Raw genomic sequence first — 72,089 nt, 5'->3', positions numbered from 1 at the left:
TTCATAAATAATATGCAAATGATGTATGTCCAATAAAGGATAAACAAGAGAGTGTTCAAAAATAAACCATTGCCACAAAATAAATGAGTTAAATAAACATAAATAAAACATTCCTTATAAAGTGTATAGAACAGTCCATTTTTTCTGTGATTAATAATGTCATTGCGTAAGGATCGCCATTTTAGCTTGCTTCTGCTGATTGATGTTTTTAAGCTTGTAAGTGCATATTTGTTCTTCTAATAAATTAGCCTTAACTTACTGCACTATGAGAGGCTCCTCTTTATATTAATATGAGTATATGTTGATGCCATAACATCGGGACGGCCTGAGGAGCCTATGGTGGTGCACGTGATCTGAGACACATGAGCCTGGATGGGATTATGTATATTGGGCGTGTATGGACCCCCTATAATTAAGGGGTCAAAGGATCTGGTAAGCCTCCAATTTGATATCACGGTGCTGCAAATTCACATTGGTGGTTATATTGGAATGAAGATTTTTCATCATTCATCACAGAAAAAGGGGACTGTTCCATACACTTTATAAGGACTGTTTTATTTACAGTATCTCACAGAAGTGTGTCCACCCCTCACATTTTTGTAAATATTTTATTATATCTTTTCATGTGACAACACTGAAGAAATGACACTTTGCTTCAATGTAAAGTAGTGAGTGTACAGCTTGTATAACAGTGTAAATTTGCTGTCCCCTCAAAATAACTCAACACACAGCCATTAATGTTTAAACCGCTGGCAACAAAAGCGAGTATATCCCTAAGTGAAAATTGGGCCCAATAAGCCATTTTACCTCCATGGTGTCATGTGACTCATTAGTGTTACAAGGTCTCAGATGTGAAAGGGGACCAGGTGTGTTCAATTTGGTGTTATCACTCTCACTCTCTCATACTGGTCACTGGAAGTTCAACATGGCACCTCATGGCAAAGAACTCTCCAAGGATCTTAAAAAAAGAATTGTTGCTCTACATAAAGATGGCCTAGGCTATAAGAAGATTGCCAAGACCCTGAAACAGCTACAGCATGGTGGCCAAGACCATACAGCGGTTTAACAGGACAGGTTCCACTCAGAACAAGCCTCGCCATGGTCGATCAAAGATGTTAAGTGCACATGCTCAGTGTCATATCCAGAGGTTGTCTTTGGGAAATAGACATATGAGTGCTGCCAGCATTGCTGCAGAGGTTGAAGGGGTGGGGGGTCAGCCTGTCAGTGCTCAGACCATATGCTGCACACTGCACCAAATTGGTCTGCATGGCTGTCATCACAGAAAGAAGCCTCTTCTAAAGATGATGCACAAGAAAGCCCGCAAACAGTTGCTGAAAACAAGCAGACTAAGGATATGGACTACTGGAACCATGTCCTGTGATCTGATGAGACCACGATAAGGTGAGGAGTACAAAGACAAGTGTGTCTTGCCTACAGTCAAGCATGGTGGTGGGAGTGTCATGGTCTGGGGCTGCATGAGTGCTGCCGGCACTGGGGAGCTACAGTTCATTGAGAGAACCATGAATGCCAACATGTACTGTGACATACTGAAGCAGGGCATGACCCCCTCCCTTCGGAGACTGGGCCGCAGGGCAATATTCCAACATGATAACGACCCCAAACACACCTCCAAGACAACCACTGCCTTGCTAAAGAAGCTGAGGGTAAAGGTGATGGACTGGCCAAGCATGTCTCCAGACCTAAACCCTAGTGAGCATCTGTGGGGCATCCTCAAATGGAAGGTGGAGGAGGGCAAGGTCTCTATCACCCGCAAGCTCCGTGATGTTGTCATGGAGGAGTGGAAGAGGACTCCAGTGGGAACCTGTGAAGCTCTGGTGAACTCCATGCCCAAGAGGGTTAAGGCAGTGCTGGAAAATAATGGTGGCCACACAAAATATTGACACTTTGGGCCCAGTTTGGACATTTTCACTTAGGGGTGTACTCACTTTTGTGGCCAGCGGTTTACACATTAATGGCTGTGTATTGAGTTATTTGGAGGGGACAGCAAATTTACACTGTTATACAAGCTGTACACGCACTACTTTACATTGTAGCAAAGTGTCATTTCTTCAGTGTTGTCACATGGAAAGATAGAATAAAATATTTGCAAAAATGTGGGGGGTGAACTCACTTCTGTGAGATACTGTATGTTTATTTGATTCATTTATTTTGTGGCAATGGTTTACTTTTGAGCACTTTCTTGTTTATCCTTTATTGGGCATACATAATTTGCATATTATTTCTGAATTTTTTTTAGGTATTTACTGTATATAACGCAAGTTTTTTATTTGATTTGTGATTTAGAGGGGATATCCTCTTGGTGTGTTTGCTGCTTTGTACATTAGGGTGGGGTATTTGCGCAATTTAACTGCTTCCTGACTGCCCTATAGCAGAAATACTGCGTGTATGTACTGTACACGATTATGCATTTCCGGGTAGAGGGCATACGAGAGCTCTGCGCGCCCTACCTATACCACCATTCATGGCCGTGGCTGTCAATCACCGGGTACTGGCTGGTAATTACTTGCCCAGTGATTACCGAGGATCTCCAACAGGGAGGAGAACTGTTTTGTTTACTAACAGTTCTCCACCCTATCAGCTCAAGTACACTGCTCTGGATGGCTGTGCATAGCGTCCATAGAGTGGTTGATTTTATACACCTGTGGCCATGGAGGTGATTGGAACACCTGCATCCAATGATTTGGAAGTGTGTCTCAATAATTTTTGCAATATAATGTATATATGATCTTTAACACAAAATAGCGAAGGCAGGTGGAAAAATGCTAATGTAGGCCATGCTTAGACCATGAACTACAAGAAGGGAGCTATTTTCACCAGCTAGCATGGAAACAGTTGAAGTTCCAAGCTGGCATTCAAAGCTTCTCTCTGGGTAATGGCAGGCAGCCTATGGCAGCAGGTTAGTATGCTTACATTTTGTTACCACCTGTCCTATGGCTGCAGATTTTGTAACCCGGAGACCACCCACATTAGGTGATCCATTCTTAGATCTGATAAATCACAGCACTATCACCTGGTTGCCTATTACAGGGTCATGCCATTGTGCAGGCACTAGATGTCACTGTTGTACATTTCATCATACAGAAGCTAGTTTTGTGCTCAATCATTTTATAGCACATTGACACATAGGGGTTGATTTACTAAAGCTGGCTGGTTCACTGCTGCAGCTGTGCATGGAAGCCAATCAGCTTGATTAGTTAAGCTTTACTAATAAAATCTGCAAGCTGATTGGTTTATATGCAGAAGTGCATGAGATTCTGAGTGAACCAGCCAGCTTTAGTAAATAAACCCCACAGTGTAAGGCTAGGTTCACACCTATGCAGTTTGCACTTGAGCCATTTCTGCATTGCGTTTTTGCACCTGCGTTTGATGCATTTTTGATGCATTTTGCAGGTTTACATTTTTCTTGTTGCTAGGCAGATTTGAATTGCATCAAACAAAAAAAAAGTTAAGTCGTTGACCCTTTCCAAAAAATGCACTGGGTGAAAATGCAGAAATGTGAACATGTCCCATAGAAAATCATGTTAAATGGACTGTACTGCGTTTCTGCAAAACGCTGCGGAAGACGCTTAGGTGTGAACCTAGGGTAAAACTTTCATTCCTTTCACACAGTTACAGCTGGCACTGCTATTAATATTACTGTTACAATGAAGTCTTTATTTAAATTCCAAAAGGTCATTTACACTAATATAACATTATACAAGTCAAACATATTCGTTTAGAAAATAGCATATATATTTCAAATAACACTACAGACAGTCCAAGCATTATATTTATTTTCAATTCAGTAGATACAAAGAAATGTACAGTTTAGGTACTGGACTTGTAACTTGTAATGTTTGGTATCTTGCTTCCTTTATAACAAATAATACGATGGATATGCTGTTTTCCTTTTGAGACCAAGTATTTCAAACTGGATTGATATAAGGTGTTCTTCTAGCCCACTCTATTTTTCTGTCAGTTTTTTTTTTGTGGCAACATTTTATATCCCAGTGTTATTACCAGGTTATGAAGTGGGGGAAATCTCTTTAGCAGTAACATAATGGCGTTAACAAAACTTTTTTGTAGGGTTGTGCAAGGCTATAACCTCTCTTAGCTATTTATTGCTGTCTTTGTCCCTACTGAAGTTTTACTTTCTGTCATAGCGACAACATTTTCTCCAGGATTGGAGGTGAAAAGATATCATCTCAACAGGCCTCAGACAAAAAAAAGAAAACATAAAATACTGCATATACCCCCACATGGAAGACAAATATATTTGAAATATATTTTAAAAATGTTCTTCCCAAATATATTGACATATATTTGAAATATATACTTTGGCCACATTCAATATATTTAAAAATATTTTAAAAAAATATATATATATATATTTTTAATGCAGTATATATATACTGCATGTTGAAATACATTTTTTATATATTACAAAACATACATTTTTTAAATATATTCTTCAGATGTAACATATAAAACAGTCATTTTAACATATTTTTACACATATATATATATATATATATATATATATATATATATATATATATATATAAATGCATTCCAAAAATGTAGATTTGTATTTTTAAAGACATACAGTATATTTGAAATGTAGTTTTAAAAATCTTTTTCATATATTTTGTAATAAACACACATTTCAACATACAGTATATATATATATATATATATATATATATATATATATATTGAAATATATTTTGAAATATATTGAATATGGCCAAAATTGTAGTATTTAAAATATATGTCAATATATTTGGGAAGAATAATTTTAAAATATATTTCAAATATATTTTTCTTCCATATGGGCCATACCTGTGTGATCCCTTCAGAAGCTGGAAATAACTGTAGTAGACACGGCTAGATGGGTGCCATTCAAAGAATGCTTTGTATTTGTAAATTAATGCAAGGAGTTTTCTGATTAGGTGTGGTGTTGGCATCACGCTCTCCACGTCATTCAATCAGAGAATGCTTTGCTTTCATTCATTCATTCATATTTCTCTGAATAACACCCGTGTTGACCAGCTGATCTCCTGTGTTCAAAATGCAGCAGGCCAGCTGCTCAGTACGGGGGCCCAAAGCAAGTGGAGATCACTGGAGTAGCAGTGCCTATGTTTTCCAGCTTCCAGGGGCATTGGCCAGGTATGGTCTATAAATAGTTACATTGGTCCAAGCTTAACCAAGTAACCATGTATAAAATATCCATACCTGGAATCTCTCTTTAAGCCCATTTTAACATGTATGTGGAAAATGGAAAACTTGATCCTGCAACAACTAGGTTATGAACCCATGGACCTAATGGCATTCATATATTTACAAGTTCTTAACAGACAATATATGCAGTTTGAAAGAAGCCTGCACTGACCTCTGTAGAGGCAGGCACCATGGAGCTATTCATTTTAAAATTATACAGCTGAAGCACAAATCTGATTTAAGTCATTCTATCAGCAGCTCAGGATAGTCTGATATTGTTCCATAAAAATGACATTGTATATACAGGTAGCTGTAGCTGTGGAGTTTATGAAACAGTTGCAGAAGTTTGTAGACTAGGTTGGGTTGTGCTGGGGGCTATAAAAATGGGAAAATATTGGGGCAGAGCAATTAGGCAGGGTCCAAAATGAATGTAGAGTTTAATTACCTCTATGTTATAAATAAATATGAAGCATGCAGCTGTAAAATACAAATTTTACAGAAAATATAAGTGCAATGGTAGTTTGAAGTGTCTTCACACACTCTAGATGTCTAGGAAGCCAAATCTGAGAGCCCCATATAGCAGCAAACTGTTCAAATCCTTGTCCACTCTGTAGCACTATCCCCGAAGGAGCCTCTGGTAGTATTGGGTCCTATGTTCTTACCCCAACTCTTAACAAGGCCTCCGCCACTCTGACACCTCCAGTTACACCCAGGGTTGGTGCTACCACTAGGTGAACTAGGCACCTAGGGCACACTGCTACCTAGGGAGTGGCAATGGCCACTGATTTCCCTACTCTCTGCCATGGCCGGATCAGCAGGGGGTGCTGGGGTGGGCTATGCCCCCCCATATTTCAGTCATTCCCCTCAGGTCGGTCTTTCCATATATGCTGTGCCTTCCCCAATCCCCACACTCATTGCTAGGACAAGGGGAGAGCAGCGTGGAGCAGTGAAGCATACAAAAGAGGAATGATGCGAGAGAGCCGAGAGGTGCGGGCAGTGTATGATTAATTCCCTGGCTCCCTGATGCCGAGAGATGAGCGGTCATTGGAGAAGATAGGGGGTGGGGTAATGAAACTGTGTACAGTCTGATCCAAGAGCGACCCTATATCATCTGCTATATGGAAGATATCTCCACAGACAGGAGAGGTGAGTACAGCACAACCTGCAACTCTACCTGGTATCCCGGGGGAAGCCCACAGACCAGCAGAACTGTACACAATGAAAGAAGGGGGGGAGGGGTAACAATCATTTGTGCTAAGATGGGAGGTTTGTGCAGGAGGGGGATGGAGGCTATTTGTGCTGGAAAGGGTAATGGGGATGATGTGGGGGGGGGCAGAATTTATGCTAGGAGAAGGAATTGGGATTATGTGTTAGGAGTAGGGGTGAGGTTTGGGGGGGGATTTGGGGTAAAAGGAGAGGGGGGGATTGGGGCAAGGTGGGAGGATTTTATGCTGGGAAGGGTAATTTGCAGGGGTTTAAGCTAGATAAGGGATTTGGAGGAATTTGTCCTAGGAGGGGGGATTGAAGGAAGAAGCCTGGTGCTGGGAGAGGGGATTGGGGGAATTTGTTCTAGGAGGGGGGGATTGAGGGGGTAATTTGTGCTAGGAGAGGGGATGGGGGGGATATGTGTTAGGGGAGGGGATGGGGGAGGATTTGTGTTAGGAGGGAGGATTGGGGGGGTGTTTGTGTTAGGAGGGAGGGATTTGAGGGGAATTTGTACTATGAGGGAGGGTTGGAGGGAATTTATGCTAGGAGAGGGGATTGGGGGGTTGTACTAGGAGGGAGGATTGGGGGGGGAATTTGTGCTAGAAGAGTGGATTGGGGGGATTGTGCTAGGAGGGGGTATTTGTGTGTGCCGGAAGGATTTGTGCTCGGAAAGGTAATTTGGAGGGGGTTTTGCTAGGAGAAGTGATTTAGGGGAATTTGTGATAGGAGGTAGGATTGGGATGATTTATGATAGGAGGGGGGATTGGAGGAGAAGATTTGTGCTAGGGTGTAAAATTTGAGGGGAAAAAAGATGTCTGCTAGGAGGGGTGAAGTAGAACTACAGGTGACGTTTTTTTTTTGGGGGGGGGGGGGGCAAGTAGCTGGTCTTCCCTAGTGTGCAAATTAGTCTAGCACTGGACCTTGTTACACAGCTTTAGGCAAGCAGTATGAATAACAATATCTCAATACCTTAAGGTCACCCTATAGTAAGACTTGAGACTTTGCAGCAGACAACTGTATGTATCCTGAAAATCAAGTAAGGCAAGGTATAATTATACAGAATACAACAGCACAAACAATATACTGATGGTTTTCACCACTATTTAGGGTACTGAACTGGGCTTTAACTCGAGCAGCATAAACTGTAGCTCTCTTCACTTAGTGTGCAGCAACAAGCAACAAGATTTAGTATCAACACTGCTTAAAGACTATGTTGCCTGTGAGTGCTTGTAATGAGGGCGCTAAGCCTAGCCTTACTGTAGATGTAAGAATATGCAGGCTAAGGCTAACTACTTTAAACAGCAAATAAACTGTATACAGTTTTCATAGTCAGTCTTCGGCTATGTTTGGGCTCTTGAAGACATTGGCACACTTAGAGATAATAGATAATCCTGCACACAGTGAGATAGTCTAAAAAAGTAATGGTTTCCTTAGTGCACAGAAATAGGAGAGGGACAGGAAAATTGATGACCCGGCCAAACAGGTGGGACAGTGCTTAATAGCAGTTAAATAGAGACTTGGAAGATGTAAGATGAATCCCTGGCTTCTCTAAGGATGTGTTCAGTGTCAGCAACAGAATGATGGGTCAAAAACCCCATTACTAGCTCTCTGATCAATAGTGATAGACAGTACCAATGGAGGGGTCATCCATAGGTGTGATGGTGATGGCCACTGACCTCTTGAAGCAATTTGGCATATGGCAGCTTGCTGGCTGCCCTGTGATGGACACCAGTGGTGGTAGAGCCACATCACAGGGCTCTGTAGTATGCTTGGGTTCCTCTGAGGCAGGGGGACAGCCCTCAGTGCGGGAATTGACAAACAGCAATGGAATGCAGACAAATTGGTATCTGGACTGCAAACTGTAGTGTTAGTTGCGGCTTTCCAAATAGTGCAGACCTGCCAATGGTCCAGTAAGGAAGTCCTGCAGCCCTCTTCCTGGATTCTCTCTCTCTCCAGCAAGTATTCTCCTCTCTGGTTGATGGCGATTCCTCGAAACACCCCACTCCTTCTCAAGCTTTTTCATTTATAATCCCCCCTTTGGCTCCTCCTGCCTCCCGGGTGTGTTGAGATAAGTGATTCCTCACCTAGTCTCTTTAGTGCCACAGATTACAGCTCAGACTACATTTCCCAGAATTTCAGTGTTCTGTATTGTGAATCAAGAACTCAGTATACTCAATGGAGTAGAGTTACTAAAATTGGAGAGTGCAAAATATAGTGCATGGTAGCCGATCAGCTTCTAACCTAAATAGGCTGTACATGGTTCACATGGACAATTATGCATATGTTTAAGGTTTAAAATGTTTTCATTTCTATAATGGCTCTTTGGTGATTTTTTTAATGAAAGTTCAGAGACAAAAACAGTTGCCTGATCTAGCCAGTCTTAGGAATAGCAAGTTTACAGACATTCTTCAGAGCAGTCATAACCACTTGGTTTCTCAAGCTATATATAAATGGATGCAATAGTGGACAAAAAATGCTGTTAAAAATAGCTACAATCTTTCCAGAACTGGTTGAGACTGACCCGGCAGGACGTACGTAAATAAATAAACAGCTTCCATAAGCAAACACCACAGCAATGAAGTGTGAGGAACACGTAGAAAAGGTTTTGCTTCTACCAGAAGATGATGAGATACTGAAGATGGAATGCAGAATAAAGCAATAGGACAATATTGTAGGTATAAGAGAACTTAGGATAGCAAAGGAGGTTAAACTAAAGAATATATACTGAAGTACTTGTGTATCAGAGCAAGATAAATTTAAGAGAGCCGTACCATCACAAAAGAAATGATCAATAAATCCACAGTTGCTGCACCATTGTAGTTGAAACATGAGAATGCATGCCGGGATATGTTCCAGAATGCCAACTATCCATAGGCAAACAATGAGCATCCAGCAAACACGGTCTGTCATAATATTGTTGTATCGTAGAGGATGGCATATAGCAAGGTATCTGTCAACTGACAACAGCCCCAAAGTATAGAACTCAATGCTTCCTACTGCTATGTAAATATATAATTGTAGAAGACAACCATTACAAGTTAGGGCATTGTCACCACTCACCAGGGTTGCCACAAGTTTTGGGGTTGTCGAAGAAACAAACAACATATCTGAGGTCGCCAAACTTCTTAGGAAGAAATACATAGGTGCCTGTAGTTTCTGGTCTAAACTTATGACAGTGATAGAAAAAACATTTCCTAAAAGACAGATGACATAGGCAAAAATGAGAGCTATCCCTACATGTATTTGGAATGTGGGACCAAGTGTAAAGCCAGCAAGAATAAAATTAGTCTGGTTACAAGAGACCATCTTAGTATATAATCAGTTATCAAAATTAGGCTAATTCTAATGCACAGCGCATAATGAAAATTATACATAACATAAGTTCTGTTTATTAGGATTTGCTAAATTTTGTTTACTGATTTGTCGAGGGTTTTAACACAGCTGCTGAGTGGTGTCAGTTAGTACTTATTCATTTTTATTTATACATTCAATTCCTTTGCTTTATTCACTTTGTATATAAAGTACAGTTTTTGAACTGTTTGTTTGGGGGTATATATTACTAGCACGGAGTATGGAATATCACTTTGTATATAAATGTCATCTCATCGATTAAAATAGACCATAGAAAGGATATGAAAGGATATGTGCTTCTTGTTAAGATAGATACAAAGCATGAGTCTAATAGCTCAACCAGACATAAGGCAACAAGAAAGCAAGGAAATCCAGTTATTACAGATGTTAAGTATTGTCATACATCAACAGTGATATAATAGGGACATAATACACATACACATCATTGAACTGCCAAGAAACAAACGTCCATGAATAAGATAAAAAAGAAATACATTTATAGTAACTGTAATCTTTGCTGGGTTTCCCTCCGAGACACCCAGCATTACAGGTGGCTGATCCCATGAGGAATTCTAACTAAGCAAACAAATTTTCAAATTTGTAATACTAAAATGCTTGCTTGTTAGGGTTGATTTGAAATGAAGCCAATTAACCTACCATTAGGTGTTTTTTTTTTAAGCTGAACTCCATGCAGAAATTAAAGAACACCAATTAATGCAGTTATATGTTCATTTAACAGATCATTACATGAGTTGTCAGGTGCACCTGTTGTAAGTACTAGGGTGTCCGTTTATGAACCAGCGGTAATAGATCGCTGCTCAGTTCTCCTGCATTCTTGGAGAACACAGTTCTCCTGTGAATGCAGTTTATGAAGCAGTTCTCCGAACGAAGGGAGAACGGTCTCCAAACGCTGGAGAACGGTCTACAAACGCTGGAAAACGGCTGATTATACTATAATCTCGCGAGATTACAGTAAAAGATCAGTTTACTAAACAGAGGTAAATTATCTCTGCTTAGTTTGCGGTCCCTCCGATTCTCCAGCTCTGGGCTGGAGAATCTGGAGGGAGAACACAGATCTCCAGAGAAGGGCTGACATGATCTCCTGAGTGTCATAAACTGTGAATGACCAGAGAATAGCTGAGATCTGTTGAATCGCAGCTATTCTCTGTGTCATAAACGGACACCTAGATGTCTTAAAAGACATCACAGCCTGGCCAATTAAGGCTGAACTCCAAGAAAACAGTGTAGCGCTCCATAGAGCTACTGCTCCTGTTAAATTTTGTTTTGGCCTCACTGTAATCAGCCATAGCTTGATTAGTTAGGTCTACTCTGGGCTCTGAAGGTCTGAGCTCAATTTCTTCAATTACTTACCCCTCCTGTGTCCCAGGGGATCCTGGGACTATAGCAGATGGGAGAATATGACCCCTACCTGCATATTAATATCTCCCCAGCCAATCCCTGGTCAGTATGGCAGGTGACCAGCAGGAGGCTGTGGGAGGTATAAATGGGCTAAGGCCCAGAGCAGAGGTCTCTTGTTCCTGGGGGAGTAAGACACAGCCTCATGGCTGTGGCATCTCTGGGAGTTTTGCCTTGTACTGCAACCCTTTGTGGGGTCCCAGCTACAGCGTGGCTGGAGGACCTCTGTCTTATCCTTCTTGGAGTATTCTCAAAAAGTCCACTGCAGATCTTGGCTCCAGGCTGCTGGAATACTGAAATTTGCTGGCAATGAACATGGCTGCCTGGAAATCAGAAACAGTGAGTACCAGCCTTTCAGGATCTGGAGACTTTCCTAAAACTCCCCTGGAAGATCTTTAGCTACTATTTTCTGCATTCAGGACTGCATTCCTTTTGGGATTCCTGTTTGCCTGTTGCTTCGTGTTACAACTTATAAGGGGGTGTCTTCACCATGAAGTTTGGATCAGCTTCCTTGGAGCCTAGAAGGTGTAGCAGGGGCTGGGTAGCACTGTGGGATGTTGGGGGGGTAGTGTGGAACATTGTTGAAAGTTGGGGGCACTATGGGGGGCTGGAGGCTCTGCAGTAGGCTGGGGAGGCATATTGTGGGAGGTTGGAGAGAATGTCTGGAGTTTAAAGGATCTGCAGCAGACTTTGTGGCCCTGTAGTGGATGAGATTTCTGGAGAGGGCTTGGGAAAACTGGGGGATGGGGTTCTTGGAGGGAGCTGGGGATCTCTCTCTAGGAGACTGGGGACTGTTGGAGACTAGAGGGTACTTCAAGAGCTCTGCCGTAGAGTGGGCAGTCACTGCAGAGGGTTGGATGGCACTGAGTAAGATTGGAGAGCACCGTAGAGCAATATGAAAAGGTTGAATACCAGAGCACTGGTGAAAATGTCAGCAATGAGTAAAATACATGGTATAAGCCTTTGGCCGTGTTGTGGATATTAATCGTGTGATCTGTATAGACCTGTAATCTTTTTTTTGGCACCATCCACAGATCACAACAGATGGCTGGAGGCACCAGAGAGAAAGAATGCCGAAACTTTGGAGAAACTTCTTTTCAGTGTCCCTCCTTCAAACCTGTGGCCATTGATCACCTCTATGCCTGCCATAACTTTCAGAGAATGAAGGCCCCTTGACCCCCCTCCCTCCTCCTAGAGAAAGGGAGCCTTGACTGCTGGAAGCTTGGCAGCTACATGCGTGTAAAACTAAAACAGGGAGGTTAAGTGGTTATGTTAGGATTGGTAATCAAGACATGAGGTAACTGTGTGGAGCCTGAACTATAGAAAAAGACTACGCTGGGGCACGTCCCACTATTGTGAGGAGATTAAGACGTCCCAAGAGTTGACCACCCACCCGTTGTGAGTTTCGTCACAGCTTTATTGGCGGTTTTACCTTGCTTGCGGTTAATATCGCTTTATGGGCTATGCCCTCAAATTTAATTCTGGGGTCAGTTTGGCATTGATGGTGAAGACAGGCCTCTTAGACTATCTGTGTTTTTGTTATGGATGCTCCTGGTATAACCGTGACTGGCATTGTCATATGGTTTCTTTGAATTTTGTTAAGAAAGTTTTGGAAAGTTCAATAAAGCAGTGGCCTTGCCCCAGTTTCATCTTAATCACACTCTGTCTCTTTGGGGGGCAAGGTTTTTTGTTACATTAGTGGTGAAAACACACCTAGACTTCTCAGCAGTCCTGTGCATTTAGCATCTAATCTGATATGATAATTGCAGTTAAATCAAAAGTTCAGTTTTGAAATACTCCATTACAGGGTATAGTCATATAAAATTTTGGATGAAGTACAGCAGATACACAAACAATAAAAAGCTGGCAGAAGTTCCGGCTTTCCCCTGCTCTTCTAAAAAAAATGTAAAAAAATAACAAAATTCTTTGTTTGTTGCTGTTGGAAATTTTCTGTTACTTCCTGTCTAGTAAAACTATTATCCTTCCCTTCCCCCCCAAAAAAAACAGTTCTGGTAGGACTTTTAAAATCTGAACTCTGAACTTCAGGCACACATGTGAAATATATCAGGGTGCCTACCTGACAAAGGATTTGCATTTCTGTCCATTCAGTCCTGATATTTACAAAGCTCTGTAACACAGCACAGCCCTAGCATGATAGGGGATCTTATCTTTCTGCTGCATTTTTACTTTCATCTACAGCTCCTCTCCCCACCTCTCCACCTGGATAGTGAAAGGAGAAGCCGCAGACTAAATAGGTCATCAATCACACTGTTCTCTCTTCCTATCTGCATGCATCTACAACACATTTGATTGGTTGCTTGTGCTGCTTCTGTATATACCTATGTGAGCTCTGCTGTTTAGAGTTTGCAAGAGGCTGCTACCAAGTCCAATTAGGTTGCTTACACTGCTTACTGCTTATTTAAATAGAATACAATTATGTACGACTTTGGCAGGCGACTTCCAGGTGACTTGAATACTACTTTGATGTGACTTGATGTGATTTTGAAGCGGCCCTGAAGCAACTTTGAAGCGACTGAGAAGTGACTTTCAGGGAATGCCTGGGTAATCTTCCTGTAATGTCAGTTCCAAATCATATCAGTATACAGTAGATGAGGATCCGACTTGGAAATGACTTCCATTAAAGTCTATGGGCACAAGTCAGATAGAAGTCGGCTTGAAGTAGTACAGGAACCTTTTCTAAAGTCGGACTGACTTCAGTAGTGATAATTAAGACAGCTCTCATTGACTAACATGGGATTTGACATGTCATGCGACTTGGGGTCTCACAAGCTGGATCCCAAGTTGTGGCAGTGTGAACCGAGCCTAACACTGGTGATCAGTTATAGAAGATATTGGTGCACGAAGATATTGGTACACGTGGGTAATTTGGTGGAAGACCTTACTACTTTGGACTTTATATTTTGAACTTTATTATTATTTTATAGGGAAGGTTTGTGGGTTGTGCGGAATCTTTTGCTGCATTAAGAGGATCAATGACAGTCAGGCAACTAGAGCTTTCAGAAAGAGGGTCCAAAAATAGCAGTCTGCATGTTCCTCTCATGACAGATTAACAGTTAACTGCTTCCCAACCTCCCTATAGCAGAACTGCTACAGGGCAGCAGGACTGTGCAAAATCACGTATATATAAGTGATTTAGCATTTACGGGTAGGGGGCGGCTTCAGCTGTCGATCACCGGGTCCCGGCCGGAGATTCCCCGCCGGCACCCGACGATCACCGGGGAACAGTGACAGAGGAGAGGTCTGTATGTAAACAATACATATCTCTCCCATCAGCTACAGCATGCTGCTTTGTATTGTTCTGCATAGCACTGATCACTGTATTAGTGTCACTGAGGATGTCAGTGACAGTTAATCAGTTCCCCTCTAGTGTCAGAATGCCCGCCGAAGTCCCGCAGTCCCACTAAGTCACTAATCGCTGCCATTACTAGTATTAAAAAAAAAAATTCCAGTATATATACTTCCATTTGTAGACGCTATAACGTTCACGTAAACCAATTACTGTAATTTACACGTATTTTAGCAAAGACGTAGCAGAATACATTTTGGACTAAATTTATGAAGAAATATGATTGTTAAAATTTTTCTTACTGCATATGCTTTATAGCAAAAAGTAAAAAATATTGTTTTTTTCTTCAAAATTCTCAGTCTTTTTTTGTTTTTAGCATAAAAAATAAAAAATGCAGAGGTGATCAAATACCACCGAAAGAAAGCTCCATTTATGGGAAAAAAGCATATCAATTTTATTTGGGTGCAGCGTTGCATGACCACGCAATTGTTAGTTTAAGTAACGCAGGCCGTACCGCAAAAAATGGCCTGGTCAGGAAGGGGGGTAAATCCTCTGGAGGGCAAGTGGTTAAGTGCCGAACTCAATACAACCAATATCAATTATTCAGGAATAAATTTAACTGATTGCTATATATTACTGCACTTTACACTCATTACACCCATTGCATGAAGCTGTACTCATTTGATTCCTTTTCTTTCTGTTACAGAACTTGGACACATTGTTTTATTACTGGTAAAGTAAGGTGTAATTTTTGTGCTGCAAGGTAGCACTTCCTGCTTTTTGCCTAGGGGAGAATTCAGTGTATACCCCATTCTGCCTCCTGGGATTACCACATAACACATTCCCAGGAGGAAGTTTTACTGAGGGCTCATGTGCACTGCAAGCTTGTGCACATGTGTATATATGGTACTCCGCTCTGCCAGCAGCACATCTGCACACATGCCGGAAGGGGGGTCTCGCCCATACACACAGGCACCGCTGGGCTCCATTGTATCCCAGATAATAGGAATTAGTGGCATCTGGGCGCATGCATGAGAATCCTAGTGTGGCATGCAAATTTTCCATTTGGCTTTACCAGATGTACACACCAGATTTTTAAAATGGTGAAGCAGGAGAGAGGCAAGGGAAGAGTTTACTTTTTCTTACAATTACTGTTTTTTCAGTTCCTGGTTGAGTGAGGCTCTGGTGATGTAACCCTGGCCTCACAGATGCATCCTGGGAAGGTTATATTAACAGTGCCTTTGCTTCAGGTGATGTGCACTGTCACATGTTCCAGATGGCAGACCCAGAGTTGCCTATTATACTGAAGCAATACATATATTATTTTTTGTACAGACAAGAATTTGGCAATATTTTAAAGCAAAAGACATTTTATTTTCTAAGCAATATTAGAATAAAAAAAGAAATAACAAAATGAACAAAACATTTTTATGTGTTAGTGTTTTGCTCTAGTGTTAGATTTAAAACATAGTGTTACTGTATGTTAAAGGTGCAATATTTATTCCGTAATTTATTCTGTTTAATGCTAAAGAAAAATCATTGAAACTTAGTGCGTGGTACAAAGCATTGCAAAGCTATATACAAATAAAATAAAGGTGTTTTTTGTATTTGTATTTCAAGAGACACAACCAAAATTAGGAAAAAAAAATTAAAATTAAAAAAATTACATATGAATGATAAAAACAAATATAAAAAGGAGGAAAAACAGCTAATGATAAAAGGGGGAGACAGATGAGTTAGTTAGGACTGTGTAGAGTTAAAGTGGTTCTAAAGGCAAAAGGTTTTTTACCTTAATGCAACCTCTGCATTAAGGAAGAAAACCTTCCAATGCCTGTGCCCCTCCCAGCCATCCCTAAACATTCACAGGAGTCTCGGACAGCAGCGGGAGTAATGGGTTCAAATCCCATGAGGGAGCAGGGCTGAGCCACACTGTGTGCATCTACAGACACATAGCCTGGCTCAGGAGTGCACCCACACAAAGGCCCCATTAGCAGCCAGCTTGCCAATACAATACCATTGCACAGAACAGGTAAGTATAACATGTTTTTTTTTTTTATGTAAGGAAAGAAAAACCTTACAACCACTTTTACCAAGATAAACATGGGGTAAAATAGCAACAATTTGTATCAAAAATATATAAATATATACAGCATATTTTTTTTACTTGAGAGGATACTGATATCTGCAAATTAAAAGACACTTACTTGATCTGCCTAGAAAAGAAGTAGTCTAAATAAACATTTGCTGCAGCAATGATATTGTTACAGTGCATTTATCAGTAAAGCTACCAAACACTGGGGATGATTTACTAAAGGCAAATAGACTGTGGACTCTGCAAGTGCAGTTGCTCCAGAGCTTAGTATATGAGATAAATCTTCACTTTTCTAAAAATACCCAATCACATGCAAGGAAAATTAAAAAAAGCATTTTTGCTTGTACATGATTGGATAATGCAAGTCAGCAGAGCTTCTGCTCATTTACTAAGTTATGGAGCAACTGCTCTTGCAGAGAGCAACTGCACTTTGCAAAGTGCACAGTCTATTTGCCTTTAGTAAATCAACCCCATAGTCTGCCCGCTTCTTTAAGGCTAGGCTAGGGTGGTTGCAGGTGTGGGAATCGCAGCTGGTCCCACATCCGCAACCACCCGCAGCCAAAACGCATTGCTCTGTAGAGACACATGGGGCTGCCATTCAATCTTAATGGCACCCCCACATATCTCAACCCGCAAGCATGTTTGCGGGTGCCTGAGCCACAAGGAATTAGCATGGGGCAAAAGCTTTTTATTGGTTTTAAAAGAATAGTACACAAAACAACAGCTACAACCATAACCACAAAACAAACAAGCACTACAATGCATCAGCACTAGCAGCAAGTACAACTCAGTGGATCCTAAAGTACACTGCTGTCACAGAAGTGAAGATCATCATGGGCACAAAATGTACATATCAAAGTAATGTCCCCATAACGGAGTAATCAGAATATAAAACGGAATATCAATATATTGAAAATAATCAAGACTCAGGCTTCCCTAAAGGGAACATATTAGTCAATTCTGGGGCTCAGAGAAGCACAACAATCTCAAATAAAGAGAGGAGGAGAGGCACAAAAGACATATATGTTTGATTAGACACTGTGGATATGCTATTTATACACACATTTCAAATTCAAATCAAATTTAGCTGGCACACCTCTCCTGGCATAGGTGGCTTTACAGTGAGGAACCAGGGGCGGACTGACCATTTGGAAACTCTGGCACTGCCCGAGGGCCCAGGGTCAGTAGGGGGCCCCATGAGTTGTCAGTCCGCCTCTGTGAGGAACAGAAGTATTTGAACACCCTGCGATTTTGCAAGTTCTCCCACTTAGAAATCATGGAGGGGTCTGAAATTCACATTGTAGGTGCATTCCCACTCTGAGAGACAGAATTAAAAAACAAATTCAGGAAATCACATTGTATGATTTTTAAAGAATCATACAATGTGATTTCCTGACTTTATCTTGCACTGCTGAACATAAGTATTTGAACACCTGAGAAAATCAGTGTTAATATTTGGTACAGAAGGCTTTGTTTGCAATTACAGAGGTCAAACGTTTCCTGTAGTTCTTGACCAGGTTTGCACACACTGCAACAGGGATTTTGACCCACTCCTCCACACAGATCTCCTCTAGATCTGTCAGGTTTCAGGGCTGTCGCTGAGCAACATGGAGTTTCAGCTCCCTCCAAAGATGTTCTATTGGATTTAGGTCTGGAGACTGGCTAGGCCACTCCAGAACCTTGATATGCTTCTTACGGCCCCATTCCCTAGACACTATATGACTCCAGCGAGACTAGCCAAGATGTTCCCAACTGTTGGTGTATCAGTCTCCCTTTGACTGAGGCTCCATGCAAGATCTCACCTCGTGGGGTATCACTGATGATAAGAAAGGTGAGGAATCAGCCCAGAACTACAAGGGAGGAGCTGGTCAATAACATTCCAGTCGTCCCCATCCATTTGAGGGAAGCCAACCAACCACGTGTTCTGGCATAAGGATCTTGTCTGTATCAATAAACAACTGTTTGTATATGGTAGATAATGCCTTGGACAGTGTTTTGTTTTGCAACAGGGCCACCAGATCCCCAACTCGCACAGACCTCTCGGAAGATCTGAATTGGGCATAAAACACATGTCGGAACTGTAGGTAACAAAATAAATGGGAGTTAGGTAGCTGGTGTTGGGACTTAAGAGCATCAAACTGAAGTAAGACCCCATTCTGGGACCATGTTTTTAAAATGGTGAAATTACTTTTTTTGTGGGACACACAGGCACAGCAGCCTATTCAAATGAATAGGCTGCCGTTCCCACGCAAACACAGGCTGCAAATCTGCACAAGTGTGAACCTAGGGTTACACAGGGGTTACTGTCTGTACTCCTGCAGCAAATGCTGTGACCCAGGCTGCCAATAGTGTTTGGCTCAATGTTTGAGTCGAATGTAAGTTCGACTCAAACATCGGATGTTTGTGTATTCGCCGAATGCACGAATGGTAAGGGCATTCGGCGGGTGAACAGTGCATTGCGACAGCCATGATTGGCTAAAGCAATGCACCTGACCACAGGTCAGATGCAATGCTTTGGCCAATAGCAGCATGAGAGCCACGATTGGCCAAAGTCACGGTGAGTGTGGCCAATCATAGCTCAAGGCCCAAGTCCACGCCCCATATAAGGCTGCTTACACTGCAGTGTGTTGCTGGCCACAGAGGGGAGACAACTCTCTCCGGAAAAAAAAATTATAATCATAATAAAGAAAAATTAAAAAACATTAAAAAAAGAAACAGTGTGGGTCCCCCCCCCCCCTTTAGGTCTGGTAAGAAGGTTAGGAAGGACCCCACAGTAAAAAATGTTTTTTAAAAAGGGTTCCCCCTAAAAGCCATACCAGGCCCCCATTTTTGGGAGGTGGGGTTCCCTTTAAAAGTCCTATCAGGCCCAATGGGCTTTGCATGACTTTTGAAGGGAACCCCACACATTAAAAAAAAAAATTACTGTGGGGTCCCTCCTAACCTTCCTACCAGAACTAAAGGGTCCGGTATGGATGGGGTCAGTCCTGGTGCAGCAGGTTGTGTACATTGTACAGTTGTGCAACTTTGCAGGTAGTTTAAGGGGACCCCCCAGGCATGATATTTAAAGGAATTTTTCATTCTTTTTTCTTGTTTACTTTAAGCAATACACTTTAAAAACGGTAGTTTTTTAAAAACATTTTTTCACTGATTCATTTCTCTTAGGGCAGTGACCAGGTCCCCATAGCTCTTTTATGGCCAATAACTTCCATATAAGCCTTCAAAATGGACACTTTTGAATTCACAGTCTCATAGACTTGCATTGAGCTTGAAGTTCGTGGTCAAACGCTCATTAGGTTTGATCGTTCGACCGCAAACCCAACACGGGGGTGTTTGGCCCATCACTAGATGCCAAGTATAAAGGTGCTTAGATTAGGTTTATTAGGGTGCACATTGAATAGCCAAAGTTCACAAGTAAAGACATATTTACCTTTGTCTTTCAGTCTGCAGCCTTTATACTATGTTTTTGTAAATCTATAGTATCCTAGAGGTTTTTCACAAACATTCAGAACACACAAAAACCTGATTTCATGTTTGTGAACAGTAGCTTGAGGACTGAAAAAGAGAAAATCACGTGACTCAATAGAGGAACGTCCACTGCAGACTATTGTATTCAGGCCGCTGTGGTAAGGACAAGGACAAGTAACAATCTGCAACTGAGTTTGCAAAATTCCACTTGTGACAGCTTTGACAGGCGAAAAGTTGCTAGTTAGTAATACATCATATAACTACTTCACTGGGCAGCTATCTGCAATTAACCCTTTCATTTCAAAGGGCTTAAAAAACCATGACAAGAAACATGTTCAAGATTTTAGTATTAGGTGTTGCTGTGTGAGTTGAAATGCTATGAATAGTAGTATATTGCATACTTTTTATTGCTCTCATTTAAATAAATAAAAAAGTGAAGAACTATTCCTGAATTAAAATCAAACCAGTGCAAAAAATACTCATCGACTGTCATGCCACCCCATTAAGTTACAGAATGGAACTTTGGTGTCAATGTAGACTTTGGAAACAAGTTTATCAACTTTTTAAATTATTTTTTAAAATATATATTTACAAGGGATTCCCAAGGCATCAGAATATTTCCCATGGGTAGACAATCACTACCAATAGTTATAATTAATAACTGGTCTGAACATGACAAATGTAGAAAATTAGTTACTAATAAGTTAATATGAAAATGCTACAGAGTCTGATACCTGTTTTTGTCATAAATTAAAGTAGAAGTTCAGTCAAATCCTAACTATACTCCCACCCCCATTCTAAGCCTATTTTAATTACACTGTGAAAGGAAAGATATGTGAAATTACCTACTGTATGTTGAGGGCACTCCGGTCCATTCACATGATCACTACAGCGGCTGCCTTCAGTGAAGAGGACAGTTTGCCAACAATGGCTGCAGAGCCTATGCAGTATTGTCACCCATAGGCTTACTATGGGGCATCCATTGTTGGATGCCCTTCCTCTACACTGAAGCCGGCTCTGGGAGCCAACGTGATAAGTATAGACATCTTTCCTTTCCCAGGGTATTTACAATAGGATTAGAATAGGGGTGGGAGCAGGTTTAAGTATAGTTAGGATTTTATTGGACTTCAGCTTTAATGATGTCTGGAACACCCAAATATAGGGCAATGCTATTTTGTTTGCTTGTTAGATAATGTCTAACATATTTAAATTCTCTGAAAAGAATGAGTTTGGCTTTATTCAGTAAAAAACTAGAAATACCTTTTCTGTACTTTTATCTGAAATGGATGTTGACACAAGTGGGATACAATGACAGAGCTTGTAGTGGTTTCAGACTTGAAAATAGTTACTGAGGCATTTCTGACTGCATATAATACACATACTGTAAGTACAAACTATTTCCAAACTGTTGTGAATGATTGATTTTATAAGCACTTATGTTCATTGTTAAAATAGTACCCTGAGTATTTATCGTCATCACAAACTGTGTACTCCATCCTTCTGTGCATATATGTTAAATGCATTAAAATCTATTCTTGGATCGTTGCCTTGATAGCTATTGTTTTCTTGAAAAGCTATCATCGTGTCTCTTGCCGCGTGCTACAATGAGGTCACTTTGCATCCACCCTTTAAAAAAAGTATAATTATGAGCATTAATACTACAACTTGTATCATTATTAGAATCTACAGCAAGTAGCTAGATGATACAACCCCAATTCCAAAAAAGTTGGGACACTGTTGAAAATCTACAAAAAAAACCCAGAATGCAATAATTTGCAAATCTCATAAACCCAAACTTTGTTCATAATAGAGAATAGTAAACATATCAAATGAGAAAATGTACAATTTTAAGAAAAATATCACGTAATTTTGAATTTTATGGCAGCAACATGTCTCAAAAAAGTCTGGATAGGGCAAAGTACTGGCAAAGTAAATGGTACTAACAAGGAAGAGCTGAACAAACATTTTACAACTAATTAGGTTATGTGGCAACAGGTCAGTAGCATGACTAGGTATGAAAAGAGCATCTTAGAGAATCAGAGTGTTACGGAAGTAAAGATGTGCAGAAGTTCACCAATCTGTGAAAGCTGAGTCTAAAAATTGGTAAACAATTTCAAAATAATGTTCCTCAATGTAAAATTGCAAAGACTTTAAACAAATTATTATCATCTATCAGTACATAATATCATCAGAGAATCTAGAGAAATCTCTGTGCATAAGGGAGGCCGAAATTCAATATTGGAAGCCCGTGATCTTCGGATCCTCAAACAGCACTGCAATAAAAACAGGAATGATTCTGCGGTGGACATCACTGCATGGGCTCAGGAATACTTCCAAAAATCTCTGTCTGTGAACACTGTTCCCTGTGCTATCTAAAAATGAAAATTAAAGCTCTGTCATACAAAGAAGAAGCCATATCTGAACATGATCCATTGTGGGTCCGCTGCATTTTTTTAAATTTTGCTTGATGCATTTTTGGTGCAGGTTTGGTGTGGTAAAAAAATGCACCTCCACATTTAAATGAATAGAAAAAGCATCAAAACCGCACCTGCATTGCATTTTTGGTGTGGTTTTTTTTAGTCACATGTCCTGTAAAAACTGCTGTGGTAAAAACACAGCAAAAATGCATCAAAAACGCTTTTGCGTTTTTGCCACATTTTTGCTACGGACCAGCGTGAAAGTAGCCTAAAAAGGAGAGGGTCCTTCCAGCTTGTTATCAGCGCTTAGTTGAAAAGCCTGCATCTCTGATGGTATGGGGGTGCATTTGTGTGCGTGGAATGAGCAGCTAAGCAAGTCTGGAAAGGCACCATTAATGCTGAAAGGTATATCCAGGTTTTAGAGTTGCATATGCTCAGGCAAGAATGGGACAACATTCCTCTTCCTAAATTCCAGCATATGGTCCCTTCAGGTCTCTGGTGTTTACAGAGTGTTTATAAAAGAAGAGGGGGTGCTACACAGTGGTACACATGACCCTGTCCCAACTACTTTGGAATTGGGTTTGTACTTTGACAGCTTTTATTGCCCTGTCCCAACTATTTTGAGATGTGTTGTTGCCATCAGTTTCAAAATTATCTTTTTCTCTTGAAATGGTACATTTTCTCAGTTTAAACATGTTTTCAATTTTCTATTAATAAATAATAATAAAATACGGGTTTATGAAATTTGCATATCATTGCATTCTGTTTTTATGTAGATTTTGCAAAGCATCCCAACTTTTTGAAATTGAGGTTGTACCACAAAGTATAAAAAACAATCTACATCAATCCACGTGAATGGTTTGACTCATCCCTCTAACTGCTACTCTGTCAGGATAGCTTGGTCTGTTAAAGGAAGTTGAAAAATGTTGAATTTACTGGTAGCATCACTGGGTGAAAAGAAAAGGGAAACAAAAGAAAAGGAATGCAACTACCACATCTAAGAACTGGTGGACTGTAATTTAATACATTTTTATTTTTTGGGCTTAGAATCACTTTAGGGGTTCATGTTGACTGGTGTTTGTGTCAAATGCTACAAAGGCATACAGCTACATTCAAAGAAAATGCAGCATTTTACATAGTTACATAATTAGTCTGGCTGAAAAAAAGACAAAAGTCCATCCAGTTCAACCATAAAAAGGCTGTGTTGACCTTTTTTTTATCTGCAGCTCAAACATACCTCAGGAGGACATGTTAGGGGAGATTTACTAAAACTGCACGGTGCAAAGTCGGGTGCATTTCTTCTTAGAAACCAATCAGCTATCAGATTTTATTGTCAAAGCTTAATTGAACAAGCTTAAGTTAGAAGCTGACTGGCCACCATGCACAGCTGCACCAGTTTCTGAGTGCTCCAGTTTTAATAAATATGCAGTGCAATACAAAACAGGTCAAATGCAGGCTCTGAACTTCCATGAGTACTGTTCCTTTAAAGTCAATGGGAATTTACCAACCTTTCTAATTTTGCGTTTGACAAGCAAACCAAATGCATATCAAATGCAGGAAAACAATGTTAGCTGATATAAGCCCTAAGAATAATAAAAATCATAGTAGTATAGTATTTTTTTATTAGAGGTGAACTATAATTTGCTTTAATTTTTAGGTATAAAAACTAACATTATACTATTCACTACTATAAAATCCTTACTGTTTTAAGAAACAACTCTTTATAAAGTAAATAGAAGATGCCCCATTATGTTTAGTATGTACAACAGATATGGGGCTATCTAATAGGAAAGCCTAGCACTCTGTCTTGTCCTGCAGACTGGAAATCTAGATGAGACTGTCTGCAATTGCAGAGGGGGCAGGTGGGAGTGCCCTCTCTTCTCGTCATTTGGGGAGATTTACTAAAACTGGAACACTCAGAATCTGGCCAGCTGTACATGGTAGCCAATCAGCTTCTAAATTCAGCTTGTTCAATTAAGCTTTGACAATAAAACGCGGCAGCAGTTCTAGTAAATCTCCCCCTTTGACTCATTAAAATTCTGCTAATCAGGTCTCAACAGCATGGCGCATGTTGGAGTACCAGACTTGCACTTACCATCTTATTGCCACAAAATGGTATATATGAAATATATATTTTCAGTATGTAATATATACCTTACTAAAAAAATAAAGTTTTAAAAAATGTGGGTTTTTTTGTACATAATGCAAAAATATACGGATACACATTATATATTCCCTTTAAATTGCATTTTATCCATATTTTACTATATAATGTAATATCTTATTGGGGACAGATAAACATTTGTTTCTGAAACTCTAAATTGACCATTGAACATAAAACTCACACTAACTACAATTTGTTCTTAGTATTTTACACGTATTGCCTCTTATTATTCTAAAGTAAAATATATTGGTAAAAATCAAGCATTTCCCACTCTCCCAGGCTTGTTAAAGAGAAAAAAATTACAAACCTGTTTTTAGTATAACTGTGTATACATTGTTATATACAAAAAAATGGGGGAGATTTACTAAGCCTTGGTTCGCATATGTGCGACCGTGCGAGCCGTGTTTTGCACGGACATGAGAGCCCATTCATCTGAAAGGACTCCCTTGCCTCGGGACACGCAGAGAAGTCCCTGCACTTCTTCAGGAAACACAGCCCGCACGGGAACCTCGGTTCCCAGTATGGTTGTGATTTCCAGTACAGGCGGCATGCCATTAGAATTAATGGAGCACCGATCGTCGTATAGGAACTCTGTGCGAGGTCCCAATCATGTGATCACTGATTGGCCAATCAGGATCACATGCAGAGTAGTAAGCAAGATGTCACTTCTGACATCATTGCTTACTATGTGTGAAATCTGTGAATGATCACAGAGGTCACATGGTACAAGGCTATTCACAACAGCCTTGTACCATGTGACAAGCTGTGACCAATCACAGCTCACACAATATTTCTCAATGGCTGCAAGAATGCAGCCAGAGAGAAGGAGAAATGATTGCTTTTACAGCCTTTATGGGTGTAAAAGCAATGTGTAAAAAAAAAAAAAATCTTCATCAGCCCCCACAAGTAATACAGTGTCACCATGGTGACACTGTACTGCTAGGGTGACAGTATGTAAAAAAAAAAGCATAAATAATAATAAAAAACAATAAAATAAAAATGTAAAAAAAATTTATATAAACTAATTTGGGTTTTTTTTTAATCTTTTTAAAAAGATAACTAAATACATTTTGGCCAATATTTATGATGGACTATTATTTATTTGCAAAATTTTATAAGAAAAACACTTTTTTTCATTTATATAGCAAAAAAAACTAAAAATCCCAGTGGTGAATAAATACCACCAAAATAAAGCTTTATCTGTCTCAAAAAAATGCTAAAAAAATCATATGGGTTCAGTGTTGCATGACCGCGGAATTGTTATTCAAAGTGTGATAGCACTGAAAGCTGAAAATTGGCCTGGACAGGAAGGGGGTGAAAGTGTCTGGACTTGAAGTGGTTAATAAAAAATATGGGAGCAGCTATTGCTGACTTTCCTGTAAGCTTTAGTATCACCTTAATATTCTGACCAATGGAATCAATTAACACCCAAACGTTTGTCACGCCTAAATGCATCTAAATGTATGTTCAAACCATGGCTTTAGGTGCGTTTTTTTTTCTTGTCAGGAGCAAAGGCTTCCAGGGTAGGAACAAAAATTTTGTGCATGAGACCTTAAAAGGCTGGTGACTCTCTAGTTTTGTTACTTTTTGAATGAAACACTTTATCTGCATACTTGTCACTGACACTTCCAGGTGGGTTGAATACCTGCTTCCCCGGCTGCATGCGGCATGCTGTAGTTCCTCCCACTGAATTTTATGTCCTGTCGTGATGAGCTGGTGAGTGGAAATATAGTATGTGATGGGAGGAGCGGGTATTCTTACAAAAACCAGGAAGATGGGACCTCTGGAAAGGTAAGTATGGATGCTCCTCTTTTACAGACTGGGCTTACATTACATATGGCCCAGTGGTGTCATGGTCCCTTTCAATGATATAATTGCATAAAATAAATGGTACTCACATTAGATTGTGTCTTAGATTCTGGAACATCTTCTGGTGGATCTGTAAACAAAACAGAACAATAATTCAAACAATCAATACATCCAAGATACACAACAAATATTAAAAAGAGTACTGACCATGAGATTCATTTACTAAAGGCAAGTAGACTGTTACCTTTACAAGAAAAGTTGCACTTTGCAAGGGTGTTGCACATGATATTCTTTGCTAGGTGAATTTTTACTAGCTATCTTTCAGGAACATCTATGCTGATATTTCTGTTCTAGTGATTCCAGGCATGCATGGCTCCCATTGCCAGTGGTTGGTTGGTGGCCTTCAGTAGCAACATGTCAGTTTTCTAGAAAATCTTTGCTTCATTGTTGCTTGGGTGGGCTGGAAGTGGATGCCATGTGGCTGTTCATAGGTGGGAACAGTGATGTGTATACTGTGCACAGCCAGTATACAGTGTAAATTGATTGACAAACCAACAACAGACCTCTCTTGAAAACAGAAGAGTTAGACTTTGTAACAATAGCCTACCTGGCCATGATACCTCCATTGGATGCAATTTTGTTGAGGAACGTCTGTTCTATCACAGTTTATATCAGCACACTAAAGATGATATTTAAAAATTGAATTCTGTGTTTTACTACCAAGGTGGTTTACTTTGCAAGGGAATTTTCCCCAGAGTTGAGTGAATGTTATGAAAGTTCACTTTGCAAAACATCCAGTCATGTACAAGAACTGAATTTTTGCTTGCACATCATTGGACGATGAAAGTCAACAAAGCTGCACCTCATCCATGAAGCTCTAAGGAAAATTACCTTGCAAAGTGCAACTTCCCTTACAAAATGAACAGTCAACAATGATTATTTCATCCCAAAACAAAGCAAGGAGCACTAAACAAGTGAAGCTTCCAGGTTATACCTGACACAGTGACAGCAGTTAATTAATATTAATATTATTACAGGTACTTATATAGCACTGTCAATTTACACAGCGCTTTACATATATATATTTAGGTGTTGAGACATGCAACACTGATATGCATTCCCAATTATAAGAAATGCTAATTTATACCAGTAATATCAAAATTAGTAAACTGGCTTTTGAGAAAATAATCCATACCTTTTTTGCCTGAAATGATCCAGTAGGCCAAGCTGACAATTATAATCAATACAACAATCCCAGCAGCAACTCCTATAGCTATTAACCACAGCAGAGGTTCAGCTGATCATCAAAAAGATAAAACAAAGTCACTACATTTTTTAAATGATATATTACATAGTTATACAGAATTACATAGATATGAAAAAATACGCTATTTCATGAATCAACAAAAAAACTGACTTCTTTTGAATCATGTCAGAAGAAAGGTCTCACCTGACAATTTCGAGTAAGAGACTACCTCCTGCCAGTAGATAATGTGGTCTTGACTACCAATCAGACTCTACAGACAAATGGTGCTAACAGTGGTAGGGGCTTAAAGGGCCAGGGCTAAATAAAACCTTATCTTACTCACTGTATACAAAGCACACATACAGAGCTCAGCATAAATGAGTACACCCCCAACAGATTTGTCATAAAACCTTTACTTTACTTTCAGAATCAACATTTTCTAGGGGACACTATACTACAAAATACTCCCACAAATGTGTGCCATTGATTGCAAACAAGATTTTCTTTTCGTAACAAATAAATTCAAGACCATGTTGCAAAAATTAATACACTCTAGTGAAAGCCTTAGGAGCAAAGCTAAATTTTGTAAATCCTAATTTACAAGAATCCAACTACAGGTGAGTCTAATTATTCATTAAACAGGTGTCCAGCAGATAGTTGATTATAAAAGGGCGTCACTTTACAAAGAAAACTTCTTCCCATTTCATGTTGTCACCAATGGCACCACATGGAAAAGAAATGTCCTGAGAAACAACATAATTTCTTTACACAAGAAAGGTGAAGGCTACAAGAAGATCAGCAAAGCTTTACTTAACAGTCAGAATACTGGAGCAAAAGTGATACAAAAATGTAACAAAGATGGAACTGCAACCATTTCACAGAGACGTCCAGGCCATCCATGGCAGTTAACACCTTGACAGGAGCGTCTTCTGATGAATAGGGTTGAAAAAAATTACCATGCAAGTTCACTGTAGTTAGCTAAAGAAGTAGAAAGCCAAACTGGGGTGATTTTTTCCTGTGACACAATATGACGTACTCTGCAAAGGAATGGCATCCATGGGTGTCATCCACGAAGGAAAACTCTCCTAAAGTCCATGCACAAAAAAGCCCACCTAGAATTTGCTAGGGCTTATACTGAAAAACAAGAAGACTACTGGGACTCTGTACTCTGGAGTAATGAGACCAAGATAAATGTTTTTGGACAAGGGGGGCTTCAAAATTGTATGGCGTTGCAAAGTTGAGGAGTAAAAAGAAAAATTCATGGTGCCTACAGTGAAACATGGTGGTGGCAGTGTCTTTCTGTGGAGCTGCATGAATGCTGCTGGTGTCGGGAAGCTGCATTTCATTGATGGTATAATTAATTCACAGATGTACTGCTCTATACTGAAAGAGAAGATGCTACCATCATGGCATGTCCTTAGTTGTCGTGCACTTTTCCAACATGACAATGATCCAAAACATACATCTAAGGCCACTGTTGCATTTCTAAAGAACAGAGTGAAAGTGATTCAGTTGCCAAGTATGTCTTTTGATCTGAACCCAATCAAATACCTATGGGGAATTCTGAAAAGACAAGTTGAGCAACACTCTCCATCGAGTATCCAGGCTTTCAGAGAGGTCATTCTTGAAGAATGGAAAAAGATAGATGTTGTATTATATAGCCAACTTGTTCATTCCATGCCTAGAAGACTTGGTGTTGTCCTTACAAATCATGGAGGTCATAAAAAATACTAGGTGTAGTAGTTTTTGTTGTGGGGTGTATTCATTTTTGCATCAACTAATTTGAGTAAAACTGAAGATTTTGTATTCTAAGTTATAATGTTAACCTTAATTTCATGTAATGAGCTAAACAAATGTTCTATAAAACTCAGTTTTGTCAAAACGTTCGAAATTGTTTTGTGTTCATTAAGATATTGATTAAAATGTTACTTTTGAAAAGGGGTGTGATAATTTATGCTGAACACTGTATATAACAGTACTTGTACATACACTCTCATGAGTCAATAACGTACAGGCCACTCTATAGAATACATTTAAAAAAATTAGCCCCTCTTGCCAGTACAACCTCCCCCAGCCCAATCTTCCCCCCAGTACAGATCATCCCCCACAGCCCTGACCTCCCGGTACAACCCCTTCCAACCCTCAGTACAGACCCCCCCAATACAGACCCCCCTCCCATCCTAACCCCTCAGTACAGACCTCCCTAGTACAGACCCCCCTCCCAGACTAACCCCTCAGTACAGACTCCTTCAGTACCGACCCCGCCCCCAGCCTAGCCCCTCGGTACAGATGTTTCTCTGTAAAGATCCCCCCATTATAAACCCTTCCCAGTACAGAACCACCTCCCAGCCTAACCTTTCAGTACATACCCCCAGTGCAGACCCTCCTCTCATCCTAGCACCTCAGGACAGACCCCCCCTCAGTCCAGCCTCCCCCCTTTCCCAACTTAACCCCTTAGGTCAGGTCTTCCCTATCAGCCTATCCCCTCAGTATAAACCTCCTCTTTCAGCCTAGCCCCTCAGCACAGCCCCCCTTCCATCTTAGCCCCCCAGTACAAATCCCCTGGCATAAAGGCTACTGTGCAGACATTGAGATTTAAACAGGTGCAACATCCTTGAGCTAGAATATTAGTCAAGGAAGTAGTACTGACCCTGGATAATTTCTAAACAAAGATAGGGCTGTTTTTGGAGACAGGAGGAGTATGGAAGCACATCAGAAGGAGTTTCATGATCTCCTGCATGGTTACATTTACACAGCATTTAGCATACATAACCATAACATGAAAATACGTATGAGATGAAATTACATACTTGTTATTATAATGATCTCAACTTGAGGACTCATTGGTGACAGTAGTAAACGTCCTTTGATCTCTGCTGTGTATTGACAAAAGTATTTGGTAGGAGAGGTGTTATTATTTTTCTTCACATTGATGGTTATTGCTGCTGCTCTTGTCTGCTGTTTGTAGGTATTTACACTGGCCACCTCATCTGTTTCATTAAGAAAGTGGAATATCGCCCTTTCATAACCTTCCCTGATGATGCAGTACAGAGTTACATTGCCTCCATCTTTGATTCTTCCACTAGGAGGATCTGCACTCAACAATGGTGAACGCAAATGATCTGTAATGTAAAAAAGTAATTAAAAAATATATTATTATTATTATCTTGTAAGTTTGCAACTAGGGGACACAGAGAACCAAGTGCAAGAATTATATTGCAGATTCCTTTTAGATCATAACTAGTTGATTTGCACCTAAAGCGTGACACCTCTTCCATTGCTGTCTTTCATTTTAACCCTTTGAGGACCAAGGGACGTATTTGTCCCATGTTTTTAATTGCCTGTATCATCTGATTAAGAACTTAAAATACTTTTTTTTTTTTTGGTTTGAGTCAAAATATTAGTTCTTATCAACAAATGGATCTAGCTTTTTGCCAATTATTTCATGAAATGGCTTAGTTACAGCAACTGAAGTGTATGAACTTAAAAAACAAAAAATTGATTCTTTTGGCGTTCCGTAATCTTATGGTCCTCAAAGGGTTAAAGCTGACGTTTAGCTAAAATATCCCTACAGTTTTTGTCACATCACTTCCCTGTAATGAAGTATGTCTCACGTTGTGCAGGAAGCTGAATTCTGGAGAAATCTTCACTACAGTAATTCCTGTCCTCTGCCTTTCTCTAATCTTCCAGTACTACAATGTAACCATACTTCATTAACACAGCTTGGGGTCTTTAGGCAGAACAGCAGTACACATGGACACAACCCTTCTTCCGTTTCTTCTGTCAAGAAAAGTTCTTTCATTGATAACATTGTATGTTACATAATCTACAACTGGGGAGTACAGGATTCTCTCCCACATTCACAGATGTTGTTACAAGCAGTGTAACCAATGAAAGAGCTTTTCCCAATGTAGGAGGAAGGAGGAGGCATGCGCCCATTGGACCATCTGTACTGCTGTTCTGCTTGAAGACCCAAAGCTGTTAACAACTACAGTGCCAGTTGCTCAGAGACAGGAGAAGGATAGGTATCCCTGTACAGAAGACAGTTTTAAGATTAAGCTGCCTTCACAACATGCAAAATCTTTCATTACAGTGATGTGACTAAAGCTGTGGATTTTTATTTAAGTAAAATGTAGCTTTAAAAACATTTAACATACACCACAAAGCAGCTTATTACCTTTACTAGCTAGTAGGGCCTCACTTTTTCTGGTTTCTGGTTTAAATTCACCTGTCTAGTATGATTGTGTCAGTGGCTAGTAACAACACTGTAGTGATTGATTCTCACCTCCTTTGCCTTTCTGTGATCAGAGAATCAATAGTCTTTCATGACCCTGGCCTGTGTGTGCGACTGATATGGTTTTGACCAACCTCCCCCCACATTCATGTGATCGTTATCAGTTCCTAAGAGTTGCTCATTTGATCATCTCCCTATGAATTTAGACCAACTTATGGGGGAGGTCACAAATGGGGGGTACAGTCGCAGATGGGGGGGCATTGTCCTGCGCGAGTGCATTTTTTTCTGGAGTGCAAAACAACAGTTTAACTAAAGCAGGATAACTCAAGCAGCAGGAAGATACAACAAAGAACTCTACTGCACACTGGAGGGACTGCAAGCAAACACCCTGGGAAACATCTCCTACAAGTCTGATTCCCACTCCTTGTACCTTTTAATATGTCCCCTCTACTCCTCCTTTTCATATTGCTATCCTCTCTTCTCAAAATCTCAACTCTTTGCCCCGCTGCTCCACCCCAAAGCTTATACATATCACCCTCACTTCTACCATCTCCATACTACTGCTCTCATCACCTCCTGCTAATACTTTACTCACCTGCTGACCCAAACACCAGGACTGGAAGGCATGTGCACTCGTATACATCCTGCTCCCATCTTACTTTCCTCAACCTCCTTCTTCTCCTAACCTCTTGGGATATCGCCCCAAACCCTGGTCCTCCAGTATCTCACCCCCACACCAGGCATCCTCCTTCCTCCAGGAATAGCTGCAATCCACTCAATTTAATCTCGATCTCTATGCTCCTAAAAACCACCTTCCCTTTTTCATGTGTACTCTGGAATGCCTGCTCTGTCTGTAATAAGCTCACCTTTGTCCATGACCTTTTTGTCTCCCACTGCCTTAAACTACTAGCAATTACAGAAACCTGGCTTCAAGCATCATATTCTGCTTCTCCTGCAGCACTTTCCTATGGAGGCCTTCTCTGGACTCACTCACCCAGACCCAGTGATCGGAAAGGAGGTGGAGTTGGTTTGCTTCTATCCCCACTGAGCACCTTTTAAGTCTTCCATCACCCTCCCTTTCTATCTTTATCTTCTTTTTGAAAGTCACTGTATTCGGCTGTTTTCTCCCATTTCTCTGAGGATTGCAGTGATCTACCGGCCTTCTGGACCAATGTCGTACTTTCTTGATGACTTCCCTGCTTGGCTACCCTACTTTCTTACCTCTGAAATACCCACTATCATTCTCGGAGATTTTAACATCCCCATTAATGTGAACAACCCGGCTACATCCCAACTCTTCATCCTAACCTCATATTTTGCCTTAACACAATGGATACACTCCTCCACTCACTCTGATGGGAATACATTAGACCTTGTGTTCTTCCATCTTTGTATTCCCTACAACCTCACAAACGCCCCCTTTCCTCTCTCTCATCACACTCTCATCACCTTCACAGTGTCCTCGTCTCCATACACTTATCCCTCCAAGCAGCAAACAATTACCCGCAGAAACTTTCACAACTTTAACCTTTCTTTTTTCCACTCTGCAACTGACCACCTCTATGATAGAATCTCTCCCCTGTCCTGCCCACTGCTGTCTACAACAGTTCACTTTCATCCACACTAGACTCACTTGCTCCTCTAACTACATGAAGTATCAGGCCCTGACCATTACAACCTTGGCAGACTGACGACACCAGAAATCTTAAGCGACATAGTCTTGCACTGGAGCGATTGTGGCACAAAAACAAATCTCAGCAAGCATTCAACCTATATAAATCTGCTTTCTTAACATACATTTCCTCCCTCCATACTGCCAAACAAGCCTACTTTGTCATTCTTATTAATACTGTGTCATCCAGTCCTCGTTGTCTCTTCTCTACTTTTAACTTTCTACTTTCTCCACCTCCACCTCCAGTCAGTAACTCACTCACTGCTTACGAGATTGCAAATAATTTCAAAAACAAGATTGATGCAATTTGTAGGGGCATCTCTGCTGCACAGACATCTATCCCACTTAGCATACCTTGTACTAAACCTCCCTCAACACTTTCCTCTTTTGACCTTGCTAATACTGAAGTTTTCTCAGAAGCCCGTCTCACCACTTGCCCCCTTGATCCTGTCCCCTCTCAACTACTTCGGTCACCCTCTTCTTCTCTCCTATGCTCCCTCTCTCACATCATCAATCTCTCCCTCTCTAACAGTGCCTTCCCTACCCCTCTAAAGCATGCACACATCACTCCCATACTTAAAAAGCCTTTGCTGGACCCCACCAACCTGAACAACTTAAGACCCATCTCCATGCTCCCGTTTACCTCTAAACTCTTAGAACTCTCAGTCTACAATCGCCTGAGCTACCTCACTGACAACAACCTTCTTGACCCTTTACAGTCTGGCTTTCGCTCACTACACTCCACTGAAACCGCCCTACTAAAACTCACTAATGATTTACAAACTGCTAAAACTAATGGCCACTACTCCATACTCTTACTACTTGACCTCTCTGTGGCTTTTGACACTGTTGACCATCCCAGCCTCTAAGACTTTGCTCTCTCTTGATTCTCCTCCTACCTATTGCAGCACTTCTTCAGCATTACCTATAACTTTGTCTCCTCCTTTCCTCTTCCTCTTTCTGTAGGGGTCCCTCAAGGTTCTGTCCTTGGACCCCTTCTCTTCTCCATCTACACCTGCTCCCTTGGTCACTTGATAAATTCCCATGGCTTTAAGTACCATCTCTATGCTGATGACACACAAATCTATCTTTCTACTCCTCACCTCACCCCTTAAGTCTCCTCTCGCATTACTAACCTACTAAGTGACATATCGGCATGGATGTCACTCCACTTCCTCAAACTAAATCTTTCCAAATCGGAGCTCACTATTCCCTCCAGCCTATGCCCCCTCCCCTGACTTCTCCATCAAGATCAATAATACAACAATCAGTCCCTCCCCTCATGCCAGGGTACTAGGTGTAATCCTAGACTCCCATCTATCCTTTGAACCCCACATCCAATCACTGTCCAAATAATGTAGACTTCATCTCCGCAACATCTCCAAGATACCGTGTTCTTAATGACCACTAAGCAACTTATTCACTCCCTTGTTATCTCTCGCCTTGACTATTGTAACTCCCTCCTCATTGGCCTACCTAATCGCAGGCTATCCCTTTTAAGTCTATCATGAATGCTGCTGCCTGACCCATCCACCTTACTAACTGTTCATATCTGCCATCCCTCTCTGCCAGTCTCTCCACTGGCTTCCCATTGCCCAACAAATAAAATTCAAAACATTAACAATAACGTATAAAGCCAATTGTAACTCTGCCCCAAATTACATCACCAATCTTGTCTCCAAATATCACGCAAACCATCCTCTCTGCTCCTCGCACGACCTCCTGCTCTCTAGCTTCCTTGTCTCTCTCTTCAGGGAAGCCTATACTGCCTTCAGCTAATAATGGAATCTTCTATTCCTCCTGCAAGTCCATCCCCCAGAGTTATTACCTTTTGTACCACCAGTCCCTCCCTCTTAGATTGAAAGCTCCAAGGTGCAGGGTCCTCCTAACCCTCTTGTATTGAGCTGTAACATTGCTGTAATGCTCACTCTATATTGTAAAGCGTTGAGCAAACTGTTGGCACTATATAAATCCTGTATAATAAGAATAATTTGCCAGTTTGTTTGATTTATTAACTTGTAAGTTACGTTAATAGGCACAAAAAGAGAAAAAAATGGAGTAATCAAGGATGACCGGCTGGAACTAACATAACGAAAGAAAAGTTAGTTTAGGCAAATTTTGGAATTAGCTTGTTTTTATTTGGTTTGATTCATTTTTTAATATTTAATTTTTATACATTCTTGTCTCTTAAAAATTTGATAAATTAAAGAATTAACCATATTTTAGTACACTTTAGTTTCCATTTTTCTCAGTGGGGTCTTCTTTTAGGATGATTTTGATTACAGATTGAATACTGTGTCACAAAATGAGCTACTGAAAAAATGTGCCAATCAGTTGGCCAAAATTTTACCATCAAACCTGAAGATCTTGCAGGTGAAAAAAAGGGAAATCTCCAATACAAAAACAGAGGATCCCCTGATATATACTGTATGTCCCCTGTTTTCTTTAGCAGGTAAAACAATTCTGGCAAAGCTTTTTATACACATTGGATATGTATATGTTAGGATACCCAGTCGTTTTGCTTACGTTTTAATTCTTACCAATAACATAAATCTCTCTTGCATCACTTTGAGTGGATGGGATTTCTCTGTTGGTGTTTGGGCTCCAGTACATACATGTATATTCAGCCTGATCATTTTTGGTGATGTTGTACAATGACAATGACCCTCTGCTGGATGATGGCCCTCTGATTTCTCCTTCTTTGTAGAAACGATACATGGTTACAGGAACTAGAGAAGGAGCCACGCACCTCATAGTTACATTTTCTCCCTTTATGAACGTGGCATAGGAAGGCACAAACGTTAACTGTGGAGCACTAGACAATGCTGAAAGAAAGATTTCAGATTAAAAACAGCATGTTACAAAATAATAAATCTTAAGAGAGTCTAACATGGACAATGAAGTAAGGAATAGCAATCTACCAGCTTTGACCTGTTCATACAAAATAGACAACCAATGACTTCATGTTCTGACTTATAGTACATTGCCTATTACTCTCATTAAAGTATTGCTCAAGCTGAAACTAGGAATGAGGTTCAAATCTCAGGAAGCTGCAGGGCTATTCACAAAGTGGTGCATGCACAGTGGGGAGTTGACAGTGGTTCCTCCAGAAGCCACAGTAGGCTCCAACATCTAAGATGGTCTTGTCGGGAACCCAGTTGTGAAAAGACAGCACTGGACCCCAGGCAGTTGTAGGTATCTGATGTTAAAGAAGCAAACTGAAGTTCCTCTTTATATATGATTTGTTACCCTTGTTCCCATGTTCTCTGTATCAAATGAAGTCATGTCACTACCTTTGCTGGCTATACAGTCTAAAACACTTTTCTCTTTATTAACCACTTGCCCTCCAGAAGATTTACCCCCCTTCCTGACCAGGCCATTCTTCGCGATACAGCGCTGCATTACTTTAACTGACAATTGCGCGGTCAGGCAATGCTGCACCCAAATGAAATTTACACCCTTTTTTCCCACAACGCTTTCTTTTGGTGGTATTTGATCACCTGCGCGTTTTTAGTTTTTTTCGCTATAAACAAATAAGACCAACAATTTTGAGAAAAAAACAATATTTTTGACTTTTTGCTAATAAACATGTCCAGTAAAAAAATTTTAAAAATCAAATTTGGTCATAAATTTAGGCCAAAATGTATTCTGCTACATGTCTTTGCAATTTGATCACCTGTGCGTTTTAGTTTTTTTGCGCTATAAACAAAAAAAGACCTACAATTTTGAGAAAAAAAGCAATATTTTTGACTTTTTGCTATTAAACATGTCCAGTAAAAAAATGTAAAAAATCTAATTTGGTCATAAATTTAGGCCAAAATGTATTCTGCTACATGTATTTGCAATTTGATCACCTGTGCGTTTTTAGTTTTTTGCGCTATAAACAAAAAAACCTACAATTTTGAGAAAAAAAGCAATATTTTTGACTTTTTGCTATTAGACATGTCCAGTAAAAAAATTAAAAAAATCAAATGTGGTCATAAATTTAGGCCAAAATGTATTCTGCTACATGTGTTTGCAATTTGATCACTTGTGCATTTTTAGTTTTTTTCGCTGTAAACAAATAAGGCCAACAATTTTGAGAAAAAAGCAATATTTTTGACTTTTTGCTAATAAACGTGTCCAGTAAAAAAATGTAAAAAATCAAATTTGGTCATAAATTTAGGCCAAAATGTATTCTGCTACATGTCTTTGCAATTTGATCACCTGTGCGGTTTTAGTTTTTTTGTGCTATAAACAAAAAAAGACCTACAATTTTGAGAAAAAAGCAATATTTTTGACTTTTTGCTAATAAACATGTCCAGTAAAAAAATTTAAAAAATCAAATTTGGTCATAAATTTAGGCCAAAATGTATTCTGCTACATGTATTTGCAATTTGATAACCTGTGCGTTTTTATTTTTTTGCGCTATAAACAAAAAAACCTACAATTTTGAGAAAAAAGCAATATTTTTGACTGTTTGCTATTAAACATGTCCAGCAAAAAAATTTAAAAAGCAAATTTGGTCATGAATTTAGGCCAAAATGTATTCTGCTACATGTCTTTGTAATTTGATCACCTGTGCATTTTTAGTTTTTTTCGCTATAAACAAATAAGGCCAACAATTTTGAGAAAAAAGCAATATTTTTGACTTTTTGCTAATAAACGTGTCCAGTAAAAAAATTTAAAAAATCAAATGTGGTCATAAATTTAGGCCAAAATGTATTCTGCTACATGTGTTTGCAATTTGATCACTTGTGCATTTTTAGTTTTTTTCGCTGTAAACAAATAAGGCCAACAATTTTGAGAAAAAAGCAATATTTTTGACTTTTTGCTAATAAACGTGTCCAGTAAAAAAATGTAAAAAATCAAATTTGGTCATAAATTTAGGCCAAAATGTATTCTGCTACATGTCTTTGCAATTTGATCACCTGTGCGTTTTAGTTTTTTTGCGCTATAAACAAAAAAAGACCTACAATTTTGAGAAAAAAAGCAATATTTTTGACTTTTTGCTATTAAACATGTCCAGTAAAAAAATGTAAAAAATCTAATTTGGTCATAAATTTAGGCCAAAATGTATTCTGCTACATGTATTTGCAATTTGATCACCTGTGCGTTTTTAGTTTTTTGCGCTATAAACAAAAAAACCTACAATTTTGAGAAAAAAAGCAATATTTTTGACTTTTTGCTATTAGACATGTCCAGTAAAAAAATTAAAAAAATCAAATGTGGTCATAAATTTAGGCCAAAATGTATTCTGCTACATGTGTTTGCAATTTGATCACTTGTGCATTTTTAGTTTTTTTCGCTGTAAACAAATAAGGCCAACAATTTTGAGAAAAAAGCAATATTTTTGACTTTTTGCTAATAAACGTGTCCAGTAAAAAAATGTAAAAAATCAAATTTGGTCATAAATTTAGGCCAAAATGTATTCTGCTACATGTCTTTGCAATTTGATCACCTGTGCGGTTTTAGTTTTTTTGTGCTATAAACAAAAAAAAACCTACAATTTTGAGAAAAAAGCAATATTTTTGACTGTTTGCTATTAAACATGTCCAGCAAAAAAATTTAAAAAGCAAATTTGGTCATGAATTTAGGCCAAAATGTATTCTGCTACATGTCTTTGTAATTTGATCACCTGTGCATTTTTAGTTTTTTTCGCTATAAACAAATAAGGCCAACAATTTTGAGAAAAAAGCAATATTTTTGACTTTTTGCTAATAAACGTGTCCAGTAAAAAAATTTAAAAAATCAAATGTGGTCATAAATTTAGGCCAAAATGTATTCTGCTACATGTGTTTGCAATTTGATCACTTGTGCATTTTTAGTTTTTTTCGCTGTAAACAAATAAGGCCAACAATTTTGAGAAAAAAGCAATATTTTTGACTTTTTGCTAATAAACGTGTCCAGTAAAAAAATGTAAAAAATCAAATTTGGTCATAAATTTAGGCCAAAATGTATTCTGCTACATGTCTTTGCAATTTGATCACCTGTGCGGTTTTAGTTTTTTTGTGCTATAAACAAAAAAACCTACAATTTTGAGAAAAAAGCAATATTTTTGACTGTTTGCTATTAAACATGTCCAGCAAAAAAATTTAAAAAATCAAATTTGGTCATGAATTTAGGCCAAAATGTATTCTGCTACATGTCTTTGTAATTTGATCACTTGTGCATTTTTAGTTTTTTTCACTATAAACAAATAAGGCCAACAATTTTGAGAAAAAAGCAATATTTTTGACTTTTTGCTAATAAACGTGTCCAGTAAAAAAATTTAAAAAATCAAATTTGGTCATAAATTTAGGCCAAAATGTATTCTGCTACATGTCTTTGCAATTTGATCACCTCTGCGGTTTTAGTTTTTTTGTGCTATAAACAAAAAAAGACCTACAATTTTGAGAAAAAAGCAATATTTTTGACTTTTTGCTAATAAACATGTCCAGTAAAAAAATTTAAAAAATCTAATTTGGTCATAAATTTAGGCCAAAATGTATTCTGCTACATGTATTTGCAATTTGATAACCTGTGCGTTTTTATTTTTTTGCGCTATAAACAAAAAAACCTACAATTTTGAGAAAAAAGCAATATTTTTGACTTTTTGCTATTAAACATGTCCAGCAAAAAAATTAAAAAAATCAAATTTGGTCATGAATTTAGGCCAAAATGTATTCTGCTACATGTCTTTGTAATTTGATCACCTGTGCATTTTTAGTTTTTTTTCACTATAAACAATTAAGGCCAACAATTTTGAGAAAAAAGTAATATTTTTGACTATTTGCTAATAAACATGTCCAGTAAAAAAATTTAAAAAATCAAATTTGGTCATAAATTTAGGCCAAAATGTATTCTGCTACATGTCTTTGCAATTTGATCACCTGTGCGTTTTTATTTTTTTGCGCTATAAACAAAAAAACCTACAATTTTGAGAAAAAAGCAATATTTTTGACTTTTTGCTATTAAACATGTCCAGTAAAAAAATTTAAAAAATCAAATTTGGTCATAACTTTAGGCCAAAATGTATTCTGCTACATGTATTTTCTAAAAGAAATCCCAATACGTGTGAACTAATTGGTTTACGTGAAGGTTATAGCGTCTACAAATGGCGGTACATATACTGGAATTTTTTTATTTTTATTTTTACATTAGTAATGTCAGCGATCAGCGACTGCGGTGGGCATTCTGACACTTGGGGGGGGGGGGACTGACTAACTATCACTGACATCCCCAGTGACACTAATAAAGTGATCAGTGCTAATAAAAAGCACTGACACTGTACTAAGGACAATGGGCAGGAAAGGCAGCACAGTGGCTAAATGGTTAGCATTTCCACCTGGCAGTACTAGGGTCGCTGGTTCGAATCGCAACCACAGCACCACCTGCCTGGAGTTTGCATGTTCTCCCTGTGCTTGTGTGGGTTTCCTCTGCGTACTCTGGTTTCCTCCCACACTCCAAAGACATGCTGGTAGGTTAATTGGCTCCTGTCTAAATTATCCCTAGTATGTGTATGTATGAATGCAAGTTAGGGACCTTAGACTGTACACCCCTTGAGGGTTAGGGACTGATGTGAATGTACAATATATGTAAAGCGCTGTGTAAATTGACAGCGCTATGTAAGTACCTGAAATAAGTAACTCTGGGGTGATCAAAGGGTTAACTGTGTGCTGTGCTGTGTTGTGTTTTACTGTGTCAGCACATTGCTTTGTACAAAGCAGTGTGATGGAGCTGTCAGGGGAGTGATCTGTATTGTTTACATACAGGTTTCTCACCCGTCAGTGATACTCGGCGATCACCGGGTGCTAGCAGGGACCCGGTGATCGACAGCTGAGGCCGCCAATGGTGGTGTTCCCAACCCAGAAATGCCAAATCGCGTATATATTTTTGCTACAGGGCGGCAGGAAAGTGGTTAATGAAACATAGACATAGTTTCTTTTCTTTTTAAAAATGTCTACATGTTTATAATTTCTGCAGACACTCTCTTCAGCAGTGTTGCTTTGACAAAGCATCATTGACTGGGTCTGGAAAATGTAACGTGGTTAATAGACTTTTCTTTTCTATGTCCATGTTTGTTGAATTCTCACAGTTCAGTAGTCCATGCTATATGATCTTTCAGCCTTTAGATTTTCTTAACTTTCCATTCTGACTTAAAACGTTTGCATGTTCAGTAAATAAACTGTTTCCTTTTTAAAGGGAAGAAGATAGCGCCAGATGTCTTCCAGTAATTTAATAGTAAAGAAGGGGCTATTTCCTTCTCAAGCACCTCAATGACCACATTCATCTCCTAATATACAGTGCACTGCTGTATCTCCAAATTCAATACATGTTGCTCTAAGCCTCTCCCTTTTTAAATAGATTACCTACAAATGTGCAGTTGAAAAAAGTAACACCACAGGGTCACATATAAAAGAAGACCAGCCCTTTAAAAGAGGCCCAGCTATATATAGCTTTTTGGCAGCCCATGTTTTGAAAAGTCACCTCTGCTCCCTGGCTGCTGTAGGTATTCCATACTTGTAGGTGTGTGCAGGGGCGAACTGACCATTTGGAAACTCGGGCACTGCACGAGGGCCCGGGGTCCGAAGGGGGCCCCATGAGATGCCCCTGGTACCTTTTTCATAGGCTTTTTTGACTTTGGGCAAGGACACAGGGGCCCCATGATCCCCTTTTGCCCGGGGGCCCCATGAGTTGTCAGTCCGCCCCTGGGTGCGAGAATACCTTCTGCTCCTGTCGCACACAATGGTTCCTCCCATCCGCTTGTACACCACTACAGGACATATGAGGTGGTGGGAGAAGCCACTACATGCAGTGGAGGAACAGATATTCAACCTCAAAAGGTTAAATACCTGCAGTGGCCTGGAGGCCGCTAACTACCTGCCGACCGCAGATAGCCGAATGACGGCTGCACTGCGGCCGGCCAGTTCTGAGTGGACGTCATATGACGTCCTCCCAGAACGCGCTCTCCTGCGCGCCCCAGGGGGCGTGCACCCGGCGATCTCCGTGATCGCTGTGTCCTACGGACACAGCTGATCATGTGATGTGGTAAAAGGCCAATCACAGCGGCCTTTTACCACGGGATCAGCGGTGTCCAATGACACGCTGATCACAGGGAAATGCAAGTGCCGGTTCTCGGCTGCACTTTCCTCACGCTGTCAGATCGTGAGGAAAGTACTGCCGAGAACCGGCAGTTGTCACAGCGGGGATCGGCACCGATCATCAGGGCATTGATGATCGGTGCCCAGCAGTGACACCCGCAAGTTCCGCCCAGCAGTGCGCCCACTAGCTCCGCCCACCCGTGCCCAGCAGTGCACCCAGCAGTGCCCCCACCTGTGCCCAGCAGTGCACCCACCTGTGCCACTCTGCAGTGCCACCTACCTGTGCCCAGAAGTGCCACCTACATGTGCCCAGCAGTGCCACCCACCTGTGCCCACCCACCTGTGCCCACCAGTGCCACCCACCTGTGCCCACCCACCAGTGCTGCCCACCAGTGCCACCCACCAGTGCAGCCCAGCAGTGCTGCCAGTCAGTGCCACCAGTCAGTGCCCAGGGGTTGTGCCAGTCAGTGCCCAGAAGTGATGCCAGTCAGTGCCGTCTATCAGTACCCATAATCAGTGTCACCTATCAGTGCCGCCTATCAGTGCTGCATATCAGTGCCGCCTATCCGTGACCCCTAATTAGTGCTGTCTATCAGTGCCGCCTATCCGTGCCACCTCATTAGTACTGCCTATCAGTGCCCTTTAGTGCTGCCTATCAGTGCCCATCAGTGCCGCCTATCAGTGCCCATCAGTGCTGCCTCATCAACGCACATCAGTGAAGGAGAAAAAATACCTGTTTGAAAAATTTTATAAAAGAAACAAATAAACTTTTTTTTTTTTTCAAATTTTTTGCACTTTTTTTATTTATAGCGCAAAAAGTAAAGCGCCCAGTGGTGATTAAATACCACCAAAAGAAAGCTCTATTTGTGAGAAAAAAATGATCAAAATTTCATATGGGTACAATCTTGCATGACCGCGCAATTGTCAATCAAAGTGTGACAGTGCTGAAAGCTGAAAATTGGCCTGGTAAGGAAGGGGGTATAAGTGCCTGGTAGGCAAGTGGTTAAGCAGAGGCATTTCAAGACATGAGCCACCTGAAGGTAGGTATAGATGGACCTATTTTACAGAGCTTGCCTTCTTTTAAGTGATTATACATGTGCGGTTTGTTTCAAATCAAATTTCAGACACATTTTTCTGTTATTCGAAGATTCGGATGTATCAGAATTCTGAATTACAAAAATAATGAATTTAAATGAATCCGAAATAATGAAGCGAAATTTGGCCAAAATTAGATTTGCAAACAAAATTATTATTATTATTATACAGGATTTATATAGTGCCAACAGTTTGCTCAGCGCTTTACAATATAACGGGAGACAATACAGCAACAATACAGTTGAATACAAGAGGGATAGGAGGGCCTGATCCTTGGAGCTTACAATCTAAGAGGGAGGGGATGGTGGTACAAAAGGTAATAACTGTGGGGGATGGACTGATGGGAGAAATAAAAGATTTGGTTATTAGCTAAAGGCAGGATAGGCTTCCCTGAAGAGATAGGTTTTCAGAGATCACCTAAAAGTGAGCAGAGTAGGCAATAGTCTGATAGATTGAGGTAGAGAGTTCCAAAGGATGCGGGAGGCTCTGGAGAAGTCCTGGAGAAGAGCATGGGAGGAGGAGACAAGTTTTAAGTGGAGCTCCACCCACAACGGGAAGTTCCACTTTAAGGACTGGTTCCCGCTCCCCGTTAAGAAGTTAAGAATTGGCACCTTTGGGGAGTGGGGGGGGGGACGGGTACCTGAAATTGACAGGTATCTGCTCCCACTTCCGCTGCGATCATATGGCTAGCCTTATTCAAATTCAAAACAGTTTTGACTGATTTTGAAAAGATTTAATTAGAAATTAGATTTTTTATTTTCCCCTGATTTAAGCTGGCCATACACATGTAGATATTTGGCCGAGAATATTCGTAAGAAATTTCTTTGCACAATGAATGGAAAAATGTCGTTCGAAAATTGTCCTTTGCTTTTAACATTTGATTTTAAAGTTTTTCTTCCTGCCCCTTTGAATTTTCCCATCACTGCTGTCGAAAACAAACATCGATTTGACTCCACTAATGATTAGAAAATAAACAAATATTCCTGAAATGAAAATTCTCATCCAAAAATCTATTCATGTATGGCCAGCTTAACGATTAGAAAATCTAATGAATATTCTTGAAACTAATATTCTCAGCTGAAAATCTACATGTGTATGGCCAGCCTTAAGCTGGCCATACACATATAGATTTTCGGCTGAGAATATTCGTAAGAAAAAGTTGTACGAAAATTGTTTGCACATTCGATGAATGGACGAATGTTGTTCAAAATTGTCTTTTGCTTTGAACATTTGATTTTAAAATTAATTTAATTTCTGAATGAGAACCACATACACTGGCTGAGGGAGAAAGTTTTCCTTCCTGCCACTTCAAATTTTTCCGTCACTGCTGTCGAAAACAAACATCAATTTGACCCCACTAATGGTTAGAAAATCACATGAATATTCTTGAAACGATTATTCTCGGATAAAAATCTACATGTGTATGGCCAGCTTAACTTTTCGAATTCAGTTTAATTTTTACTGAATTCGTTTGAAATCGTTTTGATTTCAAACAACTTTTTGAATTTTGATGAATCAATTTATAATGTGGTTGAACCAATTTCGAATGTGAATGACTTTTCGAATTTGGTTGAAATGTTTTTGAATTGAATTCGAATACGAATTACCGAAACAAATCCCTAAAACGAATGGAATGAATTTACCGAATCCAACTACATGAAATTTGTTAGATTTTAAAACAAAACAAACTTTTTCATTTTACACATGTTTATAAGTGAACCTATGGTTGTTTTTTGTTGGGAATAGACAGAACAGGAAATAAGGTCAAGTCTTTCCAAAGCGAGGGGAACTCCTACTGAAACAGTTGTCACTGTAACCGTTGTCTGCATTTAAAGATTTCCTTCCACTTCCACTTCTCTGTCTTTTCAAAGCCATTGTTTCTATTTTTTAGGGACTCTTTAATGACTGGCATAGTAGCACTGGATTGGCGTAAGGCCAATGTGGTGCCAATATTTAAAAAGGGATCAAAATCTTTACCAAGTAATTATAGACCTGTTAGTGTAACTTCTATAGTTGGGAAGATACTGGAGAGTTTAATAAAAGACCACGTAGATGAGTTCTTGCTGGAAAAAAATATTGTAAGCAACAGACAGCATGGATTCATGAAAGACAGAAGTTGTCAAACAAATCTGATTTCTTTTTATGAGGAGGTGAGCAAAACCTTGGACAGAGGGGTGGCGGTGGACGTGATATACTTGGACAGAGGGGTGGTGGTGGACGTGATATACTTGGACAGAGGGGTGGCGGTGGACGTGGTATACTTGGACAGAGGGGTGGCTGTGGACGTGGTATACTTGGACAGAGGGGTGGCGGTGGACGTGGTATACTTGGACAGAGGGGTGGCGGTGAACATGGTATACTTGGACAGAGGGGTGGCTGTGGACGTGGTATACTTGGACAGAGGGGTGGCGGTGGACGTGGTATACTTGGACAGAGGGGCGGCGGTGGATGTGGTTTGACACAGTTCTCCACACACGGCTAATGTGTAAGGTAAAGTCTACGGGCTTGGAAATATCTGTATGTAAATGGATAGAAAACTGGCTAAAAGATCATATTCAGAGAGTAGTGGTTAATGATTCATACTCTGAATGGTCTAGGGTTGTCAGTGGTATACCCCAAGGTTCAGTGTTGGGACCCATAACTTTTAATATATTTATAAACGATATAGAGTCTGGGATTAAAAATCCCATTTCAGTCTTTGCAGATGACACCAAGCTGTGCAGTGGAATAACGTCCTTTCAGGATGTCTCCAATTTACAAGCCGATCTCAATGCACTGTTTAATTGGGCAACTATGTGGCAAATGAGGTTTAATGTTGATAAATGTCAGGTTATGCACTTGGGGGCTAAGAATATGCATGCATCATACATACTAGGGGGGTACAACTGGGGGAATCAATGGTGGACAAGGATCTGGGGGTTCTGGTAGATCACAAGCTTAATAATGGCATGCAATGCCAAGCTGCGGTTTCTAAAGCGAGCAAAATCCTCTCTTGTATTAGAAGAGGTATAGACTCCAGAGAGAGAGATATCATATTACCCCTGTACAAATCATTAGTAAGACCTCATCTGGAATATGCTGTTGCTGTTTTGGGCACCAATTCACAAAAAGAACATTGGGGAAGTAGAGAAAGTACAGAGAAGGGCAACCAAACTGATAAGAGGCATGGAGGAGCTCAGCTATGAGGAAAGATTAGAGGAACTGAATTTATTCTCTCTTGAGAAGAGGAGATTAAGGGGGGATATGATCAACATGTATAAATACATCAGTGGTTCATATAGTGAACTCGGTGTAGAGCTATTCACCCTGAGGTCATCACAGAGGACAAGGGGGCACTCTTTACGTCTGGAGGAAAAGAAATGTAATCTCCAAACATGGAAAGGTTTCTTCACAATGAAAGCTGTGAAAATGTGGAATAGACTCTCTCAAGAGTTGGTTCTGGCCAGCTCAGTGGATTGCTTTAAAAAGGCCTGGATTATTTCTTGGATACACAGAATATAACTTGATACTAACATTTATAGGTAAAGTTGATTCAGTGAATATCCGACTGCCTCTCGGGGGATCAAGAAGGAATTTTTCCCCCTGCAGGAGCAGATTGGATCGTGCTTTGCTGGGTTTTTGCCTTCTTCTGGATCAACTGTGGGTGTAGGATTATAACTTTTCTGGATGGACTTTTGTCTTTTTTCAGCCAGACTAACTAACTATGTTCCTGTGATGACTAGAATTCCCCAGCAAGCACAAAGACAGCAATATATCCTTCCTACCTATAGAGTGCGGGAGTGTAATGGTGCGGGAGTGTAATAAAAATGTTGTATTGCATACACTTAAAAGAGAACCAGATTGACTCGAACTGGAATTCTCAAAAAGCTCTCTATTGTCTTCCCTATCATTGCAGAGACAAACTGATGCATGAGTGACAATTGCACTCCCAAAGATCTGCAGGTGGTTAAGCCCTTCTGCTACTCTTCTTCCCATATATTTTGTCATTTCTTCACAGACCAGTATCTGCTTCTACAAAACTTGCTGCTAAAGTACACAGTGGGCTCCAATCCTTTGCCACCCTTAAAGTGGTTGTAAACCTCTGAAATGAAAAAATCTTATGTATCTTTCTATTGTGTGTACTTGCCCCAGTCCAAAGCATCTAGTGTAATTTCTGCCTGCTCTCTTATCCGTATGCATGAATCACTTCTGACAGTCTATGCTGACACCAGACCGGAGTACCTGGAGGAAAGCCACACAGGCACAGGGAGAACATGCAAACTTCAGGCAGGTGGTGCCATGGTTCTCCCTGTGCCCGTGTGGCTTTCCTCCAGGTACTCCGGTTTCCTCCTACACTCCAAAGACATGCTGTAGATTAATTGGATCCTGTCTAAATTGTCCCTAGTATGTGTATGTATGAATGTGAGTTAGGGACCTTAGATTGTACACCCCTTGAGGGTTAGTGATGTGAATGTACAATATATATGTAAAAGCGCTGTGTAAATTGAATGCGCTATATAAGTACCTGTAATAAATAAATATATATACTGTATATATATATATATATATATATATATATATATATATATATATCTTACAAGTGTCTGTCTTCCAACATGGCTTACAATTCAACTTAATGTCCATGTAACATTGAAGATGTACTAAACATTATATTCACATTCCTAACATGTACCATATTCAGCTGCCTCACCCCATCTCTCCCCTGCAATACATCTATATTTTCTTTTGACAGGAAAAAATGTGGATGTGTTACTTAGGATGCCTTTGAAATGATTTAAATAAATATTTACCATATAAAATAATTCAGTCTCAGTGCCCTTCCCTTTTGGATGTGCCAAATTCCAGATCTTGTTCCTAGCTTTTCCATTTATGTTTTCTTTAGTAAAATGCATTGCACTTGATTGGATCTACTATGCTCACTGCAGCAAAATGTTCAATTCTAATCTTGAAATTAAAGCTGAACTCCAGCCTTACTTCCATTCATTCTCAGTTGTACAGGCTCCTCTCCTGTACTGAAATTGCTTACTCTGATTTCACTAAACACTGTGAGCTTCTTCTGGAAGTTGCAGCACGTCAGATAGAGCCAGGCTTATTTCCTGGCTGGAGGACATGCATCACCATCCAGTCCTTTCCACCCCAGTCTCACTGCTCCTAGCCCAGCCCTTTATTTTTTTTTAATTGGACTTCAGTTCTTTCAATCATGGAGGCTCAGCATCATCATGTGGGTATTTCCTAGGAAAACCTGAGGAGTACTGAGGCAGGGTGATTTGATGTTTCCCAGAAGCTATGTATTGCACCCTGCTGACCCCTCCCACCACCCATGATTTGTCTGCATTGTACAGAGAAGCACAGAGATCCAATGATGAAATTGTTGAGTCTAAAATAAGTTATGTAATAAAACAGGAAAGGTTTTATTCAAAAATGAACCCCAGAAATAAAATTATTTACTCTTGCAGTGGGCAATGTACTTAACTACATATGGCAGACTGCAACATGGATATTTAGTCATATGTCTGCCCTGATGCTTTGGGTTCTGAGTTCACATCCTTCTAAGCTAATAAATGCATGGAGTTTGTGTGTTTTCTCTGTTCGTGTGGGGTTTCTCTCAGTGTTCTGGTTTTCTTGCAAAAACATACACGCAGTTACATAGTTATAGTTATATAGTTAGTCTGGCTGAAAAAAGACAAAAGTCCATCCAGTTCAACCATTAAAAAAAAAAAAAGTTATAATCCTACACCCACAGTTGATCCAGAGGAAGGCAAAATCCCAGCAAAGCATGATCCAATTTGCTCCTGCAGGGAAAAAATTCCTTCCTGATCCCCCAAGAGGCAATCTGATATTCCCTGGATCAACTTTACCTATAAATGTTAGTATATTAGTTATATTCTGTGTATCTAAGAAACAATCCAGACCTTTTTTAAAGCAATCCACTGAGCTGGCCAGAACCAACTCTTGAGGGAGTCTATTCCACATTTTCACAGCTCCAAGAAGCAATCGGATATTCCCTGGATCAACTTTACCTATAAATGTTAGTATCCAGTTATATTCTGTGTATCCAAGAAAGGATCCAGGCCTTTTTTAAAGCAATAAAGTAGGTTAGGTGACATGTGACCAACTCTGTACTTGTAGGAGTTTGCTAGGGACATAATATCCTCAGCTCCATGTGAATGGTTATTAGTGCTGTGTAATGTGTTGGTGCTACAGAATACCAAAAAAATCACTGACTGTAAAGAGCATAGGCAAAAACATCTATCCTTTTACTCACTTAACTTTGAGAGGTACAGACTCAACCTATTGATCGTTCTTTTTCTTAAGTGGCCTGACAGAGGTTTGATTAGTTGGTATGGCTTAGTGTTCAAAAGAATTTGCTATTGAGAATAACAACTTTATATAAGCTTTAACATATTAAAGCAATTCTCAATTTTGGTAAATCTGCAGCTTTCATTAACATAATACCTGGTCTTCCTGCCATGAAGGCACCTACTATTACAAGATCACAACACTTTAATGTCATCTCCCAATTCCTACATATCTTACAATGTCATGTAAAAGCAAGAAGGAAAAAAAGAGAAAGCCACTACCTAACTGTAACATTTATTTACAAATTCAACAAAATGAAAAAAACAAATATTGCATTCACGTGTAAATTGTATTAAAAAGGAGCCTGCTGGTTCTTCCTGGTGTTCTCTTGGTTGACTTTCTGCCTCCAAGCACCTTACATCACATCCACCCAAAGGGGCTTGCTCGCCTCTGACCACCCGGAAGGCTTCCATTGCTGGAAACGTATGGATATGCTTTTTAATAAATTTTATAAGTGAGTGCAATTTTTATTGTAGATCATTGCAGATCATGGCTGCTTGGAGGGGCTGCACATAGTTTCCTGATATCAGCGAGCCGCCCTACAGTACATAAATCCCATATGCTGGAAGACTGCAAGCAAACACCCTGGAAAACCTCTTACATGCCTGAGTCCCACTCTGTGTACCTTTATATAATACACCCCTCTTCTCCTTATCATATTACTACCCTCTGTTCCCAAATCTCATTTCTTTACCCCTCTGCTCCACCTCACAACCTGTACATCTCCCCCTCACTGCTATCATCTCCCTACTACTGCTCTCTTCACCTCCCCAAAATGTCTCTTCCACTCCTCCTTCTCATTTTCCTCTCCTCCGTTCCCAAAATCCATTCACTATATCCCTCTGCCCCTCCCAAACATTTGTATATCGTGTCCTCACTGCTTCCCTCACCCCTCTATGGCACCCACCACCTCCTCTTATTACTACGCTCTCCCACTTACCCCAACACCTCCACTAGGAGTTTCCTGCACATCCCGCTCCCATGCCACCCTTCTCACCCTTCTCCTCCTCCTAGCCGCGGGGGACATCTCCCCGAATCCTGGCCCTCCACCTCCCTCACCCGCTCAACACCCTCCCACCTCCACGTCCTACTGCAACCCCCACAACTTAGTATCTGTCCCCCTGCTCCCTAAAATCTCCCCCCCGTTTTCATGTGCACTCCTGAACGCCCGTTCGGTGTGCAACAAGCTTACCGCCATCCACGACCTCTTTGTTTCCCGCTCCCTCAACCTCCTAGCGATCACGGAAACCTGGATCCAGCCCACTGATTCTACCTCCCCTGCTGCACTCTCCTACGGAGGTCTCACCTGGACCCACTCACCCAGGCCTAATGGTCGTAAAGGTGGTGGGGTTGGTCTGCTCCTGTCACCGCAGAGCACCTTCCGAGTCCTCCCAAACCCCCCCTCCCTATCCTTCTCCTCCTTCGAGGCCCACTGCCTCCGACTATTCTCCCCAACCCCCCTGAAGATTGCTGTGATATACCGGCCTCCTGGATCCATACCCCGCTTCCTGGATGACTTCTCCTCCTGGCTACCCTTCTTCCTCTCCTCTGAGCTACCCACCATAATTCTTGGGGATTTCAACATCCCTGTCAACCTCGACAACCCGGACACAGCCCGTCTCCTCCACCTAACCTCCTCCTTTGCACTTGCACAGTGCATACAATCCACCACCCACTCCGACGGAAATATCCTGGACCTTATCTTCTCCAACCGCTGCGCTCCCCACAACCTCACTAACACCCCCTTCCCTCTCTCTGACCACAACCTGATCACCTTCTCTATCTCCTCGTCCTCCAACGCCTACCCCTCCAAATGTCACACTACTACCAGCCGTAACCTCCGCAACCTTAACCCTGCCTCCCTCCACTCTGCAGCTGATCAACTCCACGACCGCATCCTCCCCCTGTCCTGCCCTGACTTGGCTTTGACCGCCTACAACAATGCGCTCTCAACAGCCCTCGACTCACTAGCGCCTTTAACCACACGCAACATCAGACCCCGACCGCTCCAGCCCTGGCAGACTGATCACACCAAAACCCTCAAACGACAAAGTCGTGCCCTGGAGCGACTATGGCGCAAAACCAAATCCCAACAAGCCTTCATCCGCTACAAATCTGCCTTCCACACCTACACCTCCTCCCTCCATGCTGCCAAACAGGCCTACTTCTTGACCCTCATCAAGGCCCTCTCCTCCAATCCTCGCCGACTCTTCTCTGCCTTCAACTCTCTACTCTCTCCACCCCCACCTCCACCCAGCACCTCACTCACTGCCCTTGAGATTGCCAATCACTTCAAAAACAAAATTGACACAATTCGCAAGGACATTGCCGCAACTCACACACCCTCTCAACCCGTCCCCTCTCACACAGCTACCCCCTTATCCCCCCTCCCCCTCGACATAACCCGCAATGACTTCGTCGCTGCTCAAACTCTCTCCAACCCCCTTCACCCTCACTCAGCTACCCCCTCATCACCCCTCTCCCACGGCCCCACCACTGCTCTGACCTCCTCTTCCACCCCACCCTACATTCCTCATACTGAAGCTCCCCCAACATTCCGCACCTTTGACCTTACTACCATCGAGGAAGTCTCCAAGATCCTCTCTGATGCCCGCCTCACCACCTGCCCCCTCGACCCTATCCCCTCACAACTCCTACGACCTTCCTCCTCCTCCATCCTACGCTCCCTCACCCACATCTTCAATCTCTCCCTCTCCTCAGGCACTTTCCCCTCCCCTCTGGAACATGCACACATCACCCCCATACTTAAAAAGCCCTCCCTGGACCCCAATGACCCGAACAATCTCAGACCCATCTCCCTGCTCCCATTTACATCTAAACTCCTCGAGCGCCTCGTCTACACCCGCCTATGCTCTCACCTCAACGACAACAACCTCCTCGATCCCCTACAGTCCGGCTTCCGTCCCCTACACTCCACCGAAACTGCCTTACTCAAACTCTCCAACGACCTGCTAACCGCCAAAGCTAATGGCCACTATTCAGTGCTCCTACTCCTTGACCTCTCTGCGGCCTTCGACACAGTCGACCACCCCCTCCTCCTCAAAAAACTACACTCCCTCGGCCTCAGAGATTCTGCTCTCTCCTGGCTCTCATCCTACCTGTCACAACGCTCCTTCAGCGTTACCTATAATGCTACCACCTCCCCCTCACTCCCCCTCTCTGTTGGGGTCCCTCAAGGCTCTGTCCTCGGGCCCCTTCTCTTCTCCATCTATACCTCCTCCCTTGGCCAACTCATACACTCTCAAGGCTTCAACTACCACCTCTATGCCGACGACACACAAATCTATCTCTCAACCCCCCACCTCACCCCCTTGGTCTCAGCCCGAATCACACACCTACTGAGCGACATATCAGACTGGATGTCGCTCCACTTCCTTAAATTGAACCTCTCCAAAACCGAGTTTCTTGTCTTCCCCCCAGCCCGGACACCACCCCCCATTGATTTCTCCGTCACATCCAACAACACTACCATCAAACCCGCCCTGCAGGCCAGAGTACTGGGTGTCATTCTGGACTCCAACCTATCCTTCCAGCCCCAAGTCCAATCTTTAACAAACTCGTGCAGACTCCACCTCCGCAACATCGCCAAAATCCGCATGTTCCTAACCCCAGAAACCACTAAACAGCTCATCCACTCTCTCATCATATCACGACTCGACTACTGCAACTCCCTCCTCACTGGCCTGCCTCGCCGCTGGCTATCCCCTCTTCAGTCCATCCTGAACACGGCTGCCAGACTCATTCACCTTTCCAACCGCTCTGTCTCCGCCACCCCCCTCTGCCAATCCCTCCACTGGCTTCCGATTGCGCAACGGATCAAATTCAAAATCCTAACGCTGACGTACAAAGCTGTCCACCATACTGCCCCATACTACATCTCTGACCTAATATCCAAGTACCGCCCAGCACGCACACTCCGCTCCTCACAAGACCTCCTTCTCTCTAGTTCCCTGGTCTCCTCCTCCCATGCCCGCCTCCAGGACTTCTCCAGGGTGTCACCCATCCTCTGGAACTCCCTGCCCCAACCCATCAGATTATCACCTACTCTCCTCTCCTTTAGGCGCACCCTGAAAACCCATCTCTTCAGGGAAGCCTACCCCACCCCCTGCTAACTTGCCGACCTCCTCCACTCTTCCTACCACTCCATCCCCCACAGCTATCTCCTCCTGTGCCACCACCCCCTCCCTCCTAGATTGTAAGCTCGAAAGAGCAGGGCCCTTGATTCCCTCATGTTTTGCATTGTATTGGTATTGTTCTGTCACATGTTCTGTCTCCCTTTGTAATGTACAGCGCTGAGCGAACTATTGGCGCTTTATAAATACTGTATAATAATAATAATAATAATATGTGATTCCGAGCCTCCATAAGTGACAGCACTGAAATCCAATGACTGAAAGTGGTGGGCCAGGGACAGTTCAGCTAGGGAGGAAAGAGCTAGATACACTGGATGTCCTCCAGCTAGGTAATGAGGCGGGCTCTATTTGACTTGCTGCAATTTGTAATGTACGCTGAGACAGTGAAAACAAAAAAGGTACTTTTGGTACAGGCGAGGAGTCTGTTTAACTGTGTAAGACTAAAGGCAAAGCTAGAGTTCAGCTCTAAATATTTCTGAAAGCAGGAACAATCCTTATCATAACACAGGGATAATTATTGGAAGCCTTTTAAAGGATCCTAGGACTTTTTTCTTTTAAATATTAAAGGTGTGCAAGCTAGGGTAAGCAGTGAGAAGAGTACAAACAAAAGGGACTTCATGCAAGACGTGGGTTAGAAGAAATGTTTTTTCCTTTTCTTTTTTTTTTTATATTTTTTTCATAGATTTGTAAGCTATTCAACATCTAATCCCCATGTGAAGTATTTATGCTAAACCACATATGACTCGTCAACTTGTAATCAGGGGTGGACTGACAACTCATGGGGCCCCCGGGCAATAGAGGATCATGGGACCTCTGTGTCCTTTCCCAAACTCAAAAAAGCCTATGAGAAAAGTACCAGGGGTATCTCATGGGGCCCCCTACTGACCCCGGGCCCTCGGGCAGTGCCCGAGTTTTCAAATAGTCAGTCCGCCCCTGCTTGTAATACCAATGACATACCTGTAACAGTAATAGTTTCTGGCATACTTTTCGATGAAGAAAATTTCCTTTGGTGTCCCGATATTGAGTATTCACAACTGTATGTTCCAGAGTCCCGTATACTCAAGAATTCAATATGGTGGACGGATCTCAGAGTATCATGGTAGCGATGCAGATTGCTGGAATCTTTCTGAAACTGATAACTGACCTGAGTATTTACAGGGAGATGTTCACATTCCAAAGTTACAGATTCTCCTTCAAAGTAAAGTGATTTTCTAGGTTTTACCAGGAGATGTGGTTGAGATGGTTGGTCTAAAAGCAAGAAAAAAAAAATTAAAGTTTAAATGTAATTTGGAAAAACAATGCAAACTGATATGTTAAAAGATGGATCCCTTTAAATCTGATTGAATTGTGCATCTTTCTCTCTAAGTTGCAAATCATCACTTATTGGATAATAAATATAATAATAACTTGCTATGTGCTGTATATAATAGCTCAAGCAAAAAATCAAACATATTACAAGCGTCTCAGTTCTTTTCTTTAATTCATTATTATTCAATTACTTGCTTTTAAATTTTACTTAGAGTGATAAAAACGAATAAACTATATTTTATATATATTTATACAGACCTTCGAGGAAAGGAGAAAAAACATACAAATTCCCCAAACTGTTTTTTTTTTAGTGCAATAGCAAATATATATATATACCTGTATATATATATATTTGGATTTTATTTGTTTCATGTATGCTTTGAGGAAGGCTTTGGCCGAAACGCGTCAGTTTTATGGATCATATCATGTCCGTGTAGTACTATTAAAGACTGTTTATGAAGAAGTGATCATGTTGCATATTCTTCAATGATCCCTACTCTACAGCAATTTTGCCTCAGCAACGCCTTAAACTGCCTTCTGTACTCAGAAAACCGAGAACTCTATCGTTTGCGTTTCTCAAGCATTGGAGACTGTGAACTAACCACTTAACAGTTACTGCAATACTACAGGAATATCTGCACTTTACACCCCGTTCACATCAAACCCAACTTTGAAATCGTGCAGCTTACAGTGAAGTCACGTGATTTCAAAGTCGGGTTGCATGTCGATTCAGGTGCGATTTGAAAGACATCTGACACAGATGTCTCTGCAAATCACATCAAAAGTAGTACATGTACTGCTTTAGAAATTGGTGTGGCTCTGACCAAGTCAGAACCGCACCAATGTGAGCGCTCTAATTGCGAACAACAGGGTGCGACTTGCCATGCATGCGATTTGCAAGACACATGATGTGCAAATCGCATGCCAATTCGCATCCAGTGTGACTGGGGTGTTAAAGACAAAAACTGGGTGACTGAATTTCAGTAGAGCTAGGTCAGTTATGGATAACTTTACTCACTAGAGGTGCCCCAAGCCATTTAAACCTGCTTTACTAAAGGAAATGAATGAGAGCACAAGTATGTTTGCTAAAGTATGTTTGCATTGCGAGCTCACATGTGCGCACTGATATATGCACACATAGTTAATGCAGTCCCCATACTTATTTAGCAAACCACACAGTCAGAGTCAGCTTCTTCTTCAATGTTCAATGAGGGTGTTCAAGTTTGCCTAGGTGTCAAACATCCAAATAATGCTACCTTTGTGCATTCTGTTCTGATTTGGCGCACCAAGGAATGCGCACGTCAAAAAAATATTAAGAAAAATAACAAGACTAACTAGTTAGGCAGTTAAATGATACTGTGCTAAGCAAAGCAATAGGTAAAAATAAAGGCAACATATGCACAGGTATTTATTATTATAAAACTGGACAGAGGCAACAGCATTTGAAATTGTACACACGCTGTACATAGCCACAGCAGGCAAATCTGATCTGTGATACTCTTTGTACATCATGAACTACAGATTTTAGATTTTACTATTGTAATGTGGTTGTATTTAAAGTCCATTGCCAGGCAAAGCTTGCACCCCTCCTATATGGATTGCCCCAGCTGATCATTACTACCATCATAGAGGAATTTGCTCAGAATATTAACTTGGACGTTCAGTCAATACAAGCCTGTAAGGTCATGCACACAGTTCAGGAAAAGCTTGCTTAGCAGTCAGATACGGCCAGCTTAAATCAAATAGATTCTGTGTATAGTAGAAGAAGAAATAATGCCCACAGGTACTTACCCATTATAGTCAATGATATAGGAAAGCTGATATCTGATTCCCGCTTCCCTCTGGAATCTAACACCCAGTATAGGCAGCTATAGGAACCGGCATCACTTGTTTTTGCTGAAAGTATTCTTAGCCTGTTCAATGATATTTGCATCCCATAAATTTCCCGATCATTCCTAAAGAACTTATATCCATGTATTGTAAAGTCGACTGGAACTTGACACTGAAGAGTAACAGGCTCCCCTGTCAGGTATGTAGCATATCTGGCTATGAAGGAAATGCTTGGCTGCTGAAGACTGGCTGAAAAAAAGTGGTAAGGATACTTTTTTAAAACAATTTTTTCATATATGACGATATACTAGAATTGATGATAATGCCGCTAGGGTACTCTTTTAAAGTGATTCTAAACCCAGGACCCTACATTCACTATATCTGGTCTCCCATAGTACACACAACATGGAAATGCAATTATTTTAGAAAACATAAACTGCTAAATACCTTTTCTCATCAGCAGTTAGAGCAGTCTTGTGACTTCAGCAGAGCACTGGTTAAAGCTTGTAGGAGGAGTTTTCTTTCTGCTCTAGGAGGATGTGAAACCTCTGACCTCTGTCTGGACAGTGCTGATTGGCCCTGTGCTCATCACATGCACCCTCCCAAGCAAAAAAAGAAAACCTCTCTAGCAATCAGGGGCGGACTGACAACTCATGGGGCCCCCGGGCAATAGGGGATCATGGAGCCCCTGTGTCCTCACCCACACCCAAAAAAGCCTATGAAAAAGCCAAGGAAAGGTACCAGGGGCATCTCATGGGGCCCCCTACTGACCCCGGGCCCTCGGGCAGTGCTCAAATGGTCAGTCCGCCCCTGCTAGCAATACACACCAAACTTGAGCATGTGCATGTGACCACGGGTTCAGTCTGTATCAGTTGGTTATTTGAACTAGAGGAAGGGCAGAGAGGAAAGGATCAAACTGGTTTTTTTTACACAACGCAGAGGATTAACCCCTTAGGTTCCATGGTAAGTATAACAAGCATGCTTTACTGCATACACAGACTGATTTTACTGTTGTGGCTTTAGTAACACTTTAAGTTTGAAATTTAGTTAATCATATTTGCTGACGTTTGGAAAGTATAGCAACTGAAGTACACAATTAACCATTGTTGTAACACTACTCTGGGATTATGAATAAAAATGAGACCAAAATGTAGACACTCTAAATACGTAGATTAAAACATAGAGTTCCCTCTGTTGCCAAGCTGCTGCCGCTCTGTGAAAAAGTAGAAGGTTTACATATACAGTAGTATTCAGATATCAGAATGGTCAACATTATCATCATGACTGAGGAGTTTGGGAATCAGTGCCATAATAAAAGGTCTTGATCTAGACCAGTGGTTCTTAACCTTTTTGGAGGTACTGAACCCCACCAGTTTCATATGCGCATTCACCGAACCCTTCTTAATTGGAAAAATAAAATATGATTTTTAAAATTCAAAACATAGGTACTGTATATATTTATACATAGGTGCACAACATGAACAAAACCATTAAGAACAAAGAACAAAACCATTAAAACATGATTTTCACACAAAAACAAAATAATGAATATTTACCGCAAATCAGTGTGACTTCTGCTGTTGTCTTTCAGAGGCCAGTTCAGAAATGCGCGGCATTACCTTGGCAAGTGCCACTCTCATGTCATTTTCGCAACAAAGTCTGTTCCTTTTCTTCGTCTTTATGTCCAGCATCCTCGAAAAGGATTGCTCGCAAAGATATGTTGTAACAAACGGTATGAAAATTCATCCCCCATAGTAATTCATCCCCCATATAGTAATTCATCCCCCATAGTAATTCATCCCCCATATAGTAATTCATCCCCCATAGTAATTCATCCCCCATAGTAATTCATCCCCCATATAGTAATTCATCCCTCATAGTAATTCATCCCCCATATAGTAATTCATCCCCCATAGAAATTCATCCCCCATAGTAATTCATCCCCCATATAGTAATTCATCCCCCATATAGTAATTCATCCCCCATAGTAATACATCCCCCATATAGTAATTCATCCCCCATATAGTAATTCATCCCCCATAGTAATTCATCCCCCATAGTAATTCATCCCCCATATAGTAATTCATCCCCCATATAGTAATTCATCCCCCCTATAGTAATTCATCCCCCATAATAATTCATCCCTTATATAGTAGTAGTAAGTAAGTAGCAAGTAGTAAGCCAAGTCCCCCCTGTGTCAATTCACTTACCTTTGCTCCGCGCGTTCCTCTCGCCGTATTCCCGCGCCGTTCCGGTCTTCAGGGCGGACTGTGAGAGGAGCCTAGCTCCTCTCACGTTCGTCACGCTGCCCTGCCTACACACATCCTGACAGCCAATCACTGGCTATCAGGATGTGAGTGGCAGCGAGACTGGCCAATCATTGCATTTGAGCGCGCTGCCCTGGCTGTTTTTTTTTTTGGATCACGCTGCAGAGTCCCTGCCGTCCGAGAGGAGGGAGGGGAGCGGGCGCCCGGCACACAAGAGCCGCATTAAAGCGTGTAAAGAGCCGCATGTGGCTCGCGAGCCACGGCTTGCCGACCACTGGGCTAAGCGATGTTGCGTGACCACCTGCAGCCAATGATGGACAAGCGGGGCATGTCATCACGAATCATATGAGTCGGGTGTGGGTCTTCACCTCCGCCGAACCCGCGAGACTGACTCACCGAACCCCTGGGGTTCGATCGAACCCAGGTTAAGAACCACTGATCTAGACCATGTCACTCAACGGTACTTATATGAATATTCTCTGTAATGGCATGCTGGTACACTGACTACTGATACAGTCGGCTGCATGTAACACTCTATTGGGTTTATATCCCCTACTTCATTCTATTTTTTTAAAAAGCTACTATCATATCATCTATAACAGTTGAATGCTAAATTAACAATTTCATCTATATATTATCTGTAACAATTACATTCTAGGCTTGTGTTTAAGTTAGGCAAGAAAAATATATTAGACGCATATTCATACAGCAGTGAATATGCTATTCACCAAACATTCTCTGCAGGTAAAGAAGTCAGTCATTTAAAGCACATGCACCAGGGAGATTCAACTGCAAATACTGTTTGGTAAATGTCAATTCCACTACTATATACAGTAAATATAACCCAAAGTGTTGGTTTGCATTTTTCTATTATTTTCATGTATTCTCTTGGATAATGGATAAAGAAGAAGTTGACTCTAAATCATTTTGGTAAATATTTATTGCAGGATTTCCCTTTACTGATTCAGAGTACTATGTATGAGATTTAGTAATTCAGTTTGCAAAGAATACTGTGTTAAATACAAAATTTCTACCCTTTCCATGGGATATAGGACTTTCATACTATAGTGTAGCGCATGTCAGTGTATGTCTATTTGTTTGACTATGGCTATGTATACCAACACTGATTGTCAGATGTGATGTAACTTGTCAACATGTCAAATCCTGATGCCTATAAATACATTTTAAAAAAAAACCCACATTTTCATATGTTGGCATGTTGTTCACCCCAAATTTGAGAAATAATAATTATTATCATTATATATATTTAATCTCCTAAAATATTTCAGATCTCTCTATCTAATCTTCCCCAGCAGCAATGAAACTTTTGAAAGCACGAGAATTACCAAAAAATGGGTGTGACTTTGTTATATACAAGTTGATTAAGATTTTGGGAAATATTGTAAGCATGTCACTGAAGAAGACCCTTGAAAAAGGCTATGTTTTGCAGTTGGGATTACAACAGGATAGTTGGGACATATGTAGGATGAAAGTAGCTTGATAAACTGACCTTCATAGAGCTTGAGCTCTCCCAGAAGACAAAGCCAAAATTGGAAGCATAGTGGGAAATTATGGCGCATGGCTTAGTAATAAGGCACAACATACGCTAGTCAGAACATCCCTGGAGAAAGATGGAGAAGTGTTCAGCATCTGCTTGTACCCTATACATGAAAAAAGGGCAGTGTTAGCAGGAAATTACACTTTTGCTTTGAAGTTACACTTTTAATTACTGTTAGGCTATTACAAAAAATAAATACATTTGATTTTCTCTAGAACAGACAAACCCATCAGAATAACCAATACTATGTCATAGACCTAGTTAATTTTCTTAGTTAATTTGTAGAAAGATGTGAAGGATTACCTTGTGGTTTGAAGTCACTTGCTCCAGGTTAATGTGCTATTGTGATGTTTCTGTGGCATGTTCGCCCCAGCCCCTTTCCTCCGTACACATCTGGGAATGTAGCCAGCTGTAGGACAGAAGCAGGAGAGGCTTTATTGTTACAAAGAATCTCCTGCTGGCAGCTTGGGCCAGAGGACCAAAACAGGAAGGGAAGAGCAGCAAAGGAAACCTGATAAATACAGGAGCAATGCGGAAAGAAACACTCGGATAGGAATATACACTTTATACACATTTACCCTGAACAATGTCCGCTCACATATTCAGAAATAAATATAGGATTCAAATGTATGCACACATCTTTTGAAGTATTATTTTCTGTATAAGGGTTTGACTGAGGATGGAAGAGTTTGAAGAAAAGCTCCAGCTTTACCCCAATTCCTCTTCTGTAAATTCTGAATCACATTAATGTAAGATTTTCAACAGTCCATCTACATTTTTCATTATAATGTATCCCTAGCTGGGGTGTATTTAGGTTTTGTGCTGCCCTAGGCGACAGAAAAATCTTCTGTCCCCACAGACACCAACCAACACTCCCCCCCGCGGAGAGAGCCGGGCATTGACCAACAACACCCCCCCCCATATATAGATAGAAATGAAGACACTTATCTTCAGAGCTCCAGACATCCCTGGGAACGAGAGTCAGGCTCTACTTACACCATCAAGCAGCCTGCAGCCTCTCTCATATCCCACCTGGATCCCATCTCGCGTGTCCCTTCTTCCATCTCTTCTTCTGAGGGGAGGTGCTGCCACCCTGAAAAATGCCATCCTAGGCAAGTGCCTTGTTTGCCTTGTGGTAAATACACCCCTGGTCCCTGGGCATGCTTTCTGTGGCTTCAATTAGGGCTCGTTCACACTTGGCTGTTTTACCAACGCTTGCCAAACGCCCCTATAGCGTTTGACAAGCGTTGGTCCAGCGTTTGCGGAGCTTTCTTTAACGCTTGGCAAACGCTCCACAAACGCCACATGCGCGGTTTAGCGGCGGTTGCTAGGCATTTGCCGAGCGTTAAAAATGCCCCACAAACGCCTATAATGCAGTTTGAATGGTGTTACCACTCCGCAAATGCCCCGCAACTGCGTCGAAACCGCACCGCAAACGGCGGCCGGGCGTTTGCGGAGCGGCACCATAGACTAGAATAGGAGGCTTCAACGCCTCCTGATTCGACCAGAGGCGTCCGTTTTGCCACGACGCAAACGCTCCCATTAGAACAGCACCATGTGCTGTAATGTGCAGAATTGGCAGAGGCGTTTCCGCTTCCCAAACGCCTCTCTGCCGCCTGCACACAACGCTAGTGTGAACATAGCCTTAGTGTTTTGTTTCCACAGAGTTTACTAACCACCTCAATACAGGACACTTTTACCCCCTTCCTGCCCAGACCAAGTTTCAGCTTTCAGCGCTCTCATATTTTGAATGATAATTACTGAGTCATGCAACACTGTGCCCAAATGAAGTTATTGTCCTTTTTTTCACACAAATAGAGCTTTCTTTTCGTGGTATTTAGTTAGCAGTGTTTTTATTATTTTTTTGCGCTGTAAATTAAAAAAGACTGAAAAATTTGAAAAAAAAATGCATTTTTCTTCATTTCTGTTATAAAATTTTGCAAACAAGTACCGTATTTTTCGCTCCATAAGACGCACTTTTTTTCCCCCAAAAAAGGGGGGAAAATGTCAGTGCGTCTTATGGAGCGAATATAAAGCGACCGGTCCGGTATTTTTGCGGCCACCATGTCAGAATACCGGGCCGGCCGCTCAGCTGTTGTCTCCTGCAGGACCTTACCTGTTCCTCGCTCCAGCGCTGCACAGTCTTCCCGCGCTGGCTTCTGTGACAGCCGGGTGCCCACTGCGCATGTGCTGCACTTTGTGAATGATCCGGTGTCTTCTGGGACACATGAAAGGTCCCAGAAGGCGCCGGGCCATTCACAAAGAGCAGCGCTTCTCGCACATGCGCAGTGGGCACCCGGCTGTCACAGAAGCCGGCCCGGAAAGAAGAGGGAAGGACAACTCCGCGGAAGTGGGAGCAGGTACCTGTCAAATTCAGGTACCCGCTCCCCCTCCCCCTCCCTCCCCAAAGGTCAGCAGTCTCTGGTCATTCCCTTCACTGTCCGCAGTCTTTGGTCATTCCCTGCACTGTCCGCAGTCTTTGGTCATTCCCTGCACTGTCCGCAGTCTCTGGTCATTCCCTGCACTGTCCGCAGTCTCTGGTCATTCCCTGCACTGTCCGCAGCCTCTGGTCATCCCCTGCACTGTGTCCGCAGTCTCTGGTCATCTCCTGCACTGTGTCCGCAGTCTCTGGTCATCTCCTGCACTGTGTCCGCAGTCTCTGGTCATCTCCTGCACTGTGTCCGCAGTCTCTGGTCATCCCCTGCACTGTGTCCGCAGTCTCTGGTCATCCCCTGCACTGTGTCCGCAGTCTCTGGTCATTTCCTGTACTGTGTCCACAGTCTCTGGTCATCTCCTGTACTGTGTCCGCAGTCTCTGGTCATCTCCTGTACTGTGTCCGCAGTCTCTGGTCATCTCCTGTACTGTGTCCGGAGTCTCTGGTCATCCCCTGTACTGTGTCTGCAGTCCATTGGTTCAGAATATTTTTTTTTTCTTGTTTTTCACCTCTAAAATCTAGGTGCGTCTTATGGTCAGGTGCGTCTTATGGAGCGAAAAATACGGTAATTTTTCTTCATAAATTTGTATACTTTACCAAAATGTATACCTCTACATTGCTTTAGTAAAAAATAATCCCAATCGGTGTGTATTATTTGGTCTTTGTGGAAGTTATAGAGTCTACAAGCTATGGTACCAATCATTGAAAATTGAACACACCTGATTAAACCCGATGTACTAATGGCCTATCTCATTTTTTGAGACACTAACAAGCCAGGACAGTACAAATACCCCCCAAATCACCCCTTTTGGAAAGCAGACATTCCAAGGTATTTAGTAAGATGCATGGTGAGTTTTTTTGAACCTGTAATTTTTTTCCCACAATTCTTTGGAAAATGAAGAAAGTAAATAAAATTTGGTTTTTTTTTACACAACTGTTATTTGAACAGGTTATTCCTCTCACACAGCATATGCAGATTCACCCCAAAACACATTCTGCTACTCCTCCTGAGTATGGGGGTACCACATGTGTAAGACCTTTCCACAGCCTGGCCACATACAGAGGCCCAACATCCAAGTAGCACCTACAGGCGTTCTGGAGGCATAAATTACATATCTCATTTCCTGACTACCTATCACAATTGTGAAGTCCCTGGAGCACCAGGACAATGGAATTACCCACAAAATGATCCCATTTTGGAAAAAAAGCACCCCAATGTACATTCTACGAGGCATAATGAGTCTTTTGATCATGTCATTTTTTTCCACAAGATTTCAGAAAATGTGGAAAGAAAATGAAAATGTATTTTATTTACACAAAGTTGCCCATTTATAAGATATTTCTAACACATAGCATGTACATACCAAAAATTACACCCCAATATACATTCTGCTACTTCTCCTGAGTATGGGGATACTACATGTGTAAGACTTTTCCACAGCCTGGCTACCTACAGAGGCCCAACATCCTAGTAGGACTTACAGGCATTCTGGAGGCATAAATTACACAACTCATTTTCTGACTACCTATCACAATTTTGAAGGCCATGGAGCACCAGGACAATGGAATTACCCACAAAATGACCCCATTTTGGAAAGAAAACACTCCAATGTATATTCCACAAGGCATAATGAGTCTTTTGAAAACGTAATTTTTTTCCACAAGTTTTCAGAGAATGTGGAAAGAAAATGAAAATGTAGTTTTTTTTACAGAAAGTTGTCCATGTATAAGATATTTCTAAAACATAACATGTAAATACCAAAAATGACACCCCAAAATACATTCTACTACTCCTCATGAGTATGGGGATACCACATGTGTAAGACTTTTCCACAGCCTGGCCAAATACAGAGGCCCAACATCCCAGTGCGACCTACAGGCGTTCTGGAGGCATAAATTACACATCTCATTTCCTGACTACCTATCACAATTTTGAAGGCCCTGGAGTACCAGGACAATGGAATTACCCTTGGATGCCTGCCGATCTTCTGGGAGTGCTGCGCTGCTTGTACTCGCCACTGTGCTACTGGTGGGTGCCTGCTCCTCCTCACATCTCCTGAACCTCTTTGTTTGGACCCTCCTCCTCAGAATCCTTTGCTGACCCACTGCTTTCAACTGGCTCATATTCAGAATCTAATCTGACAAAGAGAGTTCCCCGCTACTCTGGTCCATCATACTCAGTATCTGGAAAGCCTCCTTGCTGGTGTATAATGTTTTAGACATTTTGATGTTCACTGGTACAGATGTTTATCACTGGTACAGATGTTGATTTGACACTGGTACACTGTGACAGATATTGAGCACTGGTAAACTGTGACAGATGTGGCTTTGACCCTGGTAGGCCGTGACAGATGTTGATCACTGGTACAGAAGTGAATTTTACACTGGTACACCATGACAGATGTGGATCACTGATACAGATGTGGATCACTTGTACAGATGTGGATGACCACTGGTACACCGTGATGGATGTGGATCACTGATACTGTGTGATAGATGTTGATCACTGCTACTGTGACAGATGTTGATCACTGGTACTGTGACAGATGTTGATCACTGGTACTGTGACAGATGTTGATAACTGGTACTGTGACAGATGTGGATCACGAGTACTGTGACAGATGTGGATCACTGGCACTGTGACAGATGTGGATTTATGAGTACTGTGACAGATGTGGATCACTGGCACTGTGACAGATGTGGATCACAGATGTAAGTCACGGGTACGGTGACAGATGTGGATCATGGGTACTGTGACAGATGTGGATCACGGGTACGGTGACAGATGTGGATCACGGGTACTGTGACAGATGTGGATCACAGATGTAGATCACGGGTACGGTGACAGATATGGATCACTGGTACTGTGAAAAATGTGGCTCACGGGTACTGTGACAGATGTAGCTCACGGGTACTGTGACAGATGTGGATCACTGGCACTGTGACAGATGTGGATAACAGATGTGGAGCATGGGTACTTTGACAGATGTGGATCACGGGTACTGTGACAGATGTGGATCACAAGTACGGTGACAGATGTGGCTCAAAGGTACTGTGACAGATGTGGATCACGGGTACTGTGACAGATGTGGATCACAGGTACTGTGACAGATGTGGATCACAGGTACGGTGACAGATGTGGCTCACAGGTACTGTGACAGATGTGGACCACGGGTACTGTGACAGATGTGGATCACAGGTACTGTGACAGATATGGCTCACAGGTACTGTGACAGATGTGGATCACGGGTACTGTGACAGATGTGACTCACGGGTACTGTGCCAGATGTGGATTACTGGCACTGTAACAGATGTGGATCATGGGTACTGTGACAGATGTGGATCATGGGTACTGTGACAGATGTGGATCACGGGTATGGTGACAGATGTGGATCATGGGTACTGTGACAGATGTGGATCACGGGTATGGTGACAGATGTGGATCACGAGTACTGTGACAGATGTGGATCACGGGTATGGTGACAGATGTGGATCACGAGTACTGTGACAGATGTGGATCACGGGTACTGTGACAGATGTGAATCACTGGTACTGTGACAGATGTGGATCACTGGTAATGTGACAGATGTGGATCATTGGTACTGTGACAGGGTGATGTGTGGGTGATGCGCTTGTGTGTACTCGCTGATCAGCTCTGTTTCTCCTCACTTAAACTGAATGGCGGCTTTGTTGTCATTACATGGGGCCAAAGAGGGCCCGTCTGGCTAGCAGTGTTGTTCTGTGTCCTAGGGACACAGGCACACCAAGAGCGCGCGGCCACGTGGCCGCGCTTGTACGCATGTTCTGAAGGACGTTCCTGAACGTCCACTCAGAACGACGAAGCTCCCACCTGGCCATTTATGTGCAGTGGCTGGGTGGGAAGCAGTTAAAGGATAAGTTCACCTTTTGACCAAAAATAATAAATGCACATTTTTCTGCAGGTAAAAAAATGTGCATTTATTAATTTTGGTTACAGTAGTCTGGAAAGCATTGCACCAGCAGTCATCAGATCACTGATGTCATGCAGGTCTCCTGTAGATCTGTCAGTATATCTGCTTGCCTATTACGGGATGTACAGACAAGCAGATATACTGGCAGAAAGATTCAATGAACTACCACGGCACTCCACCGCGCTGTGGTAGTTCATTGAGAACTACAAGCCAATAGCCGCTAAGGCTGTCGGGACTTGCAGTTCATTCATTCATAGAACTCTCTGCGGAGCCCTGCACAGTTGTGCTGTTTTTGGGGAATTTCTCCCCATAATGCTGTCACAGGGAGGGTGTCAATAGAGCAGCGGCTGCAGCGGTGGGAACATGTTACATGTTCCATCCTAAAAACGTTAAGGCTAGGTGCACACTGTAGGGTTGGTACAACTCACATTTGCGCTGGCACAGCAGCCCATTCGTTTGAATAAGCTGCTGTACCTGCGTTTCTTGCTGGGAAAAAGGCCCTGACTCTTTTTTGAAAACACAGTCACGTAGAACTACATGGTGTTTTGGTACCATTCGGTTTAACACACCCAAAACAAGCTGCCTTTACCAATGCATGGTGGTGTCATTAAAAATTTATTAACCTCTTCTCATCTGTCCATTGCAATTAGACAGCAGACAAGAAGCTTTGCCAATGAGGGCTAATGTACTTGTACATCAGCCCACATCTGCGGCTCCGGCACAGCTCACAGAGTGCGCACCCGGGAGCAAGCTGATCGGTGTGTCACCTGGATACAGCGGATCACATTACTGCTGTGTCTTGGCGATCACATGGTGTTTTACCATGTGACTGTTGTGACCAATCACAGCACTCACATTGTAAACACTGGAAAGGGAAACTAAATATTGCTGCTGTCTGCTCTCAGTGTGTGAGCAGAGAGAAGCGATCCTGCAGTGTGTGAGTGTACAGCAGTTTGTCAGGCTGCTTGAACACTCACAGACTGCTGTGCCAGCCACCCCAGTGTCCCAGTTTAGTGCCCCAGTGTCTCTAATCAGTGCCCCAGTATTTTTATAATAAATAATGCAGCCAGTCCCTGTCACCTGTCCCGGTGTGCACAAACACCCCCATATACCATACCAGTGACCTAATCACCACCATACCAATGACCTGATCGCCGCCATATGCCCTACCAGCATCCTGATCACTGCCATGCAGCATACCAGCCCCCTTATCACCACCACACACCATACCAGCATCCTGATCACCGCCATACCAGAATCCTGACCACTGCCTTGTGTGTACCAGCATCCTGATCATTGCTGTGCCCCATACCAGCATCCTGATCACTGCTATGCCCCATACCAGCATCCTGATCACCCCATATACCATAACAGCGTCCTGATCACTGCCATACTTCATTCCAGCATTCTGATCACCACCATACCCCATACTAGCATTCTCATCACCGCCAAACCTTATACCAGTGTTCCGATCACCACCAAACCCCATACCAGCATCCTGATCACCGCCATACCCCCCATACCAGTGTCCTGACTACTGCTTTATCAATGTCCTGATCACAACCAACCATCATACCATAGCCAGTTTTCTATCCATTTAGTTAGTCTGGCTGGAAAAAGACAAAAGTACACCCAGTTCAACCATTAAAAAAAAAAAGTTATAATCCTACACCCACAGTTGATCCAGACGAAGGCAAAAAAAAAACCCAGCAAAGCATGATCCAATTTGCTCCTGCTGGGAAAATTTCCTTCCTGATCCCCCGAGAGGCAATCAGATATTCCCTGGATCAACTTTATGTATAAATGTTAGTATCCAGTTATATTCTCTGTATCCAAGAAAGAATCCAGGCCTTTTTTAAAGCAATCCACTGAGCTGGCCAGAACCAACTCTTGAGGGAGTCTATTCCACATTTTCACAGCTCCTACTGTGAAGAAATCTTTCCGTGTTTGGATATTACATTTCTTTTCCTCCAGACATAAAGAGTGCCCCCTTGTCCTCTGTGATGACCTCAGGGTGAATAGCTCTACACCGAGTTCACTATATGAACCACTGATGTATTTATACATGTTGATCATATCCCCCCTTAATCTCCTCTTCTCAAGAGAGAATAAATGCATTTCCTCTAATCTTTCCTCATAGCTGATCTCGTATCAGTTTAGTTGCCCTTCTCTGTACTTTCTCCAGTTCCCCAATGTTCTTTTTGTGAATTGGTGCCCAAAACTGAACTGCATATTCCAGATGAGGTCTTACTAATGATTTGTACAGGGGTAATATGATATCTCTCTCTGGAGTCTATACTTCTTCTAATACAAGAGAGGATTTTGCTCGCTTTAGAAACTGCAGCTTGGCATTGCATGCTATTATTAAGCTTGTGATCTACCAGAACTCCCAGATCCTTCTCCACCATTGATTCCTCCAGTTGTAACCCCCTAGTATGTATGATGCATGCATATTCTTAGCCCCCAAGTGCATCACCTTACATTTATCAACATTAAACCTCATTTTCCACATAGTTGCCCAATTAAACAGTGCATTGAGGTCGGCTTGTAAGTTGAAGACATCCTGTAAGGACATTATTCCACTGCACAGCTTGGTGTCATCTGCAAAGACTGAAATGCGATTTTTAATCGCAGACCTGATATCGTTTAGAAATATATTAAAAAGTAAGGGTCCCAACACTGAACCTTGGGGTACTCCACTGACAACCCTAGACCATTCAGAGTATGAATCATTAACCACTACTCTCTGAATATGATCTTTTAGCCAGTTTTCTATCCATTTACATACAGATTTTTCCAAGACTTTACCTTACACATTAGCCGTGTGTGGAGAACTGTGTCAAATGCTTTTGCAAAATCCAAGCATACCACGTCCACCGCCACCCCTCTGTCCAAGGTTTTGTTCACCTCCTCATAAAAAGAAATCAGATTTGTTTGACAACTTCTGTCTTTTATGAATCCATGCTGTCTGTTGCTTAAAATATTTTTTTTCCAGCAAGAACTCATCTATTGGGTCTTTTATTAAACTCTCCAGTATCTTCCCAACAATAGAAGTTAAACTAACAGTCTATAATTACTTGGTAAAGATTTTGACCCCTTTTTAAATATTGGCACCACATTGGCCTTACGCCATACCAGTGGTACTATGCCAGTCATCAAAGAGTCCCTAAATATGATAAACAATGGCTTTGAAATGACAGAGCTCAATATGCAATCCAATTCAGATGCTTTATTCACCTTTTTCTGTGGATTCTATGGATCATCTGGGGCTGTGTCAATACCATGCCCATTATGGACAAGAGCTTCCCCATGCTCCTTTGTATACACAGAGCTGAAGAAGGTATTTAATAAATTTGCCTTCTCTTTGTCCTACGGACACAGCTGATCACGTGATGTGGTAAAAGGCCAATCACAGCGGCCTTTTATCATGTGATCAGCCGTGTCCAATGACACACTGATCACCGGGAAAGGCAATTGCTGGTTATCGGCTGCACTTTCCTCACACTGTCACAGCATGAGGAAAGTACTGCCGAGAACCGACAGTTGTCAGAGGGGGGATCGGCACCGATCATCAGGGCACTGATGATCAGTGCCCTGATGATCGATGCCCAGCAGTGCCACCCACCTGTGCCCATCAGTGCCACCCACCAGTGCAAATCAGTGCAGCCAGTCAGTGCCCAACAGTGCCATCAGTGCCCAACAGTGTCAACAGTCAGTGCCGCCAGTCAGTGCCCATCATCAGTGCTAGCTCATCAGTGCCGCCTATCAGTGCCACCTATCAGTGCCCATCAGTGTCACCTATCAGTGCTGCCCATCAGTGCCGCCTATCAGATCCACCTCATCAGTGCCGCCTATCAGTGCCCATCAGTGCCACCAATCAGTGCCTATCAGTGCCCATCAGTTTCACCTATCAGTGCCCATCAATGCTGCCTATCAGTGCCCATCAGTGCTGCCTATCACTGCCCATCAGTGCTGCCTATCAGTGCAGCCTCATTAATGCACATCAGTGAAGGAGAAAAATTACTTGTTTGCAAAATTTTATAATAAAAACAAAGAAAAACTTTTTTTTTTTTCAAATTTTTTGCTCTTTTTTTGTTTATAGCACAAAAAATAAAACACCCAGAAGCAAGTAAATACCACCAAAAGAAAGCTCTGTTTGTGTGAAAAAAATGATAAAAATGTCATATGGGTACAGTGTTGCATGACCACGCAAATGTCATTCAAAATGTGACAGCGCTGAAAGCTGAAAATTGGTCTGTGCAGGAAGGGGGTATAAGTGCCCGGTAGGCAAGTAGTTAAACGATGATAGTGTTACTTCATTTTTAGGGACTCCTAGCGGCTAGCATTTTAGGGTCTCAACTGATCAATTTTTAAATATATATCCCATAGTTTGCAGACAAAATAATATACACTGTTTTGGGTTATTTTTTCCCTAAAAATGTAGTAGAATACATTTTGGACTAAATTTATGA

At 41.5% G+C, this 72,089-nt stretch overlaps 1 protein-coding gene across 1 annotated transcript; it reads right to left on the bottom strand.

Moving 5' to 3' along the window:
* Window positions 1-15,852: 15,852 nt before the first annotated feature.
* On the bottom strand, window positions 15,853-61,575 carry LOC149454882 (Fc receptor-like protein 5). The gene is made up of 9 exons (XM_089687049.1): window positions 61,537-61,575; window positions 61,186-61,336; window positions 57,370-57,657; window positions 55,228-55,518; window positions 36,140-36,424; window positions 30,504-30,815; window positions 27,643-27,744; window positions 26,537-26,577; window positions 15,853-21,683 (listed from the first exon to the last, which is right to left on the bottom strand). The coding sequence occupies exons 2-9, from the start codon at window positions 61,253-61,255 to the stop codon at window positions 21,657-21,659; spliced, it is 1,416 nt and encodes a 471-aa protein (XP_089543175.1). The 5' UTR covers window positions 61,256-61,336; window positions 61,537-61,575; the 3' UTR covers window positions 15,853-21,656.
* Window positions 61,576-72,089: the final 10,514 nt, after the last annotated feature.

This window comes from Staurois parvus, unplaced genomic scaffold (assembly GCF_062004578.1).
Source record: "Staurois parvus isolate SC_StPar_1 unplaced genomic scaffold, SC_StPar_1.0 ptg000415l, whole genome shotgun sequence".
Classification (NCBI taxonomy): domain Eukaryota; kingdom Metazoa; phylum Chordata; class Amphibia; order Anura; family Ranidae; genus Staurois; species Staurois parvus.
This window is presented reverse-complemented; position numbering and strand designations above follow the sequence as displayed.

Excerpts from the sequence above, each read along its gene's own strand:
- LOC149454882 (XM_089687049.1), bottom strand. The coding sequence starts at position 61,255 with ATGCGCCATAATTTCCCACTATGCTTCCAATTTTGGCTTTGTCTTCTG. Across the intron at positions 57,658-61,185 it reads AGAGCTCAAGCTCTATGAAG|CCAGTCTTCAGCAGCCAAGC; the intron begins GTCAGTTTATCA and ends ACTTTTTTTCAG. Across the intron at positions 21,684-26,536 it reads AATCTAAGACACAATCTAAT|GGTGGATGCAAAGTGACCTC; the intron begins GTGAGTACCATT and ends CTTTTTTTAAAG.